Source organism: Lissotriton helveticus, chromosome 11, assembly GCF_964261635.1.
Source record: "Lissotriton helveticus chromosome 11, aLisHel1.1, whole genome shotgun sequence".
Classification (NCBI taxonomy): domain Eukaryota; kingdom Metazoa; phylum Chordata; class Amphibia; order Caudata; family Salamandridae; genus Lissotriton; species Lissotriton helveticus.
In genome coordinates this window covers 908,503,337-908,575,425 of record NC_136072.1, presented here as the reverse complement: position 1 = coordinate 908,575,425, position 72,089 = coordinate 908,503,337, and positions in this window count along the sequence as shown.

Here is a 72,089-nt window from a genome sequence, read left to right as displayed (position 1 = left end):
GAGGCCTGGACAACCAGACTCTTAGTGGTGGGGTGCTGGGTGAGTAAAGCTTGGTCCCCAGGAGAAGCATGATGGTGGCAGGCAATTGTTATGTGCACAGGATCCCTTGTGTAGAGCTTGGCCCATGTCCCGAGCAGAACATCTGTGAATGCTTCATTAAAAGAGAGGAGAGGTTCTATGGGGGTTGACTCCTGGCTGAAACACCTCTGTAAAGACATTTGCCTTGACTATCAATGAGGGCAATGTAAGGTCCACGACCTCAGCCGCCCTCCTCACCACCATGGCAAACAAAACCTCTCCCTCAGTAGCAACACTAGGAGAGACAATGCCAGTGTCTGGGGGAGTACAGTCCACTAGCATCCGCCGGCACTGGGGAAATCCAGTGGGAGCACCAGCCGAACTCATGGGGCCCGAAGGTGCTCCTGAGGAGTGGGGACGGGGTCACTTCAGCTCCAGGAAACACTGGAATGTGCAGACTTAGAGGCAGGCTCCACGACTGATGAGTGAGTGCGGGGCCTAGAGTGGTGATGTCATTCCCGCGCCTCGTCCCATGACTGGATTGGAGCAGCAAAGTCAAAGAATGCTTCAACCTCTTTGATTACTTGTGGGTATTACCCAATAACTTTGAGTGCAATCAGGAGCACCTGGAATGGCTCTGCTAATTGGCTCAGGACTGTCCACACAACTGGGACCTACAGCATCGCACAGTTAACCGGCATCAGGCAACTATTTGCTTCAGAAAGCGCTCCTGCAACATGGTGTTGCAGCCCTCAGAGGTCTTGGAGTCCTGGCTCGGCTCTAAGCACCAGAGACAAACCAGACAGACATCTGGCTGTGACAGAAACCACAAGGTGTAAACACTACATGTTTTTCAGATATTATCCTCACACACTGGGAGACAAGGTCTCAAAAAAAGGTTGACAAAACGTTGAAATAAATTGTCCAACAAATTAACAGAGGTAGCACTCTCCAGATCTGCACTGATGGCACAGAACTATTGTCAGCAAGCTGGGTTGGCGCCTATGTTATGTTATGTTATGTTATATACGTTTATAGCACGTACAGCTACTCCTAAGAGTGTTCCGGCGCGAGCATTGAAAGGTCAAGGGACAAAGCTAAACAAGCATTTGCAATGCAATAGGTCTCGCAGCATTAAAGTTTGAGTTATTGGCATTGTATATGACAATGTGTTGCATGAATTTTTTTGCAAACTCTGTATTGGCGCATGAAGATGATTTGCAAGTGGCTATTTTGTTGTTTGTAAATAAATATGTAAAGATTGTATATTTGTTTTGTTAAAGTTTAATGTTTCGCCAGGGCGAGACCTAAAAAGGCTGCAATGCATCTTTGGATGTGTGGCGAAAGAGGCCTACTGGCTTGAGTGCGAAAAAATATTGCATTCAGGCGGGAGTGAAGAGGCTCTTTTGGGGTAGGACTGTGATATCATTCATTGGATTGGACCTCTTTGGGAAATGGACCCCATTAGGTTTGGGGGAGCTGATCCCAATTGCGCAGAGGGTTATAATAAGCGGAAGTAGTAGATTCCCTGGGACGGGAAGTATGGTAAATTTGGGCAGGGTGGGTGTTTCTCAAACGCTGTGGGGTTAGGGGTAGATAAGACGTGTGGAGTAGACCCCTTGGGTGTAGTCACTGTTGTGTTCGAATTGTAGTGTCAGGTGTCCATTAATCACATGGTAAAGATTGCAGTGGATCGCTAAGGTGCATTGTATCTTTGGCTGCAGCTGATCCCCGTATGCACTTGATCGACATGTGCAGTGTCTATTGGATTTTATTGTCCAGGGTGCAGCTGATATCTGGGAATGGGGCTGCTGCTCAGGCACTTACGTTTTCGGAGGAATTAGGTTTATGTTTTGCACATGTAGTATATCGAGGTCTCCAGCCGATTGGAAATAGAATTTCAACCTTCAAAAGGATTGCAATCCCTCTGTTCACCCTCGACCCTTCAAATGGGGAAGTAGCGATCCGGAGCCACGATCTTTTTCCTCGAATAACGCAGATATTTTTACCCCGCTGAAAGGTGCCCACAGCTCAAAGGAAACGTTTTGCGTTATTTACGTTCAACCATAAGTAAATGTGAAGTAAACCGGTCCAGATGAAAACGTAGCAGGGGCATTCACTGGCCTTTAGCATGCAAGGAGGATATTCGATGACGTAATCTAAGATTCGAAGGCGGCAATGACCCCTCACTTACCACCGCTGACAATGCGCCCAGATCTTTAGTGGTGAAGGCAGGGTTGGGCTCTTATTTTATTTTTTATACAGCGCGAGCAGGAGCACCAGTTGCATTTCAGACGGACTCATTCATTTTTTTAGTCACGGGGAGATTTAGGGCCCGATGTAGGTAAAACGCATTTACCGATTTTAAAATACCGATCCGTACCGAATCGGTATTTCAAAATCGGAAAATGATATGTAGGAAATAATCATCGGAAAAATACCGAATCGGTAGCATTCGGTATCGAGAGTCGATACGTACCGATTCGCCAACTACCGATTCGGTATAGGCCGGGTCGGACAAGTCCGAATCGGAAAAAAAAAATGCGGAACCAACCGAATCGGTAAACGCCGAATCGGAATTATAAATACGCCCCATGGGCCGAAAGGCCAATAGGAAGGCATTATACATTCCGAATCGGTATTTACCGAACACATTCGGAAAATACCGAATCGGAAAATACCGATTCGGAGAATGCCGTTTTGCCGAGCAGGTTGAGTGACACTGAAGACATCAGCCAATGAGCTGTAAGCACCCTCCCCCACAGGGAGTGGCAACCCAGGCAGGTGCAACTCATCAGAACTTTCTGGAAAGCTGCCTGAGCTGAGCAAACACAGAGAGAGCAGCATTGTGAGCAGGATCCCTGTGAGACATGGACACCAGCACAGAGAGCCAGAAGGCAGCGCGTAAGCGCAATCCAAAATTCAGCACCATGGAGCTGCAAACTTTGGTGGAGGAGGTGGTGAGGGTGCACACCCAGCTATATGGAAGGCTGTCCCTAACTGTTCCGGAGAGCACAAAGAGGAGGCTGTGGATCGACATCGGGGAGAAAGTGAATGCAGTTGGTGTCACCCACAGGAGCCTAGACGACCTCAAGAAGAGGTTTTATGACATCCGTGGCGTGACCAAGCGCAAACTGGCCGACCTGCACAAGCAGGCTGGACTCACTGGAGGAGGAACAAACCGTGCGCCACCCCTCACTCAGCTGGAGGAACTAGTGGCGACCACCATCGAGAGGGCCAGTGTCGTGGGAATTGGGGACCTGGATAGCTCATCCCGAGCTACAGCTACAGGTAAGAAGCATGCGCAACTTGACACACCATACCAGACACCTCCCCTACAGACCCAATGCACAGCCAAACCCCAGGCCAGTACTGCTAGCAACAGACATGAGCAATGCATCTTGCTAAATGTACTCTGCAAAAGTTACCAAAAATGCCACAGCAGAAGCATGAGATAAATAACTGTAATACAGCATCAACGTGTTTGTAATGAGATGTGCAATGCTTTAATAGTTGTGACTGGAACACATTAGCACCCACTTGACAAATGCTTCTTTGTACCTAGGGGCACCATCAGGCGGGGGAGCAGCATCAGCTCCAGCACCAGCTCCAGCACCAACAGCCAGTGCGGCGGTGGCAAGCACCAGTGCAGCAGCACAGGAGGAGGAGGACAACAGCTGTGCCCTGGCAAATGAGGAGGACACTGGACATTCCCTCACAACTCCACACTCCCCCCGACTGTCTCAGTCTCAGTCGCCCTCATTGGTATTCTCCCCGGAGAACATACCACCACAGAGCCACCCTGCACCTGCCACTTCCCCGGCCCGGAGGAGAATAGTAGCTCCATTAGTCATCATGGAGGGGACAGCGGGTCAGGCTCCTGCACAAGACCCCGTGACACCAGCGTCACCAGAGCACACACAGCAGGGCAGCAGAATTCCACGTAGGCCACGTGCAACCAGAAGCCCAATACCAGCACCGGGAGGCAGCGTCTTCGCAGGGCTGGAGACCAGCATGGTCACGATACAGAGGATGCAGGCGAAATCCATCCTGGCCTGCCATCGCCAGTTGCGCCTGCACAACCTGCAGATGGGTGAGATGACACAGGGCTTCAAGACCTTCGTTGACAGCAACAAGGAAATAGCGACATCAATTGGCCGAATGACCACTGCCATCACCCAGCTCTGCAACAGGTTGGATGACCATGAGCTGAGTCGTCGCAGGGATGCACGAGTCACGAACAGGTCACTCAACCGCCTTGCGGCTGCGACTGCCCAGCTATGCCAACGTGGGGCAAACATGGAGGCCAGCCTCACACAGAACATGTCCGAGGTCACTAGGGGCATGGGCCGTATTACAACTGCCATGGAGACACTACTCATCTCCAACACCGTAGTGAATCCCGTCCTGGGCGAGGCTGGGGACAGCAGCAGCCGCAGCAGCCCGGTCAGCGTTGCGTCAGAGCCGCGCCGGAGCAGCAGGCGCTCAGCTGAGGCTGCAGGGCATTCAGAAGGGGGTGAGGCTCATCCCAGTGGGCCTGCTAAGCGCAGCAAAAAATAGGACTGCCACTGCGGGTGAGGCAACCCGGACATTGGACATTCCTACCCCTTCTTGTTTAACTTTTCTTTTGTTGCACATCAGTGCAGTAACGTTGATGCAACATTATTAAATTTAATTTCTGAAAACATACATTGACCTGTTTGTGCATCTGTACTCACTCAGAAATAGTTGTCTGTGATCTCCTGATGCCTGTATCTGCCGTCAGATGGTGCAGAGACTCCAGCAGGTAGTGGTAGTGGCACAGCATTGTCATCGTCAGGGTCCTCGTAGTCGGATAACTCTACCTCAGTGCCTTTCCTGACTGCAAGGTTGTGCAACATTGCACAGACAGCAATAATCTTGCAGCAGGTGATGGGGGTATATTGCCTTGCACCTCCGCTCTTGTGCAGACATCTGAACCTGCTCTTCCAGATGCCAAAGGTCCTTTCCACTACGTTCCTCGTGCTTTTGTGGGCACGGTTGTACCTCCTTTGGCTGGGTGTTGAGGGGTTGAGGTAAGGGGTGAGAATGAACGAGCGTAGGGCATATGCACTGTCGCCTAGAAGGAGAAGGGGTAACATTACTCACATGCATACATGTATTTCACACTGCAATTTTGGTTATGGGGGTCTGACACTGTGTCTTACCTAGGAGGTATCCTTCGCCAAATTCCCCTGCCATCAGCCGTGCATAAATTCCGCTACTCTGGAAGATATAGGAGTCGTGGGTACTCCCCGGAAACTTTGCAACCAGGTCAGTGATCACACACTTGGCATTGCATATCACTTGCACATTTATGGTGTGCCGTGACTTCCGATTGCGGTATACGTATTCAGTGTCAGCAGGGGGGCAAATCGGTATGTGTGTGCCATCTATGCAGCCAATGATGTGGGGGAATCTTGCCATCTGATAGAATTCAGCTTTTGTCTGTGCCAGTTCTGCATGGGTGGAAGGGAAGGAAATGTAGTGGTCCATCCTCTGGATCATGGCATCAAGGAACTTGTGGAAGAACCTTGACAGGCTGCTCTGGGTCACCCCTCCTGCCACAGCAACTACACTTTGATAGCTGCCAGACGCCAGCAGGTGTAGGCAGCATAGCACCTGCACCTGCACAGGGATTGCGTGTGCCCTTGGGGTGGGGTGCTGCAACAGGGGTTGGAGGTCCCTGATGAGGTCTCTGATGGTGTCTGCCTCCAGCCTGTACCTCTGTAGGATCTCTGGATCTGTCAGCATGCACAGGGTCACCCTCTGCCTGTACACCTGCTCCTCTCTCTGCCATTCCCTCTCTCCTTCCTGCTGTAGCCGTAGCCGTCTTGCTATGACATAGAAAGCTGCCATGTTGCAAGTAGAACTGCATTTTGGGTCCTTTTTTATAGGTTGCACCTGGTTACCACCTGATTCCAATCCATGGTAATTTCCGACTCTGAAATACCGAATTTGGAGCAAAATCGGTATTTCAGTGCTTACCTACATCTCAATCTTAGGCTTTTCGCATGGAATCGGATTTTCACCGATTCGGAATATATACCAATTTGGCGATTTTACCGATTCGGAAAGTCACCGAGTCGGTCGGATTCCGAATCGGAAAAAAGTAGGAATCGGAAAAATCTCCGATTAGGTAATCTACCGAATCGGAGAATTTTTCCGATTCCTACTTTTTTCCGATTCGGAATCCGACCGACTCGGTGACTTTCCGAATCGGTAAAATCGCCGATTTCGCAGGATTTCGGCCTCCTACATCCCGTTGTCTCTATTCCGATCGGTAACGGCCGAAAATACCGATTTTCGGCCGTTACCGACCGACCTACATCGGGCCCTAAGTGATTTGCCCAGAATCACAGGATGTTTGAGCCGAAGCCGAGACTCGAACCCGGTTCCGCAGCTGCTAAGTCGGCCGCTCTAGCCGTTAAGCCACATCCTCAATTGCCCTTCTCTGTCAGGAAGGCTGCTGGGATATGACAGGCAAAAGTGTTGCCTCATGGTACAGACAATGCTCAGTCACAGAGGCCTGTAGTAGGATCCATCTGTGCCATATCTGAACAGGACCAACCATAAACGAATCAGTCACGGCCTGACCAATAGGGGGCAGTCCACCAAACTACTACTACCAAGCCACATCCCATGAACACATGAACACAAACAGCCCCAGATGCACTAAGCCCTTGATGGTACTCAGTGGTGAGGTGCAGCTTGAGCTCTTCTAGAGTTAAGGTCAAACACTCCATATTTTGGTTGAGGTGTGTTTTCATTTAGGGAGACACATTAATTTCACGATTACGAATATTCATTCATAAACTCGGGGAACAGTTTGGAATAGTATTCCATTCAATCATTTTAGCTGGGCTACACCATTTCAGAAATAGATCAAATAGATGCACCTGAGTTGTGGGCCCATGCCTAAAGACACCGTCCAGTTTCAACTGCTGGCCGTGCCCCAACTGGAAGGGCGCACAAGTAACCCCAGGGCGGGACTAAGATTTTGCATGTGGTTGGCTATCTTCTGTGATGACATAAGGGCCAAATACAATGGGAGCCAGATGATGTTCCAGTTTGTAAGATTAACTGAAGCATCTTCACTCATCATCATGCAGTGTATTTTTTAGACCACCCTGACACTGCTGTGGTCATTAAAAAACAGATGGCATGTTAGACCTTGCAGACATTGTTCAAAACCCCCAACACAGCCATGTCTTAAGAGACAACCAGCACAAAGCCTGCTCGACAAGTCCCTGGGCGATGGCCTCCAGCCTCAGAAGGACTCTGGTCCAGAGGCTCTCCCTTTTCTATTCTTAACAGCAGGCCATTCTCAGTTCATATGCCGGAAGCAGGCTGTCAATCCAGCGGGCAACTGGTTGTAACAAAGAGCAGTAATCACAGCCCGAGCAACAGCCATAAACTAGCAGAGGCGAAGAGCACAGCACTTTTGTTGTGGACGGGCAATATGCATTTCATTTTACAAATACATGCTGATGTCAAACAGTCTGTGAGGCTCTGTGACAGCTACAACGTGAGCTCCCACGCGAGGCGCCTGGCACCACACAGAATGCCTCGAAAAGTAAAGTCTGTCAGTGAATTGGCTGAATAACAAATACCAAAATAGGTACACACATCCACATATACGAAACAGAATTATAAACATGATTTTCATCTTTTTATACATCAGATTAAAAGTGTTAAAAAACAAGGTATTTCTTCATGCTATGGGTGTAAACGCAGCCACTTGTACCAAACCCTCCACGCTAAGAATGTGACACTTTGAAACCTGCCGGGAAAGTTGACATGGCATGGGTGTGGAGGATTCTTTCTACGTCAGACCTTTCCCAGGCGAGACAAAACAATCACACCAACCTGGCAATAAACATTCAATAACACTGCAAAAACAGCACTGCCTGTGCAAGAATCTTCATCTCTACCTTTAATGGACTTATCTCCGTAAACATAAGGTGGAATGCGTTTAGGGTGACCAACTGGCATGGGTGAAAATTCAGGACGGTGAGTGTAAAAATTCAGGACAAAGGGTCAAAATTCATGACAAAAATTCAGGACAGGAGGTCAAAATTCAGGACAAAACTTTGGGACAAAAGGTACGTTTTACGGACACGTCAGAGGAGGTCGCGCAATAGTATAAAAGTAAGTAAATAGACAACCATTTAGGTACAAATCAAAATAAAATTATATTAGGTTGAGACAATCGTGCACTTCATGGTTTTTCAGTATGCCCACAGCTTGCTAATTTAGACGATTCAAAACTTGCATCTTGCTCCAGTAGGTATTAGACACCATACAATGGTGAACCATACCTGAATACAAGTGGGGCCACTTTAATCGTTGATTGAAAACTACTGGATATACAAGGAACTTTGCATTCCCTCTCCCCCTCCCTCCCTTTCCAGCCTCTCAGGGAAACACTGGATGCCCGGTCCAACCAGTCAAGCCTTGCTACCACCCTCCAATGGTGCCCCTCATCTTCACATAGACCGTCTCTCATGTGTATTTAATTTCGTTTATAGTGCTACTCATCCCATGTATGTAGGGCAGGGTGTCGGAGTACGTTACATCACACACACATCATATAGAGACAATGACTCATATAAACGTGAAAGTCAATGTATAGGAAATGTTACTTAAGAAAATGGGTGCTACAAGGTGTAATCATTCTTTTATCTTTCATTCAGTCTTCACCATTCATTCTGTCCTTCCATCTATGTGCCCATCTATATCCAAACATATTCAACCATTTGCAAACCTGTTCACCATATATCCTTCCATCCATAATTTCACTCATCCATCCCTCCATCCACCCTTTCACTTATCCATCCATTATTCATCCATCCACCCTTTCACCCCGTCCATCCATACACTCATCCTTCCACTCTTCCACCCATCCATCCATCTATTTACTCATCTATCCAGCCATTTACCCTTTCACCCATCCAGCCATCCTTTCACTTACTCATCCATCCACTCAGTCACTTATCCTTCCACCCATTCACCATTTCAGTCATTCATCCTCCCTTTCTCTCTTCATCCCCTTTTCACGTATCCATCCATCCATCCATCCATCCTTCCACCAACCCACCCATCTACTCATCCATTCATGAATCCATCCATTGACCCTATTACTCATCCATCCTTTCACTCATCCATCCATCAGTTCTCTCATCCATCTACCTTTTCACTTTTTCACTCATCTATCCATCCTTTTGTCGATCTACCCTCTTTCACTCACTCATTAATCCTTACATCCACCCTTTCACTCATCCATTCATTCACCCTTTCACTTATCAATTCACCCATCCACCAATTCACTCGCCCATCAGCTACCCTTTCACTCATCCATCCATCCTTTCACTCACCCATCTACCCTTTTACCCACCCATCTATCCTTCCACCCAAACATCCATCTATTTACCTTTCCTCTCATCCATCCTTCCACTCACTCACTCATCCATCGATCCTTTCTTTCATTATCTATCCATCCAGCCATTCACACATTCCTTCACTTATTCACTCACCCACCTTTTCACAGTATGAGCTGAGCCTTTGTCTGCAGAGTCGCAGATAGAGGAGGCCCATCAAGAACTTCACCTTGCTGTAGTTCCTAAAGCAATGGGGTGGGGTGGGGGAGGGTTTATTATGCCCCTGCACATAGGTAATCTGAAAACTTAGATGTCATGATTCATGCATGATGCCCAGTGCCAGGACGTGAGGTGACGGTGACATGGCGTTGTTTCCAGGGCCTTAAGTGGGGTAAAAAAACTAGGGGATCTCTTCAAAGGGGTAAAAAAGGGCGTGGCTTAAAACACCTAGGCTAAAAATATGTGCTTAGTATAGTGTTCTGCCCGACTGGTATTATGTTGTTTCTGTCATTGCATCCAGATATATAGTGCATTGCACCTACAACAAGCCAGGACTATTGGCTTTGTCAATGGTTGTTAGTTGCTTAGAATGAAAAAGCAGCAACCATGGATGTTGAATATAATATTGAAAACGCGTCAGTTCTAAAATGATGCGACACTGAAAGAACTATAACTTGTTATTTTTAACTTGTTTTGCAGGCTTCCTTATATAAACTGTTTTCTCACATTGCAGCATGGGCGTTTTACCATTCATCCATCTAACAGAATGTCATGCTGTACACTGAGGCAGGAGGAGGCCGCCACATGACTCATATTACCGTCCTTAGCGGGATGATAGGCTGAGTCAGCTTTGCTGGGATTTGGACTTGTGACCTTCAGATCATTTCAAGTGCCAGCAGTGAGCACTCTTGCATCTTGCGCCATCTTGCATTCTCTAAGGCTGAACAAATAGAGCAGGGCACCATCTGGGCCCCTCTGAAGACGCTAGTGGCTGGCAGCTATCCTCCAGCATCTCAGTATGGTATCAATAAAGTCGCCCGTTTAAGTTGAGAGCTCTCCTTGCTATCTAAAATGCACAGTTCTACTTGTGAACTGGAGTCAGCAATGACGATACTTGAGTGAGTTACAACCGCTTCATACTCAAAAGGGACACTTTTAGATTCAGAAAGAGGAACCAATTCCCACATGGCTGTGCCAAATGTCCATTAAGTGGGGAGTTTTCCACCCCCTCTCACGGGTCGCCCCACTATACTGGTAACATTCTGTGCAGAATAGGAACCATTTCAATGAATTCAGCAATTCTAACTTTGTGCGACAAAATACGTGTGTTCAGGCCGAGCTGAGATTTTATCTGCTTATAGAGCAAAACAGGCGAAAACTCGTCCATTGGAATAAATCCCCCACCAATTTGAATATTTCAGAATTTTCGGGAAATCCTTGGAGGAGCCCAGACTGCCCCATTGTCATGTCATTCTGTATGTGGCAATTAGCCGGAATACAGAATGACAATGGGCGGGGTGGGGATGCACTTGAGCTCTGGGAGGAGTGCGAGGCGCCAGCATCAAAGGGCTAAGGCCTCTCACAGGGGAGCAGTGCTGCTCCCTGTGATGGCCAAAATTACGGACAAACGGCATCCGTAAAAGGGATTCTCACGGACTACGGACGTGAGTTCCCAATTACGGACGGTCCGTGAAATTTACGGACAGTTGGTCACCCTAAATGCGTTAATGTGGAAAGCCAGCGAAGCATACATCTGCTGAGTGAGTGTATAAGGCAGTGACAGAGCTCACATCCACCATCTCTTCTTAATGGTGTGATTTTCTGCCGGATATGAGCGCGCGGGATTGCTAAACCTACGTGCTAATTCGGCAGTAGTTGTCCTGTAGCCGTGCGTCTCTAAGGGGTTTGGGTACAGGCAGGAATCCCGGTGAATGCACACGCACAGCAGCAGCACGGCCGGTGCTGTCAGCCCTCGCACCAATCAGCGGTCTGAGCCTCACAAAGCTTCTCAACCTGGCAGTGTTGCCATCAGAGCCTGCTGCTGGATGTATGACGTTAAAACGCATACTTTTACTCCGCAGACCATTACAACGCGACTTTTACTCCGCATACCGTTACAACGCATAGCGCCTTGGGGCGCTGGATAGTGGTAAGTATAATTTACTATTCTAACTCCAGTCCCCGTGGACCCTAGGGAAGGTGTTGGATAGTAAATTATACTTATCCCCTATCCTAGAGCGCCCCCCAGCGCAATGCGTTGTAATGGTATGCGGAGTAATGGTCGCGTTGTAATGGGTCTGCGGAGTAAAAGATCCGTTGTAACGGGTGTATACCCCTGCTGCTACAGCCCGCATTTAATGGGGATCCATGTTTTGCCACACGCACCCGGCCGAGCTGCCTCCCACTTCCCCCGCTCACTCTGCTGTATCTGGTCACGCTGCTCGGCTTTCTTTAGCGGAAAAGGAAAACGCACAGACAACAAGTGTTATTAAGTAAATAAAGGTGCAGGCATGCTGTTTTGGGAGGTGGGAGGGGTTTGAAAGCGCCAGTGTTATTAAATCAGTGTTATTAAATAAATAAAGGCGCGGACGAAGAACTGCGCGTGACGAAAACTACCGTGGGGCGGGACTTCCGTTTCGTGCTGGAAGCCCGCGCCCACGGAGTGGCTAGCCAGGAGAGGAGCTGTGGTGACGTGGGGCTCCCATGCCCGAGGGAGAGCCCCGCGGTGGTGGCTGAAATCTGGAGTGGCAATAAGTGGGCCTTAGTTGTAGGAGGTAGGAGGGGGGAGGGGGTCTTGGTGCACTCGTGTGTGTGTGCGCGCGTGTGTGTATGTGTTCGACGAGGGGGCACGGTGCACTCGTGTATGTGTGTGTGTATATGTACGACGGCGGGGGGCTCGATGCACTCGTGTGTGTGCGCGCGTGTGTGTATGTGTGCGGGGGGGTGTGTCTCTGTATGTATGTGTGCGTGCATGGGCGCTCGTGTGTGTGTCTCTGTGTGTGCGCATGCGTGTGTGTCGGAGCTTCCCAGGAGACAGGAGATGGACACAGCGAGCGCGTTCGCGATCCTGTGGCCCGCTCCGATCGCCATGCGCGTGGCCAGGTCCTGTCTCCTGGAAAGCTGCGTCGGTAACAATAGGTCTCTGGTGAGACCGCGCTTTCGCGCGGTTAACGCCACGAGACCTAAAAAGGAAGGTGTTTTACTTTTTCTTAAAAGTCAACGAATCATGAATGCTGCATAAGGCCAATGGCAGGGCATTCCACGCCAGAGCAGCTGTCCAGGCAAGAGAACACCTCCCAGCCTTTTGCAGGTGAACCGGGGAATCTGAGCCAACAGTTGTGAAGAGGACCGCAGTAGTCCCGCAAGGGCATAGAACGAGAACCTCTTCTGTAAGTAGACGGGCCCAGGACATGGAGGGCACTGTGGGCAATAGTCAAAAGTTTTAATTTTACCCGAACCCCAACAGGAAGCCAGTGCAAAGATTGCAGATGAAGACACACACTGCTTCTGCTGGAGAGGTTCAACAGGAGCCTGGCAGCCGAATTCTGTACTACCTGGAGCTTATTCAAGAGATAACCTGCCAAGCCAGCATACAGTGCATTTGCGTAGTCTAGGTGAGAGAGGATCAAAGCGCGGATGACGGTTTCCTTTGCAGATTTTAGGAGAAAGGGGAGAAACTTCCTCAAAGTTTTTAAGATGCCGAAGCAAGTCCCCACCAGGTTCTTGACTTGGGTCGAGAAAGTTAGATTCTCCTCAAACCACACCCCCAGATTCTTAGCCGAATTCCCCTTCAAATATGGCAAGGGGAACCCTGGAGACCACAACGTCTCTCTAAAGTTGGTGGGGAATTTACCATACAACAGGATCTCGGATTTCTCCTCTTTACACTTAAGCTGTGCATGAGCCAGCCAGTGGAAGACGGAGGCTAGACACTGTTGAGTAGAAGTGACCGAAGCATCATCCCTTTCCCAAGAAAACAGATGCATGGTGTCATCCTCATAAGCTATCACCTTAGCCCCAAGTCCCTCCGCTAAATATACCAGCGGGTGACATAGATGTTAAACAAAGGGGGGGCACATGTCACTTCTTCTGCAGATGAAGCTGATAATGCCGATGAGGAGCCAAGAAATGCCACCTACCAGCATGCAGAGGTACTGCTGAAAAATGTCTGGATCCAGGCTGACTCCTTGAGAATATTGTGAGCAGGCCTTGAAAAATAAAAAAAATGTTACCAGACCTGCAAGTCTCGTAACTTGACATCACTGGAATGTGCTTGACCTACAAACTGGTCTCAAATTGTGTGATCATAGGCAAATATTTTATTTCACCAAGTCACCTTTTTCTTCATTATCACATACAAGAGCACCTTCAAATATGTGAGTTCAGCATGTCTGCTCTATGAAATCGCAAAGTTGCTAGTTTGATTCAATAGACTAAACTTTTGCTCCATATGTAATAAAAATCTAGCCCACATATAGGGTACTCATGACCCCTGACTTCCCTCTTTGGTAACAAATAGCATTGTCATCAGAATGGGCACAGGAATGTTTGTCAGCTCTAATTTAAAAACTCTCTAGCTTAATAAATATATATATATATATATATATAACTAAAGCCAGATGTGGTAGCTCACTGTCATTTACAGACAGACATTTTCCATTGAAATGGCCGCAAAACGTTCCCACTCACAAATTCATATTGACTGATAAAACTATATAGCATTCAAACAATAATATGAGGAAATTTAGAGCCAACAGGCGGAAACATGTTGACGATTTGAGTGGTGATGGGGTACTAGATCCCCTTTTCCCTACACTATATTTTTAATGCCGAGTGCTACCCCATCAAATATAAAGGTCATATTGGGGTACCACATTGGTTTTTACTTAGATCCATAGTCAGATAAAGGTGCCTACCTGATTCCAGGGTAAAGAACCGCTCTTCATCAAAAGGGGATTTTGAAGAGCGAGGGTAATCCTTTGCTGAAGCATGACACCTTGTGGTGTGTGAGGACATATTGTCACATGTCTGAGTATGTCCAATATTAGGCTGATGTAGCATAAGCATGGGTGATTGAATATCTTTATTGTTTTTTTCACTAGGTGGCTCAATAGTGTGTAACAGTTTGCGGCTGGAGGCCAGCTCCCCCTTGAGGCAACATAGCTTCTAGTTCACTACCTTAGATGGTCTCCATGGTTTATGTGTTATGATGATATGTAGAAATATAGTCTGAAGGGGAAACACTACCACATGTTAAAGAAATACACTTTTTAGAATTTTGAAGAGATTGTATAATATTTTTACATTATGTTTGATGCACAATCTGCATGGCAAAGGTTTTTGTGGCTTTGCTTGTGCTTGGACTCTTAAAGACAAGCCAGATCCATGGCTCGGCTTGCCCCTATTAAGTTGCATGTGTGCCATTTTCTATTTACAATTCAAGTTTAGTACAGGAAACAGTCAGTCGTTTGATAAAATAATTTGCAAAAGATGGGGACTAGAAATATTGAGCCCTACCCACACACACTGATTTGATAGCTCTATAATCAAAGCTTCTTGTAGTAGAAACAAAGAGTGCCATGCAGAGTAAATCCATTTAAAATAGGTAATACCAGGGCAGGGACTCCAGGCCGTAATGTTATATCTGACTGTTGTCATGAGTTTCTAGGGAGAACTATCAGGCCCACCTGGGACATGCAGAGGCATAGCTTTGGGGTGGTGTTTGGGGTGTGACACCTCTCAAATGTATTCTTGGTTTGATAGCTGGGTCTGGGGGTTCTGCTTCGGGACTGCCATGTCTGTTTAGAATATTCTAGTGCATCTCATTTTAGTAATAGGTTTTACTTTTAACCTGTTCATGTTTTGGATTGGGATCTTAAATATATTAAGTGACTATTTTACCCAAAACCCAAAACAAAAGTAGTAAATCTGCACCCATAGAAGTACCCCCTCAATGGGTGCAAATTTACTCCATTTTGGAATTCACAAACATTTTCAGTAGCTGCACCACTCTCAGGTTTCCAAGCATACTACTGGCAATTAAAAAACACTCAAACGTTGATGGGATGACCGTTGAAAATAGTTTAACCAGTGGCAATTGCTGGGGTAGCACGCTAACCCTTTATTAAACGTCTATTATACCTAATGCAAATCAGTACTCACTCTAGCCATCATGGAAACAGTTAATCCAAACCTTGATCATCTCACCCATCCACCCTGCCCAACACTGCTTTTTTAGTTGGGAAATTAGCGAGCCCTCCTAGAATTTTGCTGATTAAACTACTCCCCTCTCAATACGAAAAATTGAATAGGTGGAATTGTCATCAGCAACTTAGTTTGTTGGTGCTTAAATCGGCCTAATGAGGGTGCATGATAAAAATGTGTTTGAGCCAGAGAAAAATGAGAAAATATTTAAACGTCTTGATGGGTGATCCAAACTACAAATCAAAAAATAAGTATGCACACACCCAAGTGTGGGAAGGGAACTGTGCTGTTGGCTGTAATGAAAAAAATCCAAGACATTTCACAATTTCGCAAAGACCTCAATCGAAATGTTTGCACAACTTCGCATGTAGAAGTGAAATGTTGCAGATCTCTGGTATCCAGTCCTTTATCTTGGTGCTTTCCATTTTCCATCCCTTGTAACCTTTCTTTCATTTCAATGTAACGTACATTTTAGTGCTTCTTATGCAGTATTATTTCCTATAACCCAGCTTTTTGTATAAGTAGAAATACATTTTTTAATCTAAAATGAAGGGTTTATTTACTAAATGCATAGAATGGCATTCATGCTTCACAGCAGGTATACTTTATCCATGTCAACGTGGAGTTATTTCAGGGGAAAATGAACCTTACTAAATACCAAAATTCTGAGAACAATTTCGTAAAGTGCTGTCTGCACTAGGTGTACATGGACTATGGTTATCATACAACTGGCAAACATTCGAATATAAACACGAGTCAGTTGATTTAATTCTTTAGCAGAAGTAAATTACACATATTAACAATGTAATTGACATGTTCCTTGCCCTAGTATTTGCTACTTTCTGTATGGAATCTTTCTTTTTATCAGTAAATCCTAGCTTGCAGGGAGCCACTTCACCCAGGGCTGCATGCTTTGTCTGAAGGCTGACACCATATCATTGTTACTCCTATAGCTTTGCACTCATTCAGGTAGAGAAATGCTACCCTATACAACTGTAAATTATATTCAGATGCATGGTGTTTTTCTCCATTGTGCCACATCTTTTGCAGCGGTACCTTCCTCCTCACTTCTGCAAATTGTATGCAAATGTATATAGTGATTTACTTAAAAGTAGCAGGCCACTCCATAGGATGCTTACAGCGTTAACATATAGAGCTATAATTTCTCATGCTGTTTATCACAAAGTTGATATGCGGTTTGTTAGTAGTCTGCCATGCAAAACGTCTATGCTATTTGTTATATAAGTTGTCAATGTCAGGGAATCTGTACTGAAGTGGTTGAGTAATCGGTCATGCAGGTGATCACGCAGACGATAATTTTTCTTTTTACATTTACATATAGTGATTATACAGATGGGCATTTGGGCAGTCAGCAACCTCACAAAAGGTGATGGGAGGAATGCTTGCAATTTGTCTAACCACTGGCAATTGCTCGGGGTAGCTTCCCAACCCATTGTTCTTTGGTCTTGACCCAGTTCCAATCAGAACAGTCCAGCCCAAACTGACAGGCCAGGTCCTCCGTGAACTGGAACACCAGCAACCAAAGTCTTGTTTTGCCCTAATTAAGGTGCATTGGTCAGGTACAGTTTGGTTCCAGAGGCACAGGGAGCACAGAACCCACATCTGGGCATACCTATCCATGCAGGTTGTACATCAAACACATCATTCAGGCAGTCAGACCTGTTAACATGCTAGATCTCAAGTATGAGGTCATGCAAATGGCCATGCGAAGGCAAGGCCTCTGTGCATATGCAAGCGTCTACACCTGTTTACACAGATATTCACAGATCTATTTCAGTGATAGCTCATCAACAGGGTTGTAAGGGCAGTGCCCTGCCAACTGGTAGCTAACACACACTGCCATTATGAAAAGATCAAGGCAAGCAGACATGATCATATTTTAATGCACATAGCCAACGTGTGAAATGGCAGAGAACTCTGTAGGTTATTGCAGGAGGAGAAGGAAAAAGAAGAAAGTAAGGGTTTAGGGAAGTGAACTGTCATCCATCTTCAGATTGCAGTGTAAATATATATCCTGCTGGAGGAGGATTTGTGGATCGAACAACTCTGAGGTTTGTAATTTACCTGTGTCCACTCACACAGACACAAAGAATGTTAATTGGCAGGCATAGTGTGCATGCCTCCGGAAGCGGACCGCATCAACTACAGTGGGGCTGTCAGGTTGCTCATCAGTATGTCCCTGTTTCCATTTGTAAGAGAGACACACCATCAGGCCCTCAACCAGCTTCAGATAGAGCTGAAGCTCATTACTCTATCTAAAGCTGGGACTGGACTTCACACGCCCTGATCCTGGCTCATCTGCTCTATCTTGCTTCCGCCTTGCAGGCTGTAGTTAGGTATTCCTGGCCTTTAGTCTCCTGACTATCATGAAGAATAGGCCAGAACCTGCCCACATTGCTCTCAGAAGTAGTTTTGAAATCAATCTTCTAACCTCAGTCTGAAACTGGAATGTTGGAATTACAAAATCTTTACAAAAGGGGATGATGGACGGAGCGTTTGAGCAAATCAAACACTCACCCCCAGTCAACTGATTTGGGTTTAATCCATCACCATTCTTTAGCCCACTCAGCCACCCCAGTTCAGACATGGCTATATGCAAATCAGTCTGACCCTGTGCCTCATGGGAACAGTCCAGCCCGAACTGCCAAGCCATGTCTTCCCTGGACCGGAAACAAGCATCCTGGGACCGGTTTCTGTACTGGGGTGAATGTATGACATTGTTCTACATTCTGTCCATCAACTGTGTTTTTTGCAATTTTCACCCCGAGTGGGCTGGGTATGCTCAGACGTGAGTCCCAGGCTCTCCACACCACTGGAGTCAAGCTATCCAGGCTGATGAAGGCTGATAGCCAGAAACCGGTCCTTGGATGCTTGATTCCGGTCTGGGAAAGTCATGGCTTGGTAGTTCGGACTGGACTGTTCCCATGAGGCACAGGGTCAGAGCTGATTTGCATATAGCCAGTGTCTAACCCAGGAAGGTGTGGAGTGCAAAAAAACGATGGATTTAGGCCCAGATCCTTGTACTGGGGTGAATGTATGACATTGTTCTACATTCTGTCCATCAACTATGTTTTTTTCAAATTTCACCCCGAGTGGGCTGGGTATGCTCAGACGTGAGTCCCAGGCACTCCACACCACTGGAGTCAAGTTATCCAGGCTGATGAAGGCTGATAGCCAGAAACCGGTCCTTGGATGCTTGATTCCGGTCTGGGAAAGTCATGGCTTGGTAGTTCGGACTGGACTGTTCCCATGAGGCACAGGGTCAGAGCTGATTTGCATATAGCCAGTCTCTAACCCAGGGTGGTGTGGAGTGAAAAAAAAAGATGGATTTAGGCCCAGATCGTTGTACTGGGGTGAATGTATGACATTGTTCTACATTCTGTCCATCAACTGTGTTTTTTGCAATTTTCACCCCGAGTGGGCTGGGTATGCTCAGACGTGAGTCCCAGGCTCTCCACACCACTGGAGTCCAGCTATCCAGGCTGATGAAGGCTGATAGCCAGAAACCGGTCCTCGGATGCTTGATTCCGGTCTGGGAAAGTCATGGCTTGGTAGTTCGGACTGGACTGTTCCCATGAGGCACAGGGTCAGAGCTGATTTGCATATAGCCAGTGTCTAACCCAGGGTGGTGTGGAGTGCAAAAAAAGATGGATTTAGGCCCAGATCATTGTACTGGGGTGAATGTATGACATTGTTCTACATTCTGTCCATCAACTGTGTTTTTTGCAATTTTCACCCCGAGTGGGCTGGGTAGGCTCAGACGTGAGTCCCAGGCTCTCCACACCACTGGAGTCAAGCTATCCAGGCTGATGAAGGCTGATAGCCAGAAACCGGTCCTTGGATGCTTGATTCCGGTCTGGGAAAGTCATGGCTTGGTAGCTCGGACTGGACTGTACCCATGAGGCACAGGGTCAGAGCTGATTTGCATATAGCCAGTGTCTAACCCAGGGTGGTGTGGAGTGCAAAAAAACGATGGATTTAGGCCCAGATCCTTGTACTGGGGTGAATGTATGACATTGTTCTACATTCTGTCCATCAACTGTGTTTTTTGCAATTTTCACCCCGAGTGGGCTGGGTATGCTCAGACGTGAGTCCCAGGCTCTCCACACCACTGGAGTCAAGCTATCCAGGCTTATGAAGGCTGAAAGCCAGAAACCGGTCCTTGGATGCTTGATTCCAGTCTGGGAAAGTCATGGCTTGGTAGTTCGGACTGGACTTTTCCCATGAGGCACAGGGTCAGAGCTGATTTGCATATAGCCAGTGTCAAACCCAGGGTGGTGTGGAGTGCAAAAAACGATGGATTTAGGCCCAGATCCTTGTACTGGGGTGAATGTATGACATTGTTCTACATTCTGTCCATCAACTGTGTTTTTTGCAATTTTCACCCCGAGTGGGCTGGGTATGCTCAGACGTGGCTCTCCACACCACTGGAGTCAAGCTATCCAGGCTGATGTAGGCTGATAGCCAGAAACCGGTCCTCGGATGCTTGATTCCGGTCTGGGAAAGTCATGGCTTGGTAGTTCGGACTGGACTGTTCCCATGAGGCACAGGGTCAGAGCTGATTTGCATATAGCCAGTGTCTAACCGAGGGTGGTGTGGAGTGCAAAAAAACGATGGATTTAGGCCCAGATCCTTGTACTGGGGTGAATGTATGACATTGTTCTACATTCTGTCCATCAACTGTGTTTTTTGCAATTTTCACCCCAAGTGGGCTGGGTATTCTCAGACGTGAGTCCCAGGCTCTCCACACCACTGGAGTCAAGCTATCCAGGCTGATGAAGGCTGATAGCCAGAAACCGGTCCTTGGATGCTTGATTCCTGTCTGGGAAAGTCATGGCTTGGTAGTTCGGACTGGACTGTTCCTATGAGGCACAGTGTCAGAGCTGATTTGCATATAGCCAGTGTCTAACCCAGGGTGGTGTGGAGTGCAAAAAAACGATGGATTTAGGCCCAGATCCTTGTACTGGGGTGAATGTATGATATTGTTCTACATTCTGTCCATCAACTGTGTTTTTTGCAATTTTCACCCCGAGTGGGCTGGGTATGCTCAGACGTGGCTCTCCACACCACTGGAGTCAAGCTATCCATGCTGATGAAGGCTGATAGCCAGAAACCGGTCCTCGGATGCTTGATTCCGGTCTGGGAAAGTCATGGGTGGTAGTTCGGACTGGACTGTTCCCATGAGGCACAGGGTCAGAGCTGATTTGCATATAGCCAGTGTCTAACCCAGGGTGGTGTGGAGTGCAAAAAAAAAGATGGATTTAGGCCCAGATCGTTGTACTGGGGTGAATGTATGACATTGTTCTACATTCTGTCCATCAACTGTGTTTTTTGCAATTTTCACCCCGAGTGGGCTGGGTATGCTCAGACGTGAGTCCCAGGCTCTCCACACCACTGGAGTCCAGCTATCCAGGCTGATGAAGGCTGATAGCCAGAAACCGGTCCTCGGATGCTTGATTCCGGTCTGGGAAAGTCATGGCTTGGTAGTTCGGACTGGACTGTTCCCATGAGGCACAGGGTCAGAGCTGATTTGCATATAGCCAGTGTCTAACCCAGGGTGGTGTGGAGTGCAAAAAAAGATGGATTTAGGCCCAGATCATTGTACTGGGGTGAATGTATGACATTGTTCTACATTCTGTCCATCAACTGTGTTTTTTGCAATTTTCACCCCGAGTGGGCTGGGTAGGCTCAGACGTGAGTCCCAGGCTCTCCACACCACTGGAGTCAAGCTATCCAGGCTGATGAAGGCTGATAGCCAGAAACCGGTCCTTGGATGCTTGATTCCGGTCTGGGAAAGTCATGGCTTGGTAGCTCGGACTGGACTGTACCCATGAGGCACAGGGTCAGAGCTGATTTGCATATAGCCAGTGTCTAACCCAGGGTGGTGTGGAGTGCAAAAAAACGATGGATTTAGGCCCAGATCCTTGTACTGGGGTGAATGTATGACATTGTTCTACATTCTGTCCATCAACTGTGTTTTTTGCAATTTTCACCCCGAGTGGGCTGGGTATGCTCAGACGTGAGTTCCAGGCTCTCCACACCACTGGAGTCAAGCTATCCAGGCTTATGAAGGCTGAAAGCCAGAAACCGGTCCTTGGATGCTTGATTCCAGTCTGGGAAAGTCATGGCTTGGTAGTTCGGACTGGACTTTTCCCATGAGGCACAGGGTCAGAGCTGATTTGCATATAGCCAGTGTCAAACCCAGGGTGGTGTGGAGTGCAAAAAAACGATGGATTTAGGCCCAGATCCTTGTACTGGGGTGAATGTATGACATTGTTCTACATTCTGTCCATCAACTGTGTTTTTTGCAATTTTCACCCCGAGTGGGCTGGGTATGCTCAGACGTGGCTCTCCACACCACTGGAGTCAAGCTATCCAGGCTGATGTAGGCTGATAGCCAGAAACCGGTCCTCGGATGCTTGATTCCGGTCTGGGAAAGTCATGGCTTGGTAGTTCGGACTGGACTGTTCCCATGAGGCACAGGGTCAGAGCTGATTTGCATATAGCCAGTGTCTAACCGAGGGTGGTGTGGAGTGCAAAAAAACGATGGATTTAGGCCCAGATCCTTGTACTGGGGTGAATGTATGACATTGTTCTACATTCTGTCCATCAACTGTGTTTTTTGCAATTTTCACCCCAAGTGGGCTGGGTATTCTCAGACGTGAGTCCCAGGCTCTCCACACCACTGGAGTCAAGCTATCCAGGCTGATGAAGGCTGATAGCCAGAAACCGGTCCTTGGATGCTTGATTCCTGTCTGGGAAAGTCATGGCTTGGTAGTTCGGACTGGACTGTTCCTATGAGGCACAGTGTCAGAGCTGATTTGCATATAGCCAGTGTCTAACCCAGGGTGGTGTGGAGTGCAAAAAAACGATGGATTTAGGCCCAGATCCTTGTACTGGGGTGAATGTATGATATTGTTCTACATTCTGTCCATCAACTGTGTTTTTTGCAATTTTCACCCCGAGTGGGCTGGGTATGCTCAGACGTGGCTCTCCACACCACTGGAGTCAAGCTATCCATGCTGATGAAGGCTGATAGCCAGAAACCGGTCCTCGGATGCTTGATTCCGGTCTGGGAAAGTCATGGGTGGTAGTTCGGACTGGACTGTTCCCATGAGGCACAGGGTCAGAGCTGATTTGCATATAGCCAGTGTCTAACCCAGGGTGGTGTGGAGTGCAAAAAAACGATGGATTTAGGCCCAGATCCTTGTACTGGCGTGAATGTATGACATTGTTCTACATTCTGTCCATCAACTGTGTTTTTTGCAATTTTCACCCCGAGTGGGCTGTGTATGCTCAGACGTGAGTCCCAGGCTCTCCACATCACTGGAGTCAAGCTATCCAGGCTGATTAAGGCTGATAGCCAGAAACCGGTCCTTGGATGCTTGATTCCGGTCTGGGAAAGTCATGGCTTGGTAGTTCGGACTGGACTGTTCCCATGAGGCACAGGGTCAGAGCTGATTTGCATATAGCCAGTGTCTAACCCAGGGTGGTGTGGAGTGCAAAAAAACGATGGATTTAGGCCCAGATCCTTGTACTTGGGTGAATGTATGACATTGTTCTACATTCTGTCCATCAACTGTGTTTTTTGCAATTTTCACCCCAAGTGGGCTGGGTATGCTCAGACGTGAGTCCCAGGCTCTCCACACCACTGGAGTCCAGCTATCCAGGCTGATGAAGGCTGATAGCCAGAAACCGGTCCTCGGATGCATGATTCCGGTCTGGGAAAGTCATGGCTTGGTAGTTCGGACTGGACTGTTCCCATGAGGCACAGGGTCAGAGCTGATTTGCATATAGCCAGTGTCTAACCCAGGGCGGTGTGGAGTGCAAAAAAAAGATGGATTTAGGCCCAGATCCTTGTACTGGGGTGAATGTATGACATTGTTCTACATTCTGTCCATCAACTGTGTTTTTTGCAATTTTCACCCGAGTGGGCTGGGTAGGCTCAGACGTGAGTCCCAGGCTCTCCACACCACTGGAGTCAAGCTATCCAGGCTGATGAAGGCTGATAGCCAGAAACCGGTCCTTGGATGCTTGATTCCGGTCTGGGAAAGTCATGGCTTGGTAGTTCGGACTGGACTGTACCCATGAGGCACAGGGTCAGAGCTGATTTGCATATAGCCAGTGTCTAACCCAGGGTGGTGTGGAGTGCAAAAAAACGATGGATTTAGGCCCAGATCCTTGTACTGGGGTGAATGTATGACATTGTTCTACATTCTGTCCATCAACTGTGTTTTTTGCAATTTTCACCCCGAGTGGGCTGGGTATGCTCAGACGTGAGTCCCAGGCTCTCCACACCACTGGAGTCAAGCTATCCAGGCTGATGAAGGCTGAAAGCCAGAAACCGGTCCTTGGATGCTTGATTCCAGTCTGGGAAAGTCATGGATTGGTAGTTCGGACTGGACTGTTCCGATGAGGCACAGGGTCAGAGCTGATTTGCATATAGCCAGTGTCTAACCCAGGGTGGTGTGGAGTGCAAAAAAACGATGGATTTAGGCCCAGATCCTTGTACTGGGGTGAATGTATGACATTGTTCTACATTCTGTCCATCAACCTTGTTTTTTGCAATTTTCACCCCGAGTGGGCTGGGTATGCTCAGACGTGGCTCTCCACACCACTGGAGTCAAGCTATCCAGGCTGATGAAGGCTGATAGTCAGAAACCAGTCCTCGGATGCTTGATTCCGGTCTGGGAAAGTCATGGCTTGGTAGTTCGGACTGGACTGTTCCCATGAGGCACAGGGACAGAGCTGATTTGCATATAGACAGTGTCTAACTCAGGGTGGTGTGGAGTGCAAAAAAATGATGGATTTAGGCCCAGATCCTTGTACTGGGGTGAATGTATGACATTGTTCTACATTCTGTCCATCAACTGTGTTTTTTGCAATTTTCACCCCGAGTGGGCTGGGTATGCTCAGACGTGGCTCTCCACACCACTGGAGTCAAGCTATCCAGGCTGATGAAGGCTGATAGCCAGAAACCGGTCCTTGGATGCTTGATTCCGGTCTGGGAAACTCATGGCTTGGTAGTTCGGACTGGACTGTTCCCATGAGGCACAGGGTCAGAGCTGATTTGCATATAGCCAGTGTCTAACCCAGGGTGGTGTGGACTGCAAAAAAATGATGGATTTAGGCCCAGTTCCTTGTACTGGGGTGAATGTATGACATTGTTCTAGATTCTGTCCATCAACTGTGTTTTTTGCAATTTTCACCCCGAGTGGGCTGGGTATGCTCAGACGTGAGTCCCAGGCTCTCAACACCACTGGAGTCAAGCTATCCAGGCTGATGAAGGCTGATAGCCAGAAACCGGTCCTTGGATGCTTGATTCCGGTCTGGGAAAGTCATGGCTTGGTAGTTCGGACTGGACTGTTCCCATGAGGCACAGGGTCAGAGCTGATTTGCATATAGCCAGTGTCTAACCCAGGGTGGTGTGGAGTGCAAAAAAACGATGGATTTAGGCCCAGATCCTTGTACTGGGGTGAATGTATGACATTGTTCTACATTCTGTCCATCAACTGTGTTTTTTGCAATTTTCACCCCAAGTGGGCTGGGTATTCTCATACGTGAGTCCCAGGCTCTCCACACCACTGGAGTCAAGCTATCCAGGCTGATGAAGGCTGATAGCCAGAAACCGGTCCTTGGATGCTTGATTCCTGTCTGGGAAAGTCATGGCTTGGTAGTTCGGACTGGACTGTTCCTATGAGGCACAGGGTCAGAGCTGATTTGCATATAGCCAGTGTCTAACCCAGGGTGGTGTGGAGTGCAAAAAAACGATGGATTTAGGCCCAGATCCTTGTACTGGGGTGAATGTATGATATTGTTCTACATTCTGTCCATCAACTGTGTTTTTTGCAATTTTCACCCCGAGTGGGCTGGGTATGCTCAGACGTGGCTCTCCACACCACTGGAGTCAAGCTATCCAGGCTGATGAAGGCTGATAGCCAGAAACCGGTCCTCGGATGCTTGATTCCGGTCTGGGAAAGTCATGGCTTGGTAGTTCGGACTGGACTGTTCCCATGAGGCACAGGGTCAGAGCTGATTTGCATATAGCCAGTGTCTAACCCAGGGTGGTGTGGAGTGCAAAAAAACGATGGATTTAGGCCCAGATCCTTGTACTGGGGTGAATGTATGACATTGTTCTACATTCTGTCCATCAACTGTGTTTTTTGCAATTTTCACCCCGAGTGGGCTGTGTATGCTCAGACGTGAGTCCCAGGCTCTCCACATCACTGGAGTCAAGCTATCCAGGCTGATTAAGGCTGATAGCCAGAAACCGGTCCTTGGATGCTTGATTCCGGTCTGGGAAAGTCATGGCTTGGTAGTTCGGACTGGATTTTTCCCATGAGGCACAGGGTCAGAGCTGATTTGCATATAGCCAGTGTCTAACCCAGGGTGGTGTGGAGTGCAAAAAAACGATGGATTTAGGCCCAGATCCTTGTACTTGGGTGAATGTATGACATTGTTCTACATTCTGTCCATCAACTGTGTTTTTTGCAATTTTCACCCCGGAGTGGGCTGGGTATGCTCAGACGTGAGTCCCAGGCTCTCCACACCACTGGAGTCAAGCTATCCAGGCTGATGAAGGCTGATAGCCAGAAACCGGTCCTTGAATGCTTGATTCCAGTCTGGGAAAGTCATGGCTTGGTAGTTCAGACTGGACTGTTCCCATGAGGCACAGGGTCAGAGCTGATTTGCATATAGCCAGTGTCTAACCCAGGGTGGCGTGGAGTGCAAAAAAACGATGGATTTAGGCCCAGATCCCTGTACTGGGGTGAATGTATGACATTGTTCTACATTATGTCCATCAACTGTGTTTTTTGCAATTACAAAATCTGACATCAGCTGTGAAGATTATGAATCAGAAATATATCCAGACGTCTGGGCATGGCAACATATGGAGCTGTCATGTAAGGGCCCCGAAGCGCCAGCTAGAATGCAGGCTTTTGAAAATTAGTTCTTCTGCTGGATACTGGCCATCCCTGATCGATCCCAAGCTTTAGGCTCCCACGGTGAATTGGGTATGTATGGGCTATTTGGAAGACAAAGTTAAAATGCCCCCCTTTTACTCTTCGTTACAATTTGGTGTACCCCACAAGCAGGTTTTTCAAGAGGCATTCTGAGTGATTGCCTGAATTTGGACAATAGGTACTCTATCCCTTGGATGGCATAGGTCAGGTAACGCATTAATGATATGGGCCTGGTTAACCTTTGTGAACTCCCAGATATCACTGGGCCCCAAACTAAGGCCATAATGCAGGAAAGATTTCTGATGATGAATGAAGAGATTAGAATCGCAAGATCAAACTTTTTAACTTCAGTTCTTAACTATTTGCCAATCTCCACATCGCCTGGGATAGAGCAGAATCTAATATGGGTGGAATAAACAGAACACAGGTTTTACCTTACGAGACTCAGGTTACATTCAATTCACTATTTGATTGCTTTCCGCAATTCTGCCTCCTGGTTTGAATTTCTTCCAGGCTGTACATGTAATAATTCCTCGACCCAAACAACAGTGCATTTTATGCTTTCTTGCACTTTATATGGCAGCTTGAAAAGACTCTTCTTACAACCCATTTTAAAACAGGAGCACTTTACATTGCTTAAATACTTCTACAATTAGTTTTTCTGTTCTTAAGTATATTTTGTCTGCAATAAAATTGAGGAGGAGGTATGTTTCATAATAATATTTATTTTAACCCTGAATATATTGTTAACAGTATTTAAATTAATGTTAGCCTCCACGGGTGCCCATAAAATAATTGTTATATCATTTGTTAAATGTATACATAAATTAGATTTTCATTGTGTTTTTAAATTTGTACTAACTGATGTGTAATGTTTTCGTAACAATCTCTGACTCTGAAAAACTATAAGATGTATAATGTCTTTTTAAATCTGTGTTTTTATGGTCATTGTTATGATCAAATAAAGACTATTGAATGAACGAACAAATCAGAAATAAAATCTCTTTCAAACTGTGTACAAAATCCGCAAATCAAGTTTGCTTTCCACATGATTCCCTTTATGAGCACGAATCTTGGCTCTGTTGTCCCTCCTCCATGCCAGATTTTTTTCCGGAGTGTTCAGCACGTCCCTGACGTTATGCCACAGGCATGAACAGCTAAACGTGGCTGTTTAGACAGAGACTCTCAACCCCTTCGAATGCTAAACATAGATACTTGCAAAGTAACAGAGAGGACTGTTGACATACCAGTTGCGGATTGTATTTTATTATGGCATTCAGATAGCGCGTACTACCACTATGTGGTGTGATGAAGCAGTAACCACATGTATAGCAAGCAATATTCTGTAGGGTGTTTGGTTGGAAGGGTCTTGTTTTTTTATGCGTCTATGTGGGAAGTGCTTTCATTTTATGCATAATGACCACTGAGGTGCGGTTATCGTGTTATGTGACACAGTGTCCGGCTGTGCGAATAGTGAGGCCAGTGAGAGATAGACACACAAATTATAATTGTAATAAGGACTAAACATAATGGCCCTTATTATGAGTCTGGTGGTCCATGGACTGCCAGACTCACGTTGCCGGTCTCCTGACCACCCTATTACGACTAGGGCAGTCATGCTGCCCTGGGATCACCACAGCCATCACAATTGACAGAGGACCACCATTTCCTGGTAGTTGTGCAGTGGTCCTGAGTTCAAAATATGCCTGGCCAGAATGTCGCGTTCCCGCCAAGCATATTACGGACTCAGGAAGGCCGCATATTACAAGTTTTCTAGCCGCCACGGTTTTCAAAGGAGTGAGACCGCCATGAAAACCATGGCGGAGAGGAACAAAGGGGGGCCTACAGGGCCCCCTGGTGCCTCACGCCATGTGGATGCACACAGGGGGGCACAGCATGTGCCCCCCTGTGTGTATGCACCCTGGTACCTGCACTGCATGGACTGCAGCAGTCAATGCCATGCAGGTACTGCTTTTGACATTAATACACAAAAGTGGGCTGCCCCTTGAATCAATTCCTATGTGTATCTACAGAGTTCTGTAGAGATGCACTACCAGTGGGGGCATCTCATAAAAAGTTACGGACTGGCCTCACACACCGCCCGGTGTCATGCTTCATCATGGGCTGTCCTCGCCCTCTAAAAACTCTGTTTGATAGAGGGTGGGCATACACCTGGAGACAGGGATGCACTTCTAAATCTAAGTGATGGCGTGGGGGAGTGATAAGTGATTTAAAAACCATTACATTAGTCCATGTGCTATGTTTATTCAAATGGTAAATGTATGGTGGTTAAAAACTAAGTGGACGGTGGTATGGAGATATTATTCTCCCTTCACCATATTAAATGCTGTCAACATGTTTCTGCTGAGGTGTCCCCAAAGGGTACGTAGCATTCTTCAGGACCTAAAAAAAGGGGGGGTTGAAGGGGGTGTATACCCTCTGTGTCCACTTCCTTTTAACTAGTGAAAATGGAAGGAAAATCCTGTTGCTAAATCAGGGGAGGGGGTTGTGGTTAAACACACTATGTAAATGGATATTTCCCTCTTGGTGTAGTACCACTAAGAGTAACTCTGTAGAGAAAGGAAAACAAAAACAAAGCATACAAACCAAACCGTGTGAGTATGTAAACAAATAGTTTATAAACATCATCCATCCCGTGTCATACCTATAGTGCGCGTGGTGGTGTGAAGTGGTCTTTATGAGACAAGTGGCAGGTGCAACGTGTACTCTTAATGTTAAAAAATGGTTGTAAGCCAACTCCCTGTATTCCTACCCTAAACACTCCATGGAAACGCTAAGGTGGAAGGAGAAGAGTGACACTAACTGAGGACTGTGGAAACAGAACACGAGAACCCGAAAAGCCGAAGAGATTATCCAAAGAACTTTCACTGAGGATGAATCCCACGTAATATGCCTGCATTATTGGGGTTCTGTAGCAAAAGGAAAAGGACACTGAGAAAATGGGAAAATAAACCACTTCACGCTGAATTTAAACCCAGAAACATGTTATAACCTACGACGCCAATATCCTTCCACCTGGTGTCCCAGGCATTACAATCAGGTCCACATCTGAAGGCACCATCTTGGAAAACACACAACATATTCAAAATGGAAACTGAGGATCATTACATCCTTTTAAAATCTCTGTTACATATAGAGGTTCACCTATGGGGATAAACAATTGCACATATGCAAACCACAGGGACGAAGGACCTGAAAGTTTAGAAGTACTCTCAAGTTCAAAGGTGAAATAAGCAGGAACGAACAGGAACTATGTTCACTATGTTTTATGTTTTCTGTCCAATAGTTTTATTACTTCTTACAATATTCATAGTAACATTGCTTTCATTTTTGCAGGTAGCATTCATTTCTTTTTAGTTACCTATTTATGTTACATAAAATATCAAAGAAACGTTCTTACAATAAAATTGTTTTGCTTCTGCTAAGTCGCCAGGAGGGCATAGCAAGTTAAATAGTTGCTGTTCACAATGTGGTATAACACCGGGTCTGAAGTGTGAAACCTGGCAGAATCAGCTCAGCATTGCATTAGTCTGGGATTCATAAATTGAGTACTATTGAAGGTGGATACAAAAACACCTGTTGTTTATTTCCCTTAGAAATAGCAGTTGTGGTGTCAATTAGTGTTATATTGCAGTCAATGTATTACTATAATTATCAATCAATCAATCATTTGTAAAGCGCACTACATACCCGCGAGGATCTCAAGGCGCTGGGGAGGTGGGGGGGCCCGCTACTGATCGAACAGCCAGGTCTTGAGTATCCTCCTGAAGGTCAGCAGGTCCTTGAGGAGGTCCTTCGTAGGCGCAGTGGGAGACTGTTCGATGTCTTGGCGACGAGGTGGGAGAAGGATCTCCCGCCGGTGGTTGTTCTTCGGATGCGCGGGATGGTGGCGACTGAGAGGTTGGCGGAGCGTAGCTGGCGGTTGGGGATGTAGAAGGAGAGCCGTCTGTTGAGGTAGACTGGGGCGGTATTGTGGAGTGCTTTGTGTGCGTGGATGAGGAGCTTGAAGGATATACTCTTGTTGCCAGGGAGCCAGTGCAGGTTACTCAAGTGGGGGGGATGTGGCTGTGTCGTGGTACGTCGAGGATCAGTCGTGCTCAGGCGTTTTGGATGCGTTGTAGTTGTTTGACGAGCTTGGTCGGGGGTCCCGCTTAGAGGGAGTTTCCATAGGCGAGTCTGCTGCTGACGAGGGTCTGGGTGACTGTCTTTCTTGTATCTGTTGGGATCCATCTGTAGATCTTGCAGGGCATGCGGAGGGTGTTGAAGCAGGAGGAGGAGACGGCGTTGACTTGCTTGGTCATTGAGAGCGTTGAGTCGAGGATGATTCCCAGGTTGCGTGCATGGTCGGTGGGTGTCGGAGCTGCCCCCAGTGCCGTCGGCCACCAGGAGTCATCCCAGGCTGAAGGGTTGGAGCCGAGGATGAGGACCTACGTCTTGTCCGAGTTCAGCTTCAGATGGCTGATCTTCATCCAGTCAGCGACGGCCTTCATGGAGGGTGGGCGGTGATGGGGTCCTTGGTGAGGGAGACGATCACTTGAGTGTCGTCGGCGTAGGAGATTATGTTGAGGTCGTGCTGTCGGGCAATGTGTGCAAGCGGGGCCATGTAAATGTTGAACAGTGTCGGGCTGAGGGAGGATCCCTGGGGTACGCCGCAGATGATCTCGGAGGCTTTGGAACGAAATGGGGGAGGCAGATGCTCTGCGTTCTGCTGCAGGAGAGGAAGGAGGTGGTCCATTCCAGAGCCTTGTCTCGGATCCCTGCGGCATAGAGGCGTGCGCGCAGAGTGTGGTGGCAGACGGTGTCAAAGGCGGCGGAGAGGTCTAGGAGGATGAGTGCTGCGGTCTCACCGTTGTCCAGCATGGTCCTGATGTCGTCGGTGGCGGCGATGAGGGCAGTCTCGGTGCTGTGGTTGCTGCGGAACCCTGACTGGGAAGGGTCCAGGATTCTGTTTTCTTTGAGGTGTCAGGTTAGCTGTCTGTTGGCAATTTTTTCCGATGACCTTGGCCGGGAAGGGTAGCAGAGAGATGGGCCGGAAGTTCTTGAGGTCTCTTGGGTCTGCCCTAGGTTTTTTGAGTAGGGCGATGATCTCAGCGTGTTTCCAGCTCTCTAGGAAGGTCGCGGTCTTGAGGGAGAGATAGATGACGATGTGCAGGTGGGGTGCGATGGAGCTTCTTGCTTTGTTGAAGATGTGGTGCGGGAATGGGTCTGACGGAGAGCTGGAGTGGATTGTGTTCATGGTCTTGATGGTGTCATCGACGCTCACGCTGGCCCAGGCTAGCAGGGGGTCGTGATCGATGGTGTGCTGAGGGTCTGTTGTGTTGCTGTCTGTTGGGGCTGTCTGGGTGTTGAAGCTGTCGTGGATGTCTGCTATCTTGCGGTGGAAGAAGGTGGCGAGGGAGTAGCACAGGGCATGCAACGGCGGGATGTCGTGGTGTTGGTGCTGGGCTTGGAGAGTTCCTTCACGATGTTGAAGAGCTCCTTGCTATTGTGTGCGTTGTTGTCGAGGCGGTCTTTAAAGGAGGTCCTCTTGGCCACCCTGATGAGGTGGTGGTGGTTGCGGATGGCGTCCTTGTGTGCTGCATGGCTGTCTGGAGTTTCTTCACTGTGCCATTCCTTCTCTAGTTTCCGGCAGGCTTGCTTGAAGGCAAGGAGTTCTGGGTTGAACCAGCTGGTCCTCTTTCTGGTGTCTCTGTGGGGGGGTTTCTTCAGCAGGGCGAGGTTGTTGGCGCAGTCCTCGATCCAGCGTCTGAGTCTGTGGGCTGCGTCATCGGTGTTGGAGGGTTCGGTGGGTGGGCTGAGAGCGAGATTTGCAGGTCGTAGTTTTTTCCATGATTTTGCTCAAGCAGCGGCAGGGGATCTGTTGGGTACGGCGGAATGTGGTGGGTTTCTTGAAGGCGAAGTGGATGCAGCGGTGGTCGGTCCAGAGGAGTTCGGTGGTGTGGCTGACAGAGACCTGCGGGCTTGAGGAGAAGACGGGGTCGAGCGTGTGGCCGGCGGAGTGGTTGGGCGTTGTGACGAGTTGCTTCAGTCCGAGGTTGGCGAGGTTATCGATCAGGGTTGTGGAGTTGTTGTTGTTCTCAAGGTGAAAGTTCAGGTCTCTGAGGAGGATGTAGTTGGTGGAGGTCAGGGCGTGCGTGCTGATGAAGTCGGCAATGGAGTTGCTGAACTGGGGATGGGGTCAGGGGGGTCGGTAGACGAGGGTGCCTCTGAGGGTGGAGTTAGGGTCTTTGTGGATCTGGAAGTGCATGTGTTCGGCGGTGCTGAGTGCGTCGTCGGTGCTAGTCGAGACCCTGATGGCGTTGGTGCGGTCTCTGCGGGTTATCTTGTAGGCGACTGGGATGGCTATGGTGATGTCGGGTGCAGAGGAGTCGTTCAACCAGGTCTCTGTCAGGAAGGTGACGTCCGACGATGCTGTGTCGAGCAGGTCCCAGAGCTTGACGGCGTGTTTGCGTGCGGAGCGGGTGTTCAGTAGTATGCATCGGAGGTGGTTAGGGTCTTTCTTGGCAGGTGGTTCATCCGGCTCTGAGGCTGGTGCAGCTGCAGTTCCGGCAGGTGAAGGGACCGTGTGTGCGTTTTGGGGTGCTCTTGAAGCAGGTGTGTGTCCGTCTGGAGTTGAGAGCATGCAGAGCACTGGCGTCGTAGTAGCGGCGGTCGTCGTGGCAGGTGTGGGGGCCAGGGGTTCTGGCGCTGGGTGCGCAGCAACCGACATATATGGGGAGGTGGGATGGAGGAGCAGCTGGGAGGCGGGGGCAGTGAGTGGGCAATCAGAGGGCGGGCCGCAGGGGACGCGGGGGACGCAGCGGTGGGGGCAGTGAGGGACGATGAAGGCAACAGAAGGCAAAAGGGCACAAAAAATGAGGGAAAATGAGTGTCACAGAAGGCAAGAGGGCACAGAAATACAGGGAAAAAACGAGTGGCACAGAAGACAAAAAGGGCACAGAAATACAGGAAAAAATGAGTGTCACAGAAGGCAAGAGGGCACAGAAATACAGGGAAAAACGAGTGGCACAGAAGGCAAAAAGGGCACAAGAATACAGGGGCAGCTGAGAAACAGAAGGCAAAAACGGGCAGAGAGGTACGGGGGCAGCGAGGGGTACAGAAGGAAAACTCAGGCAGAGACACAGGGGCAGCGAGGGGTACAGAAGGAAAAACCGGGCTGAGAGACACGGGGCAGCGAGGGGTACAGAAGGAAAAGTCGGGCAGAGACACGGGGGCAGCGAGGGTACAGAAGGAAAAACCGGGCTGAGAGACACGGGGACAGCGAGGGGAACAGAGGGAGGAAGACGGGCACGGACCACGAACAGGCAACGGGGGAAGACAGAACAACAGATGTCACAGACACAACAATGAAATACAGGTAATACAATAAAACAATAAAGCGGAAGATGAACAAACCTACAGCCTACCACTGGCTACCAGTGATGAGGCGCAGGTGGTAGCCTGCGGATGGTGGAGGGCCTGGAACTTCCTCAGCAGCGGCAGCTGGGGCAGGGACACACAGGCGATGCTGTGCGGAGGGGGAGCGACCTACCTGGTGGGGTCAAGGTCACTCCCAAATAAACTGTAGTATGTTTGATCAGTAGCAATATCTATTCGACCCCACTTTTCTATCCATTTCCTGCAGTTGCCTATCCACTTTTTTGTTTAAATCTTTTTATTAGGGTTTTGCATTCATAAGACAAATCACAAGGCAAACCACATATGTGCTAGCAGTACATATCAATTACAAACGTGATTCAATGACAACTGATCAAGTCCAGTCCCATGAGCACGGCGATTGCATAGCATGTCCCCTGGGTGTGTTAATGGATTCTTCCGCCGCAGGGTGTCATGACCGAGTGTACCTGAGCACTTGGGTGATGAGGTGGTGGGGACGGATGAGTTTATCCCACGTCTGTTGGCGTACGACTCCTTGTGAAGAGTGCAAACAGTAACATGTCTGTGGAGATGTCGGATTTCAAACTACCGACTGAAACTGAACTGAGGATCGCAGGAGGGGATATCTCCAGGGGCAAAGTGGGGTAAGGAAGGGGGAGGGGGTGAAAGCCACGAGTGCCGGGGGCAGGGAGCGTCGAAGCGCACACCGATGATGCATCAGTTAGACGACAACCGCAGGAGCCAGTGCCGCACGTCACCAAGGGGCAATCAGGGCGGAGGGGGGGAGCAAGACGGGGAAGAAGGTAGGCAGGGGGGGGGCAAGGAGGACCCCCCATCACGACAGGTGGTGATAAATGTAGCGGCGGAGGAGCCTGCGGGCCGAGGCCTCTAAGTGGGCTGCGAGAGCTGGGACTGCGTCGGTCACGGGGTATCCTGTGCTGTGGTCTCGTGTTTAAATTGTATCATCAGGTGCGCCCATTCCATAGAGATTGGGTGTTTGCGTGTTCCTTTTACCTCCTCGTCTCTCAAGATCTCTTCTTCTGCTGCCCCCACTTGTTCACTGCCCCTATCCAGGCCGCCTCTGGTGGACCCGTGGGCGCTCTCTAATGCATGGCAATGGAGCGTTTGGCCAGAAGAATAGCTAAGGATGCAAATCACCATTGCAGCTTTTCGGATTTCTTCTTCCTATAAACGCCCAGGGCGCACGCCTCCCAGGTGGCAATATGTTGTAATTGTACTAGCGCTTGCAGTACATGGTGTACCCTACTCCAATATAATTGCAGGGAATGACAGTCCCAAAACATGTGTTTAAAGTCCGCATTCAGTGTGTGGCAACAGGGGCATCTGAATTCTGTATCTGGGTAAAATTTACTCAACTTTTCTGGCATAAGATAGGCCCGATGCAGAATGTTGAACTGTATATTTTTAAAACGGGCGTTGCGAGAGAATTTTTGGGGATATTCTAGTGCTGTTTGTCTGTGGGCTGGTGAGTGGAGTGGCGGGGGATGTGACCTATCTAGTTGTAGGTCTAGAGCACAATTGTAATCCCCCCCCAGGAGCCATGGTATTCCAGTGTGACGGGCCAAAATACCAGTGAGGGAGTCCCAGTATTGTTCTTGGTCAGTGTTGGGGGCGTACACGCAACCCATGAGTAGTGGCTGGTCCTCAAGTTGGCCTACAAGAATGGCGTAGCGCCCCTCATGGTCAATGATCCTAGTGTATTCCTTGAAGGGTACCCCCGGTCTTATCCATATGAGCGTACCTCTGGCGAATACGGAGTACCTAGTGGCGCAGAGCGTGCCTCACCATTTTTTATGTAATCGATCCGCTTCCTGTGCTGACAAGTGTGTCTTCTGTAGGAGGGCCACCTGAGCTTAATGGCGTTTGATATAGGCGTAGATCGAGTACCGTTTGCTGGCCGTGTGCATGCCCCTGACGTTCAGCGTAAGGAACTTGTAATCTGAGTTGGATAGTTTATGTGTCATGTGGAGTCCGTGTGGCCCAACCCCCTACCCCCGATGTGTCCACCCCATCGCCCCCCACCCCCTCCCACCCCTCGCCTCCAAGAAGGGGGCCCACAACGCGCCCACCAACCTCCCCCCGCTTGCTCAGGGATAACTAGATAAGGAAGGGAGTAAAAGGGAACAAAAAACTGTAACTGCAGGATACTTTCCCAACAAGAGGGACCCGTTGCGTGAAGCAACGCGTCCAAACTGGTTTGCATGGTAACTCTAGTTCAGAATCGTGGGTTTGTGGAGGGACATTCCTCCAGGCGCTGCCGGCGCGGCTTCGCGGCCCTTGAGTACAGCAACACCGTGCCTTCGTTTGGGGGAACCTCTGGACTATACAGCTGCTGGGGAAAGGTGTCACAGGTCATCGTGAACTTCGCTGCGCGAGTCAGCAGGCACCCTGCCAAGGCCCGTAGCAGGCCGAGTAGTTCCGCGGCAGTTCGTGTTCCGGTGCAGGAGCTCATCTCCCTCGTTGTTTGTCCCGTGTTATCCGGCACCACATCACAGCAAGGTGTCAGCTGTCTGGGGAGTCACTATGGGGGGCGACACATATCCCTCCCGGGATGCAGGCGTACCGCTGCACTCGTCCTCTGAGCTGAAGAGGTGGTGGCCCTCCTCTGCATCGGACCCTCTCCTCCCGGGATCCAGGGCGGCTACCGTGCGTAGTGCCTTCTTGCGCTCAGCAATGATTTGGGTTAAGTCCGGGGAGCCTGTCCTGGATGGGCTGGACCTCACCTCCAGTTGTGTCAGGGTGATTTTGCGAGGCCGGCGTCTCCCGCTACGCGACGCTGGGCTGTTACGAGTGGGTGAGGTGTTGGATCGACGGGGGAGATGTTGTTCAATCCATGCATCTGCTGCTTTTGGGTCGGAAAAAAAGTGTGTGTTTCCATCGTAGATGATCCTAAGATGGGCCGGAAACAGGAGGGCATATTGGACAGTCTGTTGGCGCAAGGTGCGCTTAACTGCCTGGAAAGTGGCTCTCTGTCTCTGTACTGCCTGGGAATAATCGGGGAACAGCATCACCTGTTTGTCTTCCACTTGCTGGCTGCCCTGCACTCTGGCCGCGCGGAGAATGGTATCGCGATCCCAAAAGTGCAGCAGTTTCAGCAAGAAGGGTCTTGGAGGGAGGCCCGGTTTTGATCTTCTCGCTGGCACTCGATGTGCCCGTTTGATGGAGAAGTGGGGTGTCAGATCCGCGGCGGGCGTGAATGTTGTAATCCAGTCTGTAATGTACTTGACCGGGTCTACTCCCTCCACTCCCTCCACTTCATGATGCGTATATTGCTCCTACGGGAGCGCCCTTCCAAATCATCTGCCTTATGCTCTACCGTCTGGATCCGGGCTTGGAGGTCTTTAAGGGTCTGGTGATGTTACTGGATTTGTGGCTCCATGGTTTGTATCGTTGCCGCGCTCTGGTGCACCTTGTCAGCGAGCTTCCTATGGTCATCCCGTAGGAGATTGAGGTCTGTGGCCAGGGTGTCAAATTTTGTTCCATCGCCACTCTGGAGTTTTCTATGGCTGCTAAGACCTGGTCCAGTTTCCTGGACATAATGTCCTCTCTGGTGGGGTCATCCCGTGGCTTCGTGCCTGGCAGGGCGTCTTCTGCGGGCGGCCCATGCTGGGGGAACGACCTCGCATCGTGCCTCGCCGGCGCCGGTGGACTCCTGCAGTTCACTACAGTACCCCCGTTAGGAAGAGCTGCGGCGGCGGCTTGTCAGTTTCGTCCCGCGTGGGGACCGGACCTGTGGCCACACCTGGGCTGGCGGCGAGTGTCTCGGTTGGGATCCAGGCCGGAGGCGGCCAGACACCCCTCCTGACCACTGTCCACGTCAAGCGTCAGTAGCTGCCAGGATCACGCCAGTCGTGCGCGGGGGGATGCGGGCGCTATCACTTGTCAGAGCCCTCTATGTTTGCGCTTTGGGGGTCACCGTGGGTGCTGTCACTTCGTGCGCCGCTCCTGCGCCCGTGTCTTTAATCTCCCCCCGGCAGGGTCTCTCCGTTAAGCTCGGGGCCTCGTGGCAGCCGGGCCCCAGTGCCGGGTGACAGCTCCATACCCCCGCAGACTCTCCCTCTCTGGGGGGGGCAGTGGTCCAGTCACCTACGTGCGCTGCAGCTTCCTCGCAAGCGTGTCTCTCCGGTCGTCACTGATAGCGCTTTCCACCTTCAGTGCCCCGTGCTATGCGGGGGTCACAGCGGTAACTACCTGTCTTCCCCCAGCCTGATCTCGCGCTTTGCGGCCCACCGATTGTCCCAGGGCCGCCGGGCTCAGGCCTTCATCGCATCTCATCTGGGTAATGGAGGGCGCGTGTGTCTTCCGCGGGGCCGAGCATCCGTCCAGCATGCGCGGTGACTCCAGGGCTTCTCCGCTCCAACGGCAGCATTCAGTGCTGAAGCTCAATCTCCCGTGTGGCCCTGAGCCGAGGCCCAGGCATAGGGCTGACGTGCATGTGGGCCGCAGATCGGGGCGCCCTCATCTGGCGGTTGGACCGGCTCGGAGGAGGGGAGGGGGGATCCCTCCGAGCTGGTGCAGCGCCTCGTCACGGCGCCTCGGGGGCTTCGTCGGCAGCTTGGTTGTTGGGGGCGGGCAGTCTCATCCCACCGGAGGCACGGAGGCTTCTTCAAAGCCGATGAGGACAGCTCCTCAGAGTCGTCATTTTGAGGTGGCAGCGCGTAGAGGATTCAGGCAGAGCGCGTCTGGCTGCGCCGCGCCGTGTGGCAAGGCGCCGGTCACCCAGGAGTGGTCCCAGCAGCCTGCGGACTCAGTTGCTCGCTTTCAGGACATGGGAGGGCACAGGTAAGGGGCAGTAAGGGCCGCGATCGCCGGCCGGCAGCCAGAGCCTCACCGAGAGACGTCCGCCATCTTGGCTGGTCCGGCCACGCCCCCGCAGTTGCCTATCCACTTAATGACCAACCACCATGCCACCCTTAAAAACCCAACTACACATGTTCACTCCTCCTTTCGGCTTTCTCCTCCCTTCCATCCACTTGTCAAAGTTCTATTACATATTTTGCTATAATTTGCCTCTGCTTAATTGTTATACAGCTTTAAGGACATGAAGAAAATATACAGAAACTAGTAAGGAAAAGGAGTTTACTAAACTAATAGAAGGATCGGTATATAAAGGAGGAAACAGGTATTAATGGGGGCAAAAAGGTATATAGCAAAGAGGAAAGAGCTGACACAATCCTTTTAGAAGGAACTGACCAACTTTGGAACAAAACAAAGAAAATAAGAAGATGCAGTTATTGATGTTTGGAGATGAGTTAAGAGGAGCTCATAATGCTACAAAACAGATTTTCGTGTTGTTCATTCACTATCTTCACCTGACTATTTGACCTTGACACGTATTCCTTCACAAGAGTGTTTTAACAAATGTTCAGAATTTTTGATAAATAAAATCATATCTATCTGTAATTCCTCATCTCAGGCCTCAGATGAACTCTACCTGGTCTCCCAAGATGCGTCCTTTGAGGAAGTGGGCAAAAAACAGCTTTGAATACTTTTCATTGAATTGTTTGAAGGATGCCTCTTCGTGGTCCCCCTTCAATCATGTCACCTCGTATTTTAAGACTAAACACTCCTCTGGTTGCTAAAGCATCTGTGACAAATCTCTTGCTAAATGTTCAGTTCCTCAAGCTTAGATAGAAGCTTTAGTCCTTCGGCTACTCAATAAAGCTGATCCTACCAATCTGAATAATATTCGCCCCATTTCCCTTGTGACCCTTTCCCATCAAGGTCTTAGAGAGAGACATTAATAAGCTGCTATCTTTTCTTTTTGTTGAACCTAATCATATTTTCGGTGCAGCCCAATCTAGTTGTAGGCCTGGTCACAGTATGGAGGCTGATTTGGTACCACTGCTTGATGACCCATGAATGCTTGCTGACCAGGGCAGATCTTTCATAGTCTTGCTTGATCTGTTCTCCAAATTTGATACAGAAGCAGAGGTTATACTTATCAAGTGTGTACAGGAGCCTACCATCAAATGCCCTTCCCTAGATTAAGTTCAGTCTTACTTGTCCATTCGTTCCTAGACTGTTTTCCGAGAACCTTATCAACCAAATTTCACAGTAGTTTTACATGGGGTTCTTCAGAGTTCTTCCCTTAGCCAAGCTCTTTTCAATCTTTATGCACATCTTTTGGCAGAACTAATTTACTAGACAGGCTTAGGATAGGCGAGTCATATCGACAATACTCAGATTCTGGTTTCTTGGGGTGATCAGCCGAGAAGCGAGTCACTATTTTTCATGATTGTATGTTATTGGTATTTGATTAGATGAGGAAAAAGTCCCTGAAACTGAATACAAACAAAATAGAGATTCTCATTTTTCTGAAAGGAATAACCAAAAACTTTTCCTGCAGGCTGCGGGGCCATTTATGACATTTTCAAATAAAATCAGGAACTACTTGTGAAATTTGCTCCGTCTGCCAATGTGTTACAATAAGAAATGGGAAGAGATTCTAGTGTGCAACCTCATGTAGTGAGGATGGGTTTGTGTGCTACTTATAATTATTGCTCTACCCCTCAATGAGTAGTCAAATATATGCTCCTTTCAAACCCTCTTTGTCTACTCTCTCTCACATTCTGCCATCAAGCAAACCTTATCAGCTGAAATAATTGCAAATCCAATATGGATGAATAGTACTGATTTTAGGAAGGTCCCCATACGCTTTTAGATGTTGGAAACTATTATCAGCTGACTGTGTGGGCGAGGGAGTAAAAGGAAAAGGAGGTCACTCTTGAAGAGTTGGCATCAGGGTGGGCTTGTCATATTCAGAAATCATATTTTCTTACAGAAAGTTAAAACTGATCATCCAGAAAACAGCCCTATAGGTGGGTTAGTGGGATAGCAAAGGGGGCTAAAGGAAGCTATATCAGGGGCAATGCCTCTTTTTGTTATAAGCTGCATACATGCAGAAACTGATGGCACACCAAACAGTCCAAAGTATTTCCCTTTGACAACCACAATGTTGGCTAGAGGCAGGGCTTTAAGTGGGATAAAAAGGTGGGTGGTCTGTAAAAGGAGCGTGGCAAAAGAAGCGTAACTATGATTCCTTTCCCAGAGGGATGGACTATATAAGTAATGGCTAGGCTTAAAACATGTGAGCCAGAATCCTGTGTTTAACAAAAGAGTTCCACCTGACTAGTAGTTTGATGCCTCTCTGGGCTTGCTTTTAATGCATCCAGGCACATCATACAAGATCGAAAATGCATCTAAAACAATCAAGAAGTTTTATCTTTGCCAATGCTTGTGGCAGTGTCAAATAAATGAGTAACAAAAAAGGTTTTCTGAAGAATTTGAACTGAAAAGGAATCAGTTCTGAAAATATGACACTCTGAATTAAACATCTCCTTTATTTCACACCTCCATACACACACACACTGCACTCAAATCACCTATGCATACTGCATTATGAGTGGCTACTGCTTTCCTCTATGGGAATCTCTGTCTCTGGTCATTTTTAGGTCTCGGCCTGCTAAAGACTGCGCAGACATGCGCAGTCGAGCTGGTGAGATTTAATGATGTAGGGAGAGTTTCACTAGCGAGGTTAAGCCCCACCCCTCTTCTCCATTAGCTGGCCTCCTAAACGGTGGCCAGCCATTGGAGAAGAGGTCCTAGTGACGTTCTCCTTTCTCTTTAAGCCCCGTCCTTTTCAGATTGACTCCCCCGACTTACTGCTGGCGTAAAAGGTTTCTTATCTTCGTATGAGTCCAGATGGCGCCATAAAGAAGATATGGAACCTTTTAAGTCAGCAGGAAGTCCGGGAGCCCAGTCTGAAAAGGACGGGCTAAAAGAGAAAACTCGCGTCATGGCGAGTGCTTGTTGCTCCTTTGGGTGGAGCTTTCCCTTTCGATACGTATCCAGCTCTGGTCTCTGATTTACCTCTCTGGCTTGTAGTTTTCCGCCCTGACGTTTGCTTTACCCCTCGGATTCGTCCTTTATTATTCTAGTTTCTCCTTCACTCTTTAATTTCTGCTTTAGCACTCTGCCTTGTCTTTAGCTCCACAGTTTCTTCTTTACCTCTCCAGTGCGGGGCTCAGGAGGGGCAGGTAGTATCTGTGACCGGGGGGCAGTCTGCGAGGAGCCCAACACGAGCAGTGCCTCCTGCACCAGTAGTGACCTCCGCTGCCTTACCTTCCTCCGCAGGGAGCCGTGCCATGGGGGCCGCTGGCGCAGGGACTCCACCGAGGGCTGTGGGACACTATGCCCGGGATCCGCCTGCTGTTCGCCGCCGCCCTGCTCTGCTGCCCGCCCCCTGGTGGTGAGTACCGCTTCAGGTCTTTCTTTTTATCAAGTTGCTGTGCTGTAAATATAACATGTAGCTCTGCAGCTGCGGCCGGTGTGGCGCTGCTAGAAGGTCCCAGTTCCACGGCGAGCTCACTGGCTGCTCTGGGGGATGCCCGCAGGCTCTGTGGACCCTGCAGGCTGGCAGAACTCTGGCATAGGCACGCTTCTATGTACAGGCGGGCTAGGCACTGTGTTTTGATCTTACCATCCTGTCTGGTCTCTTGACACTGGTCAGCCTGTCCTCGGTGCCCGTTACACACGCACACACACTTTGCTTTCCTTGCACTGCCCCCACTTTATCATCTACCCCTCCACACACAACCGCACTCAATCATTGCCCTACACTGCACGCCAGTCACTATTCCATACCATACCCTGTTCCTACAAACTACCACAGATAAAGAGATGCACTATGGTTCGCATACCTACGACTGCCTCTACACTCGACCACCGTCTCTACACTCTACAACCGTCTCTACACTCTACCACAGCCCCGCACTCTACCACTGTCCCTACACTCTACCACCGTCCCTACACTCGACCACCGTCTCTACACTCTACCACCGCCCGCTGTATGTATATCCACCCCACGAGAGTCAGTGCAAGGTACCTCTGCCTGCCTGTATAAAATGTGTCCATATAACGCCTGCTTGAAATGGAACTGCGGTGCATGTGTAACACGGGCGCCTGCCCCGCGAGGGTCAGGTCTGTGCACTTGCCGTCCGGGTAAAATGCATTTCTAACCTACCCTCATGAATTACACACATGTTCTGCTTGTTTGGCATGCACACACCGGCCGTGCTTGTGTGAAATGTACCTCAATCCTGTATGTGTGATGTGCCATTCTGTTCTGTCTGTGTGAAGTGCACCTCTTCCCTTCCTCTGTAAAGTGCACCTCTACCTTGCCTTTGATGTGCACCTCTGCCCTGCCTGTGATGTGCACCTCTGCCCTGCCTCTGATGTGCACCTCTGCCCTGCCTGTGATCTGCACCGCATCCCTGCATGTGTGAAGTTCACCTTTTCCCTGTTTGACGTGCATCTCTGCCCTGTGTGTGTAACGTTTACCTCATCCCTGCATGTGTGAAGTGTCCCTCTGCCCTGTCTGTATGGAATGTATCTGTGTGAAGTGCACCTCTTCCCTGTCTGTGAAGTGCACCCCTGCCCTGGCTCCCTTTCTGTGTGAAGTGCACCTCTGCCCTGCCTCTGTGTGAAGTGCACCTCTGCCCTGTCTGTGAAGTGCAACTCTACACTGCCTGTGTGAAGTGCACCTCTGCACTGTCTGTATAAAATGTGCCTCAGTGCTGCCTGTGTGAAGTGCATCTATGTCCTGTCTGTTAAATGTACCTCAGACCTGCCTATGTGAAATGTTTTTTTAAACATTTGTCTGTGAAATGTACCCCTGCCTTACCTGTCTGAAGTGCACCTCTGCCCTGACTGTATGAAGTTAACTTCTGCCTGTCTGTATCAAATGTGCCCAGCCTGTGTTTAGTGCGTCTATGCCCTGTCTGTTAAATGCACCTCTGGCTTGTCTGTGTGAAATGCACCTGAGCCCTGTCTGTGGGAAGTAAACCGTTGTCCTGTCTGTTAAATTTCCCGCAGCCCTGCCTGGTGAAAATGCTCTATGTCCCATGTGAAATATACCTCAGCCCTGCCTGTGTGAAGTGTACCTCTGCCCTGTCTATGTCAAGTGTACCTCAGCCCTTTCATAGGCCATTGTACAGCAAAAGAATGTACAGCGCCAGGCTTCATCCTCAGCTTTCTCATGGGAACGCGTAAAGAAAACTCAACTGGTGGGTGCGCCCTTGCACTGCGAAGTTGGAGAGATCACCTCGGGATCTCCGTTCATTGCAATTTCTCTTGGTTTTGATTCAGGCGACCTCTGCTGTACATCGTCTTGAACTTATAGAGGTGTAAAACAACCACAAATAGCTGCCAATTTTAAAATGTGCTTAGTGTGACATTGAAGTGCCTGCAGAGAGCTGTGTGGCTCTGTGTGTGTGTGTGGCTCTGTGTGTGTGTGTGGCTCTGTGTGTGTGTGTGTGTGTCTCTGTGTGTGTGTGTGGCTCTGTGTGTGTGTGTGTGGCTCTGTGTGTGTGTGTGGCTCTGTGTATGTGAGTAGCTCTGTGTGTGTGTGTGTGTGTGTGTGTGTGTGTATGTGCAAATGCAATAGGTCTCGCATTTGCAAGAGATTAAGCTATTGGCGTTGTAAATAACAATGACATTTATTTATCTGTTTTAAAAACCAACACATAAATAAAAAGTTTGTCATTTACAATGCCAATAGCTCTAACTTTTGGAAAGGTGAGACCGTTGCATTGTAAATGCTTGTTTGCAGTTCCTATTAAAGTTTGGACGCTCAAACTCTGGAGGTTACTTAGGAAAGGTTGTGCAGATGCCAGGTTTTCCACTTTGCTTGTGGGCTTTTATAATGATAAAGGAAATTGGTGCAATGCTGTGCATCAATCGCTATGATCCACACGAATTTTTGTGCAAAACCTCAATGTAAAAAAAACTGTGTTTTCTGGGCTGTCCACACTTCTTTTCTCTCTTCCACTTCTCTAGAGACCATTTCAGTATTCCATTGGAAGCCATCTTCAGAGTAAGCGAGTTAATATTGCATATTTATACTGTATTATATGACAACCCATCTCTCGAGGCTGCTCTGCAAAATTGCCTCAAGCCTGGAAATGAAGACAACATTTCAAAAATTAGAAAAGATCTATTTTTAGACTCACCTGGAACTACTCCCAGGAAGGCTCTCGCCAAATGTAATTAAACAGCGCATTCCACAGATTGAGACCAGCTGTGGCCCAGCCACAGTCACTCTTATTAGCCAAAGAGGAAGTAAGAGTTTGTCTGAAGAATGAAGAGCTGTACAAGTTGATGACAAATTAGTTTATTTACAGGTTCAAGGGTGCAAATTTGGAATAGCAAATGATGAATTAAGGGCCATATTTACCATTATAATGTGCAGCGCAGCAAGTCACCCTGCTGCGCTACATGGTAGGGAAAGGGCAGGAATGCACCGAATTTAACATTCTGGGGTGCATTCCTGCCTTTTCCCTGCGCTGGTGCACAATGTGCCGCCTAGTGCACATGCAAGCACCCTTGCACCATGGTGCAAGGGTACCTGCTTTGCCTGCAGGATTGTTTTTGTGCAGGAAGCGACACCTTCCTGCACCACAAAAACAATCCCCTGAGGCATTTTCCTCTTTTTATGTGTGCTGCACAGGTGTGGCCATTTGCATTGCAGAATGGCGGGGTGGGGGAGGGCTAACACCCCCAAAAACCATAAGTATAAATAAAGAAAAGAAAACTTACCTGCTATAATGTCTGGAGCCTTGCTCCCCATCCTCATGTCCCGTCTAAGAACTGATGCACACTGTGCAGGCTCCCGGCTCCCAATCCCAGCGCCGCTCACATGCTGGAAATACTATTGGTCTGAGTGCCTTGGTTCAGCGCTCAGACATGGACTGGGAGCCTGTGTTGGTTTCTGCACCCAGCTGTACAACACAGCTCGCGTGGAGAAAGGTTAAGTGCGCATGACGGTTCGGCCGCCCCCAGAGCGCTGGCCAAACCATTATGCACACTTGGCAGTACTGGTGGCACCATACTGGTGCTGCAGCATCAGTATGGGGCACCACGCCCCTCCTTCGGCTCTCATCCTGCAGGGCTAAAAATAAAATGATAGAAATGTTTTATTATCATTTTATTTTTGTGCTTTACCTCTGCTGGCTTCGAGCAGGGGAGGAGACGCTCCTCCGCCATAATGTAGGAGCCGTCCCTGGTGCTGCAGAATGCAGCAGACATATAAAGAGGTAAAGACAAGGAGAAATAAATATATTTCTCCTCGTTACGCCTCAGTTGGGGAGGTTTAGTAGTTTTGGCACATTCCCAAGTATACAACTTATGGTAATTATGGGAATGCGTCAAAATCCATGGGTTTTCATGGGCATACCCACGTACCACCCAGGAAACGCTGCCCTGGGGCAGAGTAGCGCAACACAGTGATTTGCACTGTGTTTGGTTACTCTGGATTTATTGAGCCACTGAGGGTCACGCCAGGTGGCCGTGCAGGGCTTAATAAATCGCATCTCAAGGATAGCGTCGCTTTTGCACCCCAGTGCATGGTGAAAAACGACACAATCCTTGGTAAATATGGCCCTGAATATAAACATTCTAAATGTATTCTGGTCTCTCCTTTAAGCCAAAGCAAACTATTCTTACATGTAGAGTTCCCTATAATTAAGTCGTAGTTTACAAGTTGCTTTCCCCCAAAAATAGACCTAGTGAACATGTGATTTTAAAGAGGGAGGCAAACTATACAAACCCCTAAGAATGGCAGCGATGGGAAAACATAGTTTAATTTTCCAGATATGACACATGGTAACACAGACGCGTCTCATTTTGGAATGCAAGAAGCACTTCCCTGAGGTGGCTCAGAGCGTTAATGAGGAATCTCAGGCGATCACCTCATTCCGTGGAAACTCTGAGCAGTGCTTTGGTTCAAACAATATTTGTGGTTTTTGGTCTTGCTTGGTTATCTTGAGAAGTCATGTTTCCACTGCCAGTCTACTAGCCTCCTGTTATAATGAACTGTACCTTGGTATGGAAGGGAGAGCTTTATCCCATGATAAATAGCATATTTATTTAATAAAGTGACTGTTAACCCACTTCTTGCTATTTGAAAGTGGTGTCAATAATGAGTGTTCCTATTACCCAAAATAATGGCACTCAATTTGTGGAGGCTATAAAGAGGAAAGTTGGAGTCGGCTGATTGGGATTCGAAGTGGTGAACTGCACATCACACAGGACTCATCAAGGGCTAAATCATGTGGCCAACAAGCTGACATTGCGTGAACCACTCTTTTTCCATAAAGATGCACATGGCTTCGCCTCTCTCCTGCCTAACCATGGTTCCTACTATCCTGCAGTGATATCTCTCATGTGTCAATTTCTCTTGCATATGAATCTGCCATACTCCCTTTTCTGTGGTTGTATCTTTACTCTCCCCTCTATGAAAAGTATTATGTGTTATGCTTCTCTCGCTCCCTTCTGCCGTGATATCGCTTCTGCAGCCAAGTATAAAAGAGCCTCATGTTAGTAACTGTGCTGCTGGGTTATGTGTGCAAGGATGCCTGCGTCATGGGGAGATTGTTTTTGTGCAGGAAAAAAACATTTCTCCTCGTTGTGTAGTGAAGACAGGGGCCTGTGTGCACACATTGTTATATTAGCATAGGTTTATTAGAAGTATAAACGCCATTTTGCCACTTTGCAGCTTTTGCACCCGATACTACATGTAACTGTTTTTGTAAGTTAGACTGCTTAGGTTCCTCGCATGAGAACGGTCTGTTTTTTACATCCATAGACTTACATCGCGACTTTAGTCTGCACACTGCGTGCAGAAGCCTTCAAGGTCACCATAACAATGTATGCTGTTATTCAGGTTAATCGCCCCCGCTCTAAACACAACAAGCACACAGCTGCAACCAACTGAAATTCTAGTGCCTTTAATATTGCACTGCAATCATGATTTGCGCACTTAGAAGAAAACCTTTTCCAGTGAGAGAGCTTTTGCTGATCCTGTGATATGGTTCATCACAGCTGATCTTGGAGGTATGGGGTTCCCCATTCAAGCCTAAGAGACCTTCTATTATTATTATAAAACCTAGGGGCATATTATCAAGGCAGGCGAAATGAAATTATCGCGGCTTTTGCAAAGCGGCGATAATTTCATCGCCCTATTAGCAAGCTGTCGCTAACATTAGATAGCGACAGCTTTTAGGTGATAGCAAGTGGTTTGGGGCCCGCTTTGCATGTCAGCGATATTTATTGCTACTGACATGCAAAGTGGGCGTACCCAACCAGTTAGCGACTGAAAGCAGTCGCCAACGTCGCTATTGCCTATTAGCAAGGCAGGCGTAGCGATAAAAAAATTCTAAGCGCAAATATCGCTAAAAACTAACACCAGCTCAGACCAATTCTTAGCCATTATATCCAATGGGAGGTGGATATTCTGGCTAAGACCCTATTGGCGATGATACGTGAATATCATTGGTTTTCCAGCGATATTCAAGCATTTCGCCGCTATCGCCGGTTATTTTATCGCATTGGAGATAAACGTTGCTAATAGCACGTTATCTCTACAATGAAATCCGGCGATGCTTGGCGATAAAAAAAATGCTGCTAAGCTTCTTTAGCGATAAATATCGCTAGTTGTTGATAATATGCCCCCTAGTTCCTAGCAGGGGAAGGTGGTTCACAAGGCACGATATGACCTGTTTCCCCTATCATTATAACATGATTTCTCCCTTTGTGTTTTATGGAATTTTAACAATGCTGATTGTATTATTTCTAATCATATGCCTGCTTATGTTAGCCAAAATACTGTATCTTAGAGCACGTCGTTAAAATAAACATTTTAAACTTTTCCGTGTCTCTGATTACTCACGTTGTGGACTGGTAGGAGAATAAAAACAAAAGAGTGTTCTTGATTCCCACCATTCCTGAGAGAACCCTAAGTTGCATGTTCTGGGTTGTCTACTCATTGACAGCTTCGCTGTACGATGGAGAGCTAATGAGACACTGATGCTATTCGGATAGGGGTTCTGGGTACTGAAGTGAGTTTCCGGGACACCACAAGTCACTGAGGTCCTGGTTTCCTGTGCACAGTTCTGTGCCCACACAGAATCCCTTCAACAGTTGCGCCTCGCTACGCCTCCCCTGGGGAGGCGTAGCATTCACACGCATTTCCAGATTTACAATTCCTCATAAATCTGGAAATGTGTCTTGTTCCATGGTTGTTGCATAGGAACACCCACAGCAACACCCATGGAATGCCCCTTTCACGCAAAGTACTGCGTGTAAAGGGGCCATATTTACAAGGGCAGGAAAAGCCAAGCAGGGTGGCTTTTCCTGTCCTTGTAATTATGGAGCAGTAAAATACGCCTACAGTATGTCACAAAAAGTGACCTGTTGGTGGCTCAGGGGGCTTGTAAATCTACCCCTCTGTGATGATGTGCGTTTGCGTCTGTGCGCATATTCTACTAACGCACAGACGCAAATGCACATAACACAAACATACTCAAGGACACAGCGAAAATTAGCGCCGGCGCAGTCATCTGTAATACAATCTCAGGTTGCTAATGAGTGGTTGTATGTTAGAATATCGTTAACAAAAACATCTTGGGGTCGATTCCGATTCGGGAAACGAATCCGTACGACAATTCGTATTTGTAGCCGTTTCCGTCCGAATCGTACGAATCCGTCCGAATCGCGAAGTATGATCTGTTCCGAGAAAATACGTCCGAATCATTGCGAACCGTATGAAAATGAAGGGTAAATCCGTGCGACATCTACCCGCACAGTGAACCGTACGATTTGTAAAAATGTCGTACGACCCGCCAAGTACGATCCGGACCGGGGAATGAGTACGCGATTCGTACGGTAAACGTCACGTATGAGCAATTCGTACAGAGAGCAACACTATCACATACGCACATACCCCTAAAATCAAGGGGTGTACGCATGGGGTGTATGCACCGTACACCTACGACACTGGGGTGTACGAACCGTACCCCTACGGTCCGTACACATACGATCATGGGGTGCACGCACAGGGACATAGACACCGTACCACTGAAATCCAGGGGTGTACACACCGTACCCCTGCAACCATGGGGTGTACGCACCGTACCCGGGGGGGGTCCGTTTCATATGCATTTCAAGGCAAAATCTGCTTTTACGGACGTTTTAAGCTCCCGTAGAAAAAGAGTTGTACGGAGTGTTGTCGATACAATTCGTACTTGTTGGTTCGGAAAATGCAGCTTCGATTGCGCGTTCCGAATGCGATTCGTACGGATTAGTGAGTTGTACGGTCTTCGGTACGATTCGTATGGAGAACTGCTTTGGGTACACATCGTACTATATCGTAGGTACGGGTACGGTTCTGCATATGATTCGTATGGGAAAAACGCTCCGCGGCTATTCGGAGGGCATTTTACCGAATCGGAATCGACCCCCTTGTGACAGAAAGCGTCCTAAAAATTGTTTACAAAAATATCATCACAATGGTTGTAGATTTTTTATTATTAATTTGAGTGGGATTAATTTGAGTGGGGGAGGTCAACTATATTTAGGACATGGCATTACTGTCAGACAATGTTTTGGTTATGTATTCTAGTGCAATACCATATGGGTAGATCTGTACATATGGGATGAGTAATGCTGTAAGGCTGAATAAAAAATAAAAATTAATAGGGAGTTGGGGAGCCTCTGGCAATGGTTAGATTGAAGAGTACATGGGCTACTCCTCTACAAGCTGGAGCAAAGCAGGCCTCATCCAGTTCCCCGTTTGAGAATATATATGGTGCTCAGCTTACATTACGTGGCAGGAGAAAAAAGTGTAGGCTACTGGCTATGTCAGGCTGAGACTTTCTGCAGTTTTTAGGTCTCGGCTAGTAACGCGCAAAGCGCGTTCTCGCCAGAGAACTATAGTTGTCGTCTCAGCCCACAACGAGCTGGAATGTGGAGACAAGACCTGGCCGCGCGCATCGCGTTGTCACATAGGATAACGTTGTGCGCGGCCAGTTCTTCTCTCCACAGCATAGACCGGATCGCGTCGCGCGCCTCTCAGGAATGCAGGGGTAGTCCCATAGGATAACGTTGTGCGCGGCCAGTTCTTCTCTCCACAGCATAGACCGGATCGCGTCGTGCGCCTCTCTGGAATGCAGGGGGAGTCTGCAGAGAGGCGCGCGGTGCTGCTAAAGAGGCTGACGTCGGAGACTGAGTGCAGGAGAGGCGGAGGCAGAGGAGGGCTGGAGCCGGCAGGCTTCATTCGGGAAATGTTTTTAAACCAGCATGCAAAACGGGCGCATCTTATACAAATGTAACCTCAAGTTCGCAAGGCAGACTGAGCAAGAAATGTGTAAACATGGATTTGACAATGAAATTACACTAAAACCAACCCACTGCCGATTATGAAAAAAGAAACCGAAAGTGCAATCGCAAACATCCGCCCCGCGCGCTTAAAGTGCTCTGTCTTTTATTGCTTTTTAAAGTCTTTGATGGGAGTCTAAACGGAGCACTTGCACACAACATCTCTTCAAAGTGATGCTCTTCCTGAAAACAGGACGGCGTTGGGCCTTCCAGACAGACACCGCCGTGTGTGCCTACATCTCCGCGCACGAAAGTTTGCCAGGAAACGCTGTTCTTTGCACGCTGATCACCACCACTGCCATGCACACACAGACACCACCACTGCCATGCACACACGGATACCACCACTGCCATGCACACACGGACACCACCACTGCCATACACACACGGACACCACCACAGCCATGCACACACAGACACCACCACTGCCATGCACACACAGACACCACCACTGCCATGCACACACAGACACCACCACTGCCATGCACACACGGACACCACCTCATTATGCAGGAACTGCGCCTCTCGCCCCGTTATGATGTCTCGGGGCGTAAGTGCAATCGCAAACATCCGCCCCACGCGCTTAAAGTGCTCTGTCTTTTATTGCTTTTTAAAGTCTTTGATGGGAGTCTAAACGGAGCACTTGCACACAACATCTCTTCGAAGGGATGCGCTTCCTGAAAACAGGACGGCGTCGGCCCTTCCAGACAGACACCGCCGTGCGTGCCTACATCTCTGCGCACGAAAGTTTGCCAGGAAACGCTGTTATTTGCACGCTGATCACCACCACTGCCATGCACACACAGACACCACCACTGCCATGCACACACGGACACCACCACTGCCATACACACACGGATACCACCACTGCCATGCACACACAGACACCACCACTGCCATACACACACGGACACCACCACTGCCATGCACACACAGACACCACCACTGCCATGCACACACAGACACCACCATGCCATACACACACGGACACCACCACTGCCATGCACACACAGACAACAACCACTGCCATGCACACACAGACACCACCACTGCCGTACACACAAGGACACCACCTCATTATGTAGGAACTGTGCCTCTCACCCCGTTATGATGTCTCGGGGGCGTAAAAGAAAAATTTTATTACATCGCAACACCTCGCAAGCTGTGTTTTTTTAATTATTTTTTATCCTCTTTACGGTTTGTGGCATATTGAATTTTACATTGTATGTTATTTTATTAACCTACCTATGTCTTGTCCCGTCCCCCCCCAGCCCACTTCCATCATCTAAGTAATGAACCTCTTTTTGAAAGGCACACACGGACACCACCAACATACATACATACACGGACACCAGCACTGCCATGCACACACAGACACCACCACTGCCATGCACACATGGAAACCACCACTGCCATGCACACATGGAAACCACCACTGCCATGCACACACGGACACCACCACTGCCATGCACACACGGACACCAGTACTGCCATGCACACAATGACACCACCACTGCCATACACACACGGACACCACCACTGCCATGCACACACAGACACCACCACTGCCATGCACACACGGACACCACCACTGCCGTGCACACACGGATACCACCACTGCCATGCACACACAGACACCACCACTGCCATACACACACGGACACCACCACTGCCATGCACACACGGAAACCACCACTGCCATGTACACACAGACACCACCACTGCCATACACACACGGACACCACCACTGCCATGCACACACAAACACCACCACTGCCATGCACACACGGACACCACCACTGCCATACACACACGGACACCACCACTGTCATGCACACACAGACACCACCACTTCCATGCACACACGCACACCACCACTGCCGTGCACACACGGACACCACCTCATTATGCAGGAGCTGCGCCTCTCGCCCCGTTATGATGTCTCGGGGGCGTAAAAGAAAAATGTTATTACATCGCAACACCTCGCAAGCTGTGTTTTTTTAATTATTTTTTATCCTCTTTACGGTTTGTGGCATATTGAATTTTACATTGTATGTTATTTTATTAACCTACCTATGTCCTGTCCCGTCCCCCCCAGCCCACTTCCATCCTCTAAGTAATGAACCTCTTTTTAAAAGGCACACACGGACACCACCACCAACATACATACACGGACACCAGCACTGCAATGCACACACAGACACCACCACTGCCATGCACACATGGAAACCACCACTGCCATGCACACATGGAAACCACCACTGCCATGCACACACGGACACCACCACTGCCATGCACACACGGACACCAGTACTGCCATGCACACACTGACACCACCACTGCCATACACACACGGACACCACCACTGCCATGCACACACAGACACCACCACTGCCATGCACACACGGACACCACCACTGCCGTGCACACACGGATACCACCACTGCCATGCACACACAGACACCACCACTGCCATACACACACGGACACCACCACTGCCATGCACACACGGAAACCACCACTGCCATGTACACACAGACACCACCACTGCCATACACACACGGACACCACCACTGCCATGCACACACAAACACCACCACTGCCATGCACACACGGACACCACCACTGCCATACACACACGGACACCACCACTGTCATGCACACACAGACACCACCACTTCCATGCACACACGCACACCACCACTGCCGTGCACACACGGACACCACCTCATTATGCAGGAGCTGCGCCTCTCGCCCCGTTATGATGTCTCGGGGGCGTAAAAGAAAAATGTTATTACATCGCAACACCTCACAAGTTGTGTTTTTAAATTATTTTTTATACTATTTACGGTTTGTGGCATATTGAATTTTGCATTGTCTGTTATTTTATTAACCTATGTCCTTTCCCGTCCCCCCCCCACTTCAAATAAGGCATACCATCTACAACATATCACTCTGCACTGCTACAAGTTAAACACTTGTGGTCATTGACTATGTCTGTTGACTTCCATTACAAAGGCGTAGCGAACAACGCCTATATTTATTCAGCACAGCAAAACTAGCACTCTATATTACTGGCAACTTTGCTTGGCATAAGCAACAGCTAACCATTCACAAACAATGTTCATATACCAATTGCAAATAAAAACAAAAGTTAATGCAAAGTATTGTCATTTACAATGCCAGTAACTCAAACGTTAATGCTGCGAGACCTATTGCATTGCAAATGCTTGTTTCTTTTAGTGTAGGCCATACTTTGTCTTGCTCTGTCCACCTTATAAGCTTTGTGTGCTTAACTTCTACTCATTCGTGTGAGTGTTTGTGTGTGCACTTACTGATATCCCTGCATGCATGTGTGTGTGTGCATGCTCCAGTTGTTCCACTAGCAATATTTGAAGAGCTACACTGCAATCATGAATGGAAATGAGGTTGAAAATCCTCAACAAAAACCTTGGAGGATATGTACAAGAAAATGTTGGAGCGCAGTGTTTCTCTAAAATTGGTAACACCGCGCTCTCACAGTTTTAAAATGGGATACACCGTATTTAAAAAACAATATGGTACACCTCTCAGTTTCCCCTAATGTTAGTGCTAAAAAAGCTGCCTCGCAACCAGCGCAGGCACCATTGCATCATGTTGCAAGTGTGTCTGTGCTGTAGGGGCAATTGTTTATGTGCAGTAAGGGTACACCTTTCTGCACATACACAATCTTTAAAGGTGATTTGTTCTTTCTAAGTGTGCTGCAGAATGCAACACACATTGGACGATCATAATACGAGGAGAAATGATTAATTTCTCCTTGTATTGCCATCCTAAGACCAGATTTTACCTGGCTCTAGTTTTTTGGCACTGCCCCATCCTTGTAAATATGGGCCAGTGTAAAAAATCAATGGGTGTTGCAGTGGAACACCTACTGCAACACCCATTTCCTGCCCCTTTACCACAGTGGACTGCTGCAGAAAGGGGCATATTTACAAGATGACGTTAAGTCACACTAACTGGCTTAACACCACCTTGTAAATATGGGGTAAGAGCATCAGAAAAAGTGATGCTCCAGTGGTGTTAGGAGCTTGTAAATATATCTCCCTGTATACTATTAACCATAGCTACCACACTATCCTCCAGCTTCGCTGTGTCACTGAGGTTTCTGAAGCAGCAGCTCACATTAGAATTTTACAATCACTCCATTTTTGAGCTGTGCCATTCCTTTTAGTTTTGTCCCATTTGTCAATGAAACAAATGACGTTTTGATATCCCAGTCTGTAAACATAACATCCAAATTATGTTTACAGAAATATATATATATATATATCTGCAGGATGTAGATGCAGAGTTAAAAATAGCAAATATATTCTTACCTTCACAATATTTTGGCAATCAAAATTTAGGTCTTTATTTTTGTATCTCAATATTTTTTCTTGTCAATTTTCTGATGTACAACCTTTCCCATATATTTGTCTGAAGCAGTTGAACCTATAAAGATACTATCTATGCATGTTAAGCCTTTGGGAAGTTGTGTTTACAGACTGGGAACTCAAGACTTCATATGTTTAATTGACTAATGGGACAATAAAAAAGGAATGGCACAGCTCAAAGATGGAGTGATTGTAATATTCTAATGTGACGCTGTGCTTAAGAAACCTCAGTGACCCAGCTATATTACCTACTGGTGGTCGCCAGTAGGTAGCTATAGTTAGGAAGTAGTTTCCATACGAAGAACGTTATTTGATTTGCAAATGGCTTTGGCATTGTTTGACAAATTTTCATGAAATTTTCAAGACTAGTTTGACGCTCACTTCAGCTGAATGTGTTTCCCCATGATAATTTCCATTGGGAATTTTAAACAAGGCTACAGCCTGAACTTGACCACATTTGGTGAAAAGGTAGATGTTGGTCCAGAAAGTGAACTTTTTATGAAATAGTGTAAATCCGTTCAGTAGTTTCAAAGTTATTTAAATACATTTTCAGTTGTATATATAAGGACGCAATGGATCCGTGACCCATCCAAAACTCGTGCTGAGATCTGATTGGCTGCCAACACTTCAAACCAGGAAGTTTTGGCAGCCATCTTGTGACTTGGTTGAACCGAGTCACAGGAAAAAAGCTCTTTTTTAAAAAGAAAACGGGGCAGGGTAGAAACACCCTGACCCCCTAGACCTCTTGGGGTTCCCACAAAGACCCTGGAAGGCCAAAAAAGCTTCTTAAAAAAAACCAAAAAAATTAGGTGGGAGTCGTGCTGAATCTGTGGACCGTGACTCTTTCCAAAGCATTCTTTAAAAACTAAGCTTGGGCTCCCGCGCTTTGTTTCAAATTGGCACCCTGGGTGGGCCAGGTACTAGGGATCATGTCTATAATATATATTAGTGGGGTGCAAGGGGCCCACTTCCTAGGAGCCTTAAAGCCCCGGGGACCGCCACCTCCCCGGGCCATATTGATTAGTTTATGTGGGAGTTGCCCTTGGCAAACCCCCGTGCCCTGGGGACTGCTACCTCCCCAGGGCACATGTTATATTGATGTGAAGGGTTCTCATGCCCCACGCAGCCCTAGGGACCGCCACAAACCCTGGGCTAAATATGACAAATGCTAGGCCATGCAACACCCTCCATTGGCTTCCTGTGTCGGAGCGCTGCAAGTTCAAACTAGGTTGCCTGACCCATAAATCTCTGGCCGGCACCGGCCCCTCTTTTATCTCCTCTCTTTTACATCCTTATGTCCCCTCCAGACACCTCCGATCCTCTAACCATGCGCTTCTTCAGACTCCTAGGTTTAAGCGCAAAAAACATGGAGGTCTCAGATTTTCCTTTCTGGCTTCCTCATTTTGGAACTCACTCCCATTAGAACTCAGACTCTCTCCCTCTCACCCTCACTTTAGGTATCTTCTTAAAACTCACCTCTTCCGCTGTATTTACACATAGGCACTCTGACCTTCCCTGCTGTGCCTCTCCCCCAGCGCCAAGAAACCGTCCGGTGTAAGTTGCGCTCTACAAGAATTTTTTACATTACATTTTTTACATTACATTACATTACATTACATTACATTACCCCCGCATCCGCGGGGACCGCCACCACCATAGGATTAAATGAAATATTAATACGGGGCACCGATGCCCTGCCATAGCCTCTGGGACCGCCATCTCCCCAGGGCAAATTATTTAATTACAGTGGAGGGCCGCTACACCGCCCACAGCCCCAGGCAACACCACCTCCCCAGGGTTAAATCAAACAATGAAGGGGGTCGCACGTCCCCCTCTTAAAGCCATGCATAGCCCTAAGGACTGCCACACCCCAGGGCCAGCTACTGCAACCTCCTGAGGTGCCCACCCTTGGGAGGTAGCTGTTGGCTATGGCTTGGTGGGAGCTTTACCGCTCTAACCAAGCCATAGCAAACTCTGCTCCGCTTCTAGCAAGCAAGAGCATTAAAAAATTTCTTGCTTACTAGAAGCAGAGCAGTATTGCTTCTGGACAGAGGGAACTGAATGTTCAGGAGCTCCCTCTGTCCAAGGGAGATGCATGTTCAGTAGCTCCCTCGTCCCCAAAGCAATGCTGGCTCTCGAGGGAGTCAGCAGGGACCGTGGTGCCTGCAGTCCTCAACATGGGAAACTGGGTGACCTGGGTTGGCACCCAGGGCACCCTATTGGTATTGGGTATGGGGGATGGTGTCCCCGAGGCCAAAATCGACACTGGGAAGGGGCCACACAGCCCTCCTTCCCTTATAATTAAAAAGAAAAAGCTTTTCTGCCCCTTTTCTGCACCACTCTGCGATCACGCTGTTACCTGTTACCTCCAGTAAGTCCCACACAGTGGGTTTGCTGAGAGGTGTTCGGAGGCCTACCCCTTTCTCCACCTTTCTGCAAACGCGCCTCTCGGCATACTACCGGACGGGGGATGAAGTCCCCTTGGCTGCTGAGGGTCCTTGGGGGCGAACAAGACCTCCTATTCCCTCCAGTAAGAACCACACAGTGGGATTGCTGAGAGGTGTTTGGTGGCCACGCCCCCTTTCACCACCTCTCTACATTAGAGTCTTGTGGCGCGCTGCTGATGGGGGGATAAGGTCCCCTGGCTGCTGAGGGTCCTTGAGGGCGAACAACCTCTCTTGTTATCTCCAGTAAGTCCCACACATTGGGATGGTTGAGAGGTGTTCAGAGGCCTCTCCCCTTGTCTCCACCACTCTGCAAACAAGTCTCCTGGTTCACTGCTGGTTGGGGGATGTAGTCCCCTTGGATGCTGAGGGTCCTTGGGGGCCGACAAGCCTTGCTGTCACCTGCAGTAAGTCCTACAGAGCACGACTGCTGAGAGGACTTTGGAGGCCAAACCCCTTTTTCCACCACTCTGCAAACACATCTCCTGGTGCACTGCTGGTTGGGGGATGAAGTCCTCTTGGATGCTGATGGTTCTTGAGGGCCCAGAAGCACTCCTGTTGCCTGCAGTAACTCTGACACAGCAGGATTTCTGAGAACTGGTCGGAGGCCTCACGCCCTTTGTCCACCACTCTGAAAATGTGACTACTCATTAAAAAAACATCAAAATGCACTTAATAAACCAAAGGTTACAGGGTCGTTTATAGTTAGAAAATAGATTTTGAAAAACCTTAAAAATTCACTTAAAAAACAAAGGTTACAGGGACATTACAGTTAGCAAACAGAATTAAAAAAACATTAGAAATTCACTGAAAACAAAAGGTTACAAGGACGTTATAGTTAGGCTCAAATTTTACTCGTATAAAACCAGTGACATTGGGCAGTTATAGTTACCTGAGCTAACTATAACTTACCCCCCCGCAATGCAGTGCTTATGACCTTACATATTACATCACTCATGACATGGTCAGTGACATCACTGATGACATCTCAAATGATTTCACTGATGACATCATCCACAGAACCACTCACACGTCAATTCAACCTCTCATATGCCCACTTACACCCGCACAACCACTGACATACCCATTCACAGACCTAAACCAGTACTCACACATCAACTCACTCCTCCATAGAGCCACTCACACACCCACTCACTCACTTGAACCACCACTCACACCAACATTCACTCCTCCATACAGCCCCTCATACAGCCAGTTACTCACCAATACAGCCAGTAACATAACCACATACTCGCCCATAGAGCTGCTCACAGACACACTTATTTACCTACAAAGTCACTCACACACCCACTCACTTACCCAATCAGCCTCTCAACACAGCCACCAACTCACCCATACAATCCCTCACACACTCTCACACAACCACTTACATACCCATTAACACATCCATTCAAGCACTCACACATCCCGTACTCACCCATACAACCATCCACACACTCACTCTCCAATACAGCCACTCAAACATAAACAGACTTAATGAAACACCCACTCAACCAGCCACTCAACTCACCCATACAGTCACTACACACCCACTAACCCACTCATAGTGCCACTCACACCGCCACTCACCCACCCATACAGCCACTGACACACCTTCTAACTCACCAATGCTGCCACTCACACAGCATCTCACTCACCCACACAGCTACTCACACATCCACTTACACACCCAGAAAGCCACTCACACACCCATACACACAAGGACATATACAGTTACATAGCCACTCATATGATGCATTTTAAAAGTAGTATCACTCATTAGTAGTACACCTGGTATACTAAATTAACTTTTGTAGTACCTAAGTATATATGTTTAACAATCATAAACTCTTTAAAAAAAATGGAAGAATGGAGCAATAAACGCAATTTAAGAAAATTGAAACCTGAGTGGTAGTCCGTTCCCACAAGCATTGCTGACTAATTGTTGCAGCATTTTGATGTGGACAGGACTTGGTGGTTTATATATATATACATATATATATATATATATATATATATATATGTATATATATATATATATATATATATATATATATCCTACTGGCGGTCGCCAGTAGGTAGTTATAGTTAGGATTGTTTTCCATAGGAAATCCGCAACATTCTATTGGGAATAACTTTGGCGCCGGTGGACGAATCTTCGCGAATTTCTCAAAGAAGATGGCCCGCTCCGCTCTGCTCCTTCCCTGAAAGTTTGGGGGGGATTTGTGAAGCGGGGGCAGAGATATTTGGGGGTCCCAAAACGTGTTTTTCCCATGTTAATTTCCATAGGGCGGTTGGACTCACTTTTAACCCGAACGGCTGAATGGATTCCCACCAAACTTGGCAAAATTGTAGGGACTGGTAGCCCGATGTGCCTTTGCTATGTCTGAAGATATGTGCTCCAGTGGATTTTGGGTAATTTAGGTTAAAAAAAATATATATATCTATAAGCGCGCCTGGTACGCGCACCGGGGCGCGTATCAGCGCGTAACGCGAGTTCGTGAGCGGAAAGCTGATTGGCTTTCGGGTGTCCGTCAACATTCCAAACAATCCGGAGCGGCCGCCATCTTGTGTCTCGGTAGGATCGAGACACAAGAGGTGGCAAAAACAAAGGGGGAAATGACCAAAAGGGGGCAGGGTAGACCCCCCTGACCCCATAGGTTTGATGTGGGGGGTCATAAAAGGGCTTCGCGGGGCAGGCGCCCGGTACGCGCACCGGGGAGCGTACCATGGGGACAACCAAGTGAAACAGTAAAATAATAGTTTAAAGTGCTTAGAGGTAGGGTAGCTCTGAATATAGTTGTTGTGTTGTGTGGGTGATTTAAGTACCAACATGTTGGTACCAATGCAGAGTCTTAAATTCAATGTACACCTTCTTTTCTGTAGATATCTTGCATGTTGTTACAGAAGTTATTGGGGTATATGGAATCCATACCATAGTCTGTCAGGAAAGCAGAAACAGATCCTTTAAGGACTCCCTGAGAAGGCCTAGGGGATCATGGGCAGTCTACCCTGCTCCCTTATGATGTTTTAAAATTGCACAGTATACTGTAAGTCTCACTTTATATTATAATCATTTTGGTACTACTTCATGAATTACATATAAAAATGAATAATGTCTCAAACAATTTTTAATTATTAAATAAAAATGTATTGGTTAGAATTCTCATAGTCTAATAAAACTTCCAGCATCACATGATCTGGAATCTCCTCAAAATTGCATGATTCAATTTCTTGTAAATAGTCAATAAATTGTTGGTCCAGAGACTCATCCATAAAATCCTCGTCAATATAATCTTCAAGAACAATCTCTTCATCAGTAATTTCGAAAGAAATATTGTTGATTTCTTGTTCTCCTTCCATTTTCTTGCTGTAAATTGCATAAAAAATAACTATATCAGTAGGGTTAGCGCACTGTTGGGTTTAAGTTCAGAGAGGTACTTCTGAGTTTTTAACAGTGAAGTTATCTTTGGGCAGTGTATGGTATCAGGAAGGAAGTAGAAATATTAAAAAGTGTATGTGAGGAAGCCTAAGTAAATTCATAATTATACCAGAGAAGCCTAACTTAATCTATAACTATAATAGAGAAGCCTATCTTAATCTATAACTATAACAGAGGGACAGTAAATAACTATCAGAAAGCGTTTTTACAAATTAACTTAAAGTGCCCCTTACAAATTAACAACTTACCTTATATAAAGGTGATGAAGATAAATGAGAAAATCCTTTAAAGATGTACCTCAGGTAGTTGTAGTCAAAATGGCCGTGTTTCCCTCTCATTTTTCATTTATATTCATGTACATAACCAATCAAATGTCAGGAAATAAAAGTAGAAAATGAAAGTAACATTTTAATTGGTTGTAAATTCCAACACTTCATATGTGTTTTTGTCATGTAATTTACCTCAGGATATTTAGACAGGGCTACAGCCTAAATGGCTCAATCGTATTTCATCAAATTTGGGAAAATGGTAGGGACTGGTATGTAGTAGGACCTATTCTAGATTTGGTGAAAGTCTCTTCAGTGGTTTTCATGTCAATTAATTTTTTGGGAGCGCTTACCGGTGCGCGCCCCGGTACGCGTACCGGCAGCGCAACGGGAGTCCAACATCTTGTTTTTCGGTAGATTTGAGACAGAAGATGGAGGACAAACAACGTTGGGAATGGGTAAAAGGGGGCACGGTAGATACCCCCTGACCTCCTAGGTTTTCTGAGGGGGGCTTAGGAGGCCCATATAGGCAAAAAATATATATATATAATAATTTTTCGCGGGGGGAGCGCCCGGTACGCGTACCGGGGAGCGTACTGGGGAGCGTACTTTGGTGAAAAACAGTGAAAAAAGTTAGAGTAAAGTAATCATTTTGAGTGATGAGAGGTAGGGTAGCCCTGAAACGAGCTTTTGGGTTCTGTGGCTGATTTAGGTACCTACAAGTAGGTTCCAATGCACAGTCTTAAATTCAGGAGGAATATTCTATTCCCCTCATCTGAGAAGTGGACACCATCTCCTCTGTAGATATCTTGCATGTTATAACGCAAGTTATTGTTGTATATTGAACCCATTCCATAGTCTCTCATGTAAGCAGAAACACATGTATTCAAATGTTTCCGTGCTTTCTCAAATTGTGGACAAAATTGGTTGGACCACTTTAATTTCTGTCTTTGGCATATGTTGGAATATACCAAGGCAGTATTTGGAACAAGTGACATCAATTGCCCAAAGATGTCCTTTAAAAGCATTTCCAGACCTACCCCAGTCAATGTGCCTAGGTCATTTCCACCACAGTGCACAAATATAAGGTGAGGGTGTGGAAGATGCATAAAGGATTTTATCAATGGTATCAATTGGTGACTTCTTAATCCTCTCTGTCCAATCCACACAATGTCCACATTTGGTAAATAAAGGTTGTAAATCCCTCTGTTGCTTGCAAATTTTTCACTCCAGAAGACATAGCTATGACCCACAAACCAGACTTTTGGCATCTTGAAGGTAGATGTGCTTCTATTCAGATGAGTTGTGGAAATGAAATGGCAGTTTGAAAGTAGGAATTATTAAAAAAAAAAGTGGTTGAGATTCAGTGCACTTGAAAACCCAGAAATGATTGGTGCTTTCTTAAAAGTCTCCACTGAAAATTAGGGTGCATGTTTTTTTTTAAAAAGAAGTCATGTCAATGGTTGAGAAAAAGTCATTTAAAGAAACATTGCACTTGATAGGCTAGTACATTGTTTGGTCAAACACCCTTGGTGGATTCTTTTGCAACATAGTATGATGAACTTCTGAACTGTGTGCTGAGTTAGGAGGGAGTTACCATGGTAACAGGGTGAATGAGCACTGGGGGGATGGGTGAATGTTATGTGAGTTTCAAAGTCTTCAAATGTACAACCAATTAAAATGTGCAGTTTGGTTTTGAATTTGTGTGGGAAGAATTTTCATTGGTTATGTACAAGAATATGGGTCTGAAATGAGTAAGAATCTGTGCCATTATTCTGAGGCTCCAGTGAAAGAAGCATTATTCAGAGATTCTGCTTAAGAAAATCTGTTGAGTGTGACTGACACTGTTCTACATCTTTTAAAGCATTTTAAAGGTGAGTAATGATTCTTTTAATAAAGATAGAGTAATGTATGCACTATGGGGAAGATTATAGTTTCTCACTCCTCTTCTGTTACGCTTACTCCCTATAACTCAGCCACACTCCCTTACTTATCTTTCTTTCCTCTCTCATTCAGTCCTCTACTCTCACTTTTTCCTTCACTTCCTCTGTCTCATCACTCCCTTACACCCCTTGTCTCACGCTCACTTGCCTTTTTCCACTCTCTATCACCACTCTTTCCTCAACATCACTGTTCTTCTCTTACCCTTCCAGACCCCGTTCCCTTACTCCGTTTTCTTCACTTATCCTCATTCACCTTGTTCACTCCCCTTCTTTTCACTCACCTCCCACACTCACCTTCTTTCAGTCCCCCTAGTTCACTTCCCTTCCCCTCTCGTCCCTTTCTTTGCTCCCTCACTCATTTTCCTTTCCTCTCTCACTGCACTCCACTTCACTCACTCCTTTTGAATTTGTTACGAATACAGCTCTTTTTGGAGAATTGGAGGTAGTTCTAAAAAGAACAGGTTTTTTTTCTTCTTTTTTAGTTTTTTTTTTAACAAAAACAGGGAATGTCAAACTGAAATGAAATTAAATTAAATTAAATGAAAAAGGTACTTAATAAAGCGCACTGTGACCAAGCGGCTTCCTGGCGCTAGAGGGATGTGAAGCTGAGGGAGATAAGGGGAAGCCAGAACTGTTTTAGCAGGAATAAGCAATGGAAAACAAGTGGGTTTTTAAGGCCTTACGAAATTGGGAATAGATGGTGATGGATCTGATGGATAGAGGGAGAGTGTTCCAGAAGGAGGGACCCAAAACAGAGAATCTGGTGCCTCCGGTTTTGGATCTACGGAACCGAGGTACATTGGAGAGGAACTGATTAGAGGAGCGGAGGGAACGGTTAGGAGTATAGGGAGTGATGAGAGAGTTAATAAACACTGGGCCGATGCGGGCTCGAGCCATGAAGACCAGACAGCCCATCTTAAAGAGAGATCTCTGAGAGATGGGGAGCCAATGCAGTGTTTTTAAAATGGGGGTGATGTGAGAGGACTTGGGAAGGTGAAGGATAAGACGGGCGGCCTGGTTCTGAACAACCTGTAGGCGGCGAAGTTCATACGCTGGAATGCCCACATACAGGCTGTTCCCGTAATCGAGACGGGAAAGAATCATGGCCAAAATAATATGTTTAAGAGCATCAGAAGAAAAGAAACGGGATACCTTTCGGATGATTCGGAGGGGAAGAAAACCGGAGGAGACAACCGAGCTGATCTGGGCATGCATAGAGAGGTCCCGACTGACTCTTATGCCCAAGGTCTTAGCCGAGGCCACTGGTGAAGGTGGAGGGCCAGAGATGGAGGGCCAAAAGGCAGTCGACCAAGGGGAAGGAGAAGAGCCAGTCAGTACCAACTCCGTCTTGTCCAGATTGAGCTTCAGTTGATTCCGATTCATCCAGTCTGAAATAAAAACCAATGTGGAGTGAAATTTGGGAGAGGAGTGCAAGGGAGAGGAAAGATCAAAAACAAGCTGAAGGTCATCCGCGTAGTTATACACGGAGACCCCCATCTCAAGGAGGGAAAGAATGAGAGGACGGATATAAAGGTTAAAAAGAAGAGGGGACAAAGAGGAACCTTGGGGAACTCCACAGGGGACCGAGCGTGAAGGGGCGGAGTAGCAGGAAAGATGGACCGCCTGAGTTCGATCTTTAAGAAAAGAGGCGAGCCAAGAGAGGGCAGTACCCCGAACGCCCGCTGCGCTGACACGGTCGAGAAGGATGGCATGGTCGACCGTGTCAAACGCAGCGGACAGATCGAGGAGCACCAGAGCTTGGGGCAGGTTAGAATCTGCCTTACTCTTTAGCTCGTCCAAGACGGACAGGACAACAGACTCAGTGGAGTGAGCCGGTCGGAAGCCCGCTTGGTGAGAAGCCAGGAGGTGGTTGTCCTCGATGTAAGAGGAGAGACAAGAAGTGATATAGCTCTCTAAGATCTTTCCGAGGTAGGGGAGGAGGGAGATGGGCCTAAAATTAGAAGGGAGGGAAGGATCTAGGCCGGGTTTTTTTAAAAATAGGACGAACTATGGCGGATTTAAAGTACTTGGGGACAGAGCCAGAGGAGATAGAAAAGTTGAGGAGTGAGAGGGGAGGGTCGGGGCAATGGGTAAAGAGTACTTTCAGAAAGCGGGCTGGCACACAGTCAGCTGGTGAACCGGACTTGACTTTCTGGAGTAGGGCCAAGAACACATCCAAGGAAATAGGGGGAAACTGATTAAAAGAAATAGAGGACAGAGAAAGAGCAGAGGAAGAAGGGGACGAAGAAACAGCGGGAATATTGGATTTGATCTTGGCAATTTTCTCCAGGAAGAAGTCATTAAGAGAGAGACAGAGGTCTTGAGAAGGGATGATATTCAAGTTGGCTCTGTCGGAAGCAACCAGACTGCGAACTATAGAGAATATCTCCTTGGGCTTATTGGCTGAAAGGGATATTCTTTCCGAGAAGTAGATGGTTTTAGCTCGTAGTATGGCTTTTTTGTAACTCGCCAACAGTGTTTTGTATTTAGCTCGCAGAGCAGGGCAGTATTGACGCCTCCAATGAGGTTCAGAACGTCTAAGGTCCAGCTTGAGGATTTTTAGCTCCTCTGAGAACCATTTTTGAGCGTCATGGGGGCGACAGGTTTTGACTTTCCTGAGGGGGGCAACTAAGTCACAGGAAGAGGACAGCCAATGATTTACAGCGTCTATTTGATGGTCAATAGGGAGGTTGCATAGGTCAGGGCCAGAGGAAGCAAGGGAGACACACAAGGAGTCAAGGTCCACCCGGTTCCAATTTCGAGCCAAGAAGTTCTTAGGTAGGGGGGGCCTCTCTTGCGTTCCGAGCTCAATAGAAAAAGAGATCAGTGAGTGATCCGACCAGGTGCAGGGAAGGACAATAGGGGGGGGGGAATGGGACAATTAACTGACCAGATTTGGTCCAACACATGACCGTGAATATGAGTGGGGGAGTGAATGTGTGAGGAAAAGATGAGGGACTGAAGGGTAGCAGAGAAGTCTTTGGAAGATGAGTCTTCTCTGGGATCGCCCGGCCAATAATTAAAATCCCCCAGAAGAAGTACAGAGGAGTTATTGACAACGAGCGTAGCCAGAAGTTCCTGAAGAGCAGGAACAAAGGAGGACATGTACTGTGGAGGACGATAGAAAAGGGCTATAGTAAGAGGGGCTCTGAGATTGACTGAGCGGGCAATTAGGAAATCTACTCCACTTATGGGAGGGTAGGAGAGAGACTGAAACTGGAGACTGGAACGGAGGATCATCGCTACTCCCCCCCCGAGTTTACCAGCGGGACGATCCACCCGAAGAGCATAGTTAGAGTCAGGGAGGGCGGAGAGAAGATCAGGAAGAGAATCAGCAGAAAACCAAGTTTCTGTAAGGAAAAGAAAATCAGGGGTGTTAGTGTCCAATAAATTAAAAATCTCCAGCTGATGTCTACCCGCAGATCTAGTATTGAGCAGGTAGGCAGTGGCCATGCTGGAAGAAGAGGGGGAAGGAGGAACCGAGGTAGGGCAAGATTGGGACAAGGGAGTGGGTGGTATAAGTAGGGGAAGTGGGGCAAGTGGGGATAAAATGTCCAGAGCGATAATGCGCTGCAACAGAAGAGGGTCAATATGCTGACCATTGTTAAAGGATAGGAGTTGAGCAGAGGTATAGGGTAAGGAAAGGGCAGGGTCCATGGCCCCTGGTCCCTGCCGGTCACGGACGGGCGCAGACGGGCTTGCCTTTGGCGCGCCTTCGGCGCGCTGACGGCGCGCCCGCTGCGCTCGTCCACTGCGCGACCGGGGGAAACACATTGTTTATGGAGGGGATAACCGGAAGGGGCATGGCCTGTAGGTGGTGGGCGTGGCCTGTGGCCTCTGGGGGATGGCGGCGAAAGGGTGGTGCCCCGCAGCAGCGCTCGATTGAGCTGCGTGGGAGTGCCCAAAGCAAAGGATCAAAGAAAAGAGAGTGCCCAGAGCAAAATAATCAGTAAGTACTGAAACAATTTCCCAAGCAAAATAGATTAAAAACAGATAATGGCGTTCTCCCAAGTGAGCCTCAGGAGATAGAGATACCTCTGGCAAAACGCTTGCACTCAGCGTGATTAAGTGCCTTCGGTTGGGGGCGTGGCTAGCGGGAGGGGGCGTGGCCTATGGCCTTCGTGAATTGGCCAAAGAACAAGTGCCCAGCAAGGACACCACAATTAAAACCAAGTAGTACACAATTTCTTAAAAACAAGGTTCAGTTTTGCAAAAACGTTCTCCCGGCTGCGCCTCAGGAGATGTAGAAGCCTCTGGCAAGCGCTCGTTATCAGCGCTGATAAATGCCTTCGGCGGGGGGCGTGGCTAACAGATGGTGGGCGTGGCTAGTAGCTTTGGGGGAGTCAAACAGCAACACAAAAGCCCAAAATGGGCGACACAGGTAAAAGTTTTAAAAGGTTACACACACAGTTTTAAAATAGCAGTTCAATTGTTGCAGAAACGTTCTCCCGGCTGCGCCTCAGGAGATGAATAAGCCTCTGGCAGGCGCTCGTAATCAGCGCTGTTTAAGTGCCTTCGGCGAGGGGGCGTGGCCTGTAGGTGGTGGGCGTGGGCTTTGGCCTCTGGGGGATGGCGGCGAAAGGGTGGTGCCCCGCAGCAGCGCTCGATTGAGCTGCGTGGGAGTGCCCAAAGCAAAGGATCAAAGAAAAGAGTGCCCAGAGCAAAATAATCAGTAAGTACTGAAACAATTTCCCAAGCAAAATAGATTAAAAACAGATAATGGCGATCTCCCGGCTGAGCCTCAGGAGATAGAGTTACCTCTGGCAAAACGCTTGCACTCAGCGTGATTAAGTGCCTTCGGTTGGGGGCGTGGCCTATGGCCTTCGTGAATCAGCCAAAGAACAAGTGCCCAGCAAGGACACCACAATTAAAACCAAGTAGTACACAATTTCTTAAAAACAAGGTTCAGTTTTGCAAAAACGTTCTCCCGGCTGCGCCTCAGGAGATGTAGAAGCCTCTCAACAGGAGCAAAAAAAAGGGGAAAAATTAGGGCTGGGGACGGCAGCGGTGGTTTTCACTTGTACGTACAATGTTCATGATGCTCTGCTCTCCGTAGCAAAGCAGTTCATCACACTGCTTACATTTTATAGTGATGTCATTGAAAACAGGCTGAATGTTAGGGATCAGCTGCTCAGGTCTCCCTCTCATGGATGATGTTGTTGCTCCTCCAGTAGATGTTGAGGCGCCATCCCATGGGGGATTACGTGCCAGGGCCCTGACACTCTCCCGGGCATAGTTCTGAGGGTGCCTCCTCTGAACATGACGAATCATCGTAGAGTTGCCAAAACTGTACTTCCTTCTAGGGACTCCCCGTGAAAGCACAGTTTGGCACATTTTACACTCCACCTTTGGAGCATTAACCTTTTTTTCATTTGGTGGTATGGTAAAAAACTTCCATATAAAGTGCTCCTTTATCTTGGGCTGAGGAGCCTCTTCCTGGATGAACTCATCCGAGTCCTCACTGCTGCTGGGTGGTCTAGCAGCCATTCTTTTCACAAATAGGAAGAACAGAAAAGAACAGGTCTTGCTGTCTCCAAAGTGAAAGAAGAAGTGAAGGAAATGGGTGGGGTTTTCATTAGTTGTAAAAAAAACTGTTAACAACCAATGAAAAGAGTTATTTTAAAGTCACATGATTTGACTCGCTTACGCTGCGCGCACCGGAGCGCTTCCGGGGGCGCTTACGCGGCGCGAACGTAGGCGCTTCCGGGGGCGCTTACACGGCGTGCCTGAATGACGTTTTGCTAGCTATTTTTTACGCACACAGAAATAGCGCTCTCGCTGCGCTCTCGGGTGAGCTTACCGGTGCGCGTACACTAAGCGCTCCAAGACAAAATGATACAAAAAAAACTACACGCAAAATACATTGTAAAAAAAATTATGAAAAAAATAATAATAATTAATAGTTATAAAAAACAGCTAATAAAAAAACCAGTTTAAAAATCGTAGGTTACAAACTCGATATACAAAGGAATTAGCTTTTAAAAAACCTTTGAAATTCACTGAAAAAACCATAGGTTTCACAATTGTTATAGTTAGGAATTAGCATTTAAAAAACCTTTGAAATTCACTGAAAAAAACACAGATTTCACATTTGTTATAGTTAGGAATTAGCATTTAAAAAACCTTTGAAATTCACTGAAAAAACCATAGGTTTCACACCAGTTATAGTTAGCTGGACATTTTACTCATACAAAACCATTGAAATTCCCACGTTATAGTTATTTGGACTCACTATAACTATAACTCGCGCGCCCGCAATCCTCTGCTGATGATGTCACATATTACATCATTCATGACATGGTCAGTGACATCACTGATGGCATCACTGATGACATCTCAAATGCCATCACTGATGACATCACTAATGACATCTCAAATGACATCACTGATGACATCATCCATGTGATAATACGACACTCTAATCTAACCTTTGATACACCCAGTGTTAAATACAAACTACCATTCCTGAAACCATTGACACAGTAATACCACTTACCACATACGCACTCACTGATTTCTAGGTCTACACACATCCACTCATTCACCCATACAATCACTCATACATACAGTCACTCATCAATACAAGACTAACATATGCTCTCATACACCTATACAGAGACTCACACATTGCCACTCATCCATGGAGTTACTCACACACCCAGTCAGTCAGTCATGCAAAGAATCAATCACACTCCCATTTCCACAACTACACAGTTATACAAACAAAACCTTGCTTATTTAAACATAGACTAACACATACTTACTGTCTTTTACCATCACTGATACACGTACATATTGATAGATACAGTCACTTATGCAATCACAGGCTGTTATATATAGTCATTTATATATGACAACTCTCACATGCAGTGTGTTTTACATATGTACTTACTTGGACATGTAGCACTGACATATCCATTCAGTCACCAACACACCCATGCACACAGTACACCGCCTATACAGCTGTTTCCTCATGCACTCTTGAACCCATACACCAAGTGAATCAACTGTTCACACATCTATGCACAGAGTCACACACCACCCAGCCACCTCCACTCACACTCACCCTCACATACAAATACTTGGGTTACCAATCATTAACCCATATAGCCAGTCATATAGCTACTAATCAATACATGCAGCAGATTACACAACAACAGACATAATGATGCACACATTCTAACAGTTTAGTCACTAACCCATGCATTCAGTAAGACACATTTAATCTCCCACTCATACAGTCAGTCACGCACCTACTAAATCCATTATCCAAACACTCATACATACACTCATTCTACAATATGTTAAACACATTTTTAATTTACAGGAACACACATTCACTGGATGATGTCATCAGTGATGTCATCAGTGATGTCATCAGTGATGTCATCAGTGATGTCATTTGAGATGTCATCAGTGATGTCATCAGTGATGTCACTGACCATGTCATGAATGATGTAATATGACATCAGCAGCAGTGGAATGTGGGCGCGCGAGTTATAGTGAGTCCAACTAACTATAACGTGGGAATTTCAATGGTTTTGTATGAGTAAAATGTCCAGCTAACTATAACTGGTGTGAAACCTATGGTTTTTTCAGTGAATTTCAAAGGTTTTTTAAATGCTAATTCCTAACTATAACAAATGGGAACCCTATGGTTTTTTCAGTGAATTTCAAAGGTTTTTTAAATGCTAATTCCTAACTATAACAACTGTGAAACCTATGTTTTTTTCAGTGAATTTCAAAGGTTTTTTAAATGCTAATTCCTAACTATAACAAATGTGAAACCTATGGTTTTTTCAGTGAATTTCAAAGGTTTTTTAAATGCTAATTCCTAACTATAACAATTGTGAAACCTATGGTTTTTTTCAGTGAGTATGTATATATATATATATATATATATAAATATATATATATATTTATATATATATATATATATATATATATATATATGCTGCTCCAGGTACTTCCCACGTACCACGCACTCTGCACAGGGAAATAAAGATCACTACTTCGTCTGTGTAGTCATCATCAGGGTTTATTTCAAAACCAGAAAGCCTTCACAAAACCCTACGCGTTTCGGCGGACAACCGCCTTGCTACCCGTGAGCAAGGCGGTTGTCCGCCGAAACGCGTAGGGTTTTGTGAAGGCTTTCTGGTTTTGAAATAAACCCTGATGATGACTACACAGACGAAGTAGTGATCTTTATTTCCCTGTGCAGAGTGCGTGGTACGTGGGAAGTACGTGGAGCAGCACTGTTGTCGGGGACCTCCAACCCGAGTCGCACCGCCGCAAAAAGTGTCCCGGTCTCTCTGGAGGAAGGAGGACTTTGTATATATAT